Source organism: Acinonyx jubatus, chromosome B1, assembly GCF_027475565.1.
Source record: "Acinonyx jubatus isolate Ajub_Pintada_27869175 chromosome B1, VMU_Ajub_asm_v1.0, whole genome shotgun sequence".
NCBI lineage: Eukaryota > Metazoa > Chordata > Mammalia > Carnivora > Felidae > Acinonyx > Acinonyx jubatus.
In genome coordinates, this window is record NC_069382.1 from 168,310,040 (window position 1) to 168,373,033 (window position 62,994).

At 40.0% G+C, this 62,994-nt stretch overlaps 1 protein-coding gene and 1 long non-coding RNA gene across 6 annotated transcripts; one reads left to right on the forward strand and one right to left on the reverse strand.

The window, feature by feature from the left end:
* Positions 1–5,885: 5,885 nt before the first annotated feature.
* On the reverse strand, positions 5,886–50,379 carry RHOH (ras homolog family member H). 5 transcript variants are annotated; one of them, XM_027055711.2, is made up of 4 exons: positions 50,104–50,379; positions 10,414–10,710; positions 7,600–7,713; positions 5,886–7,288 (listed from the first exon to the last, which is right to left on the reverse strand). In XM_027055711.2, the coding sequence occupies exon 4, from the start codon at positions 7,091–7,093 to the stop codon at positions 6,518–6,520; it is 576 nt and encodes a 191-aa protein (XP_026911512.1). In that variant the 5' UTR covers positions 7,094–7,288; positions 7,600–7,713; positions 10,414–10,710; positions 50,104–50,379; the 3' UTR covers positions 5,886–6,517. The 5 variants fall into 5 exon arrangements, with proteins under 5 accessions (XP_026911512.1, XP_026911521.1, XP_053073418.1 ...); XM_027055720.2 differs by lacking the exon at positions 50,104–50,379 and adding an exon at positions 44,514–45,651; XM_053217443.1 differs by lacking the exons at positions 10,414–10,710; positions 50,104–50,379 and adding exons at positions 41,075–41,160; positions 44,514–45,651.
* On the forward strand, positions 7,339–11,628 carry LOC106985082 (uncharacterized). The gene is made up of 3 exons (XR_003418865.2): positions 7,339–7,745; positions 7,870–8,053; positions 10,966–11,628. It is a non-coding gene; the product is annotated as an uncharacterized LOC106985082 (long non-coding RNA).
* Positions 50,380–62,994: the final 12,615 nt, after the last annotated feature.

Consider the following 62,994-nt stretch of genomic DNA (forward strand, 5'->3'; position numbering starts at 1 on the left):
AGCAGGGGAGGGGCAGAAAAAGAGGGGGAGAGAAGATCGTAAGCAGGTTCTACGCTGTCAGCATGGAGCCCAACACGGGGCTCGAACCCACAAACCGTGAGATCATGACCTGAGCCAAAACCTAGAGTTGGATATTCAACTGACTGAGCCACCCAGGCACCCCTAAAAAACTTTTTAAATTATGAATAATATCAGGCACACAAAACAGTGTGTAAAACACATAAGAATGTTTTTTGAAGATTAAATAAAAGAAAAAATTTAATGATCACTCATGTACCAACTTCTCAAACTTAAGAAATGGAACATTACTAACGCCTGTGACACTCCTGGATGATGCTGCTCAACTGTATTTCCTACCCTGCCCAGAAGAGGTAACCGCTTATTTAAATGCTGTGTTAATCATTCCCACGCTTTAAATTTTTTTTCACTTTAAAGATTATACTGTTAAGTTTTGCTTGCATTTGAATTTCACTAAATGGAATCATATTGTATATATTATTTTGCTGCTTGCTTTTTTTCAACATTCATCAATATTGATGAATTGATGAAATTCTATATTCATCAATATTGATATATACACCTACAGTTCATTCATTTTTATTGTTGCATAGTATTCTGTGTGTGATATACCAAAATCTTATTTAGCCACTTTCTGTTGATGACATTGGGTTATTTCTAGTTTTTGTTATTACCTACAGTGAGGCTAAGAACATTCTCATACATGCTTCCCAGGAAATCTAAGCATGTGTATTTTTAGGGCATGGAATTTCTGGGTCAAGGATACAGGCTATGCATCACTACTGAGTGTTGCCAAATGTTATACCAATTGACACCCCCCCAAACATCATATAAGATTTCCAATAGTTTCATATCCCTGCCAGGCTTAATACTGATACTTTTCAGTTATTTGTCAATGTAGTGGTATGAAAATGATATGTCAATGTGGATTTTGTTTTCATTTCCCTGACTACTCATGAAACTTAACACCTTTTCTATTGTTTATTGGTCATATCATGCATGTTTCCTCTTCTGAGAAATGCCCATTTTTACATTAGGCTGTTTTTCTTATTGATTTGTAGTAGTTTTTTATATATTGTGGATAATAGCAGGGCTTCTTAAATGTAAATATGTCATTAGAAGACACACAATCCTTGAACATTGCTATCTCAAAACTATTCTTTTGCTTATTCAGATTAGTCAACATACTTTTTGTTTCTCTTTCAAGCAAATAGATGTTGAGAGTGATATTTCCTGGGCTTTGAGGCTTACAACAGGGCAGTTAGCCAGCTACCAAATCCATACCCTTCAGTAGAGGTTTCAGTACTCTATGTTAGAACATACAGATGACTTAAAATTTAGTGAGTGTATATTAGAATCCCACAGGAAACCAAATTTATCCCAGGTCATTCAGATGAAGAAACTTGAATGAGGCATAACTTGCAGGTCTGAGTTAAGAGAACATAACGGACGATGTTGCTGCATCCTCAAACTAGCACCAGCAGGAAGCCATTACTTCCTTTAGGGCTGAGAGGCAAAGTGAGGAAATGTTGTCTTGGAGCCCACTGAAAGCTGGAAATGTGGAGGAGAGGCTGCCCAGAGCTGTAGCCATGAAAGGACTCACAGCTATTGACAGATAAGCGTCACCAAAGCTGGAAAGGAGCAGGGGAAAGAAAACATCCAACCACTTTTTCCTCCTATCCTTTGAGTTCCAACCAGAGTCTCCCATTGGCCACATCCAAGTGGAAGCCAGTCAGGAAGAGGTCCTGGGTTTTACAGTCCAAAGGGTTAGCCTTCAGGCTCAGAGGAGGGCAACAAGAATGGAAAATGGAACTGGGGGGAGTAAAGACAGCCAACAGCGACCACCAGGACAGTGGGATATAAACCACCTGAGACTTTGTCACAGGAAAAATGACAAAAGGAAGCTCACACAGAAAGGCAGCAGAGTCCTAATCATCAGTGTGCCCCTACAGTGCGTAACAGGGATCATTCTCACTGTCTTAGCTAAATTAACAAGTGTAATGGACATTAAATACAGTTTATCATAACTGGTTGAGTTTAACACACCAAAATTACATGGTAAAACTGAGACATTTTGAAAAGTAACTGTACAAGGGAAATGTCTCCATATATCTGTCTGAGCCTCAGATTCTTGTCAACAGAAAGAGAATAATACCTAATATGAGCGTTGGATGAGGATTAAATGAGATGATGCATGTAAAGTGCCTAGCTCAGGGCCTGGAACCTAGTAGGCATTCAAATGTAGTTTGTTGCTTTTATCATCGTGTGTCATTTACTCATCTTGCTCTAGTTAACATTGCTACAAATGGCTCCTAATTCTGCATAGCTTTCCCATCATGTGACCCACTATTGACAAGTTCTAGAATATTCTAATCTGATCTAGAATATTCAGCCTATGTATCTGCATAGGAATCCACCAAAAACATAATGACACCACCATGTGAACAATAGTTTACAACATAAAGCACTTCCACAATCACTGTTGTGTTAGTTCTTAAAGTAACCCAGGAATAAATATCTTTTTTAAGACAAGGAAACTGAGACTGAAAGACACATGATTCAGACTTTCTAACTCCAAAATAAGTCTGGCTTCTTACTCCCTCCCAATGGCTCTTTATCTACCATTAAGTATTAAGTTCCACGTTAGGATATATTTTAGAATCAACCAAAAAAGTTAATGTGGACTTTAGGTTGAATCAAGTACTTTTAATGAACTTATATCACAAGTAAATTCTAGCGTTCATTTGATCTTTAATGGTGAAAAGCTACTCAACATCTTGACTATGTTTTACTGTAGTAGCAGGAGAGATACAGCCTGAGCAAAAATAAGGCCCTACCCTTGAGTTGTTCTGATGTGACTCAACCAATAGGGTTGTCTTCTTGGCAGTGAGGATGAATACTCACAGATACCCTGTCGCCTATGTCCTATCATAACCCTACAGATCTCATGCTGGATAGATGCCCTTCCTTGGTACCAAATCCTTAAAAGGAAAGAACCAGGCTTTCCAAATTAACAATGAAATTATCCTTAAAAACCAAGAATTGGAGCAGGGACCTTTTTGTGAATGACGGTGCTCTGTGACTTTGGGGGATCTCGTTCTCATTAGCAGAAAGAAAGATAAAAAGGGAGGAGTAAGATCAGATTGGAATATTTTATTAAAAAGAATTTTTAAAATATAAGCCGCTAGACTGGTGGGGGTGGGGTCTACAAGGCTGCCTGAGATCGGATGTGGCAAAACCATACATACAACTGGGCTGCTCTGAGAGGAAGTGGAGCACAGTGGTTTTGAGCAGAGCTTTGGAGTCATACAGACCTGCTCAAGACTCCTGGTGTTGGCACTCACCTGCGGTCTGACCTAAGATTTGTCACATCAGCAGGCTGAGCCTGGTTCCTCGTGCAAGATGTACTTACTAGTGTGCTTACTAGTGTCGACATCTACACACACCATGTGGTAAGATAATGCACACTCAAGTGCTTAGCGCAGTGCCTGGACATCAGGGCACTCCGTGAACTTTAACCATTAGGATGCTTTGGGCTTTCTCATTGCTCAGCCTCAGTTCATCACACTAGATTCTACTGCCCCATTCAGATAGTCAGTATTAAGTAAGACCAAATGGGATGAATTACTCAAGCACTCAAATCAATTCTTTAATATAAACAAGAGCATACTTAATGTTGCTACTTAGAGTAGCTAAGGATCAACATACAATAGTCTACCAAATGGTACCATGAGTTTTGAAATGCAAGAAACATATGCCTGAATCTAGGCAGGCAAAACAAATATACACACACATAGAACATACACTGCATGGACTCCAACAAAATGACCTATTTTCACTTCTTACCCCCTAGGCTAGCAAGGATCTGCTTCCTTCTCATAACCACCTTTTACCATAGCAACCCAATTCTTGTCTCTCTTTCCAAGTCAGCTCAACACAACCTTGTTTAGCGACGGTTCCTCCCCTGTGCTGGGCCCTGGGGATACTAAGATGCAGAGGAGTTTCCTCTGCCTTCAAGAACTCACAGTCTAGCAGGGAAGACAGACACTAATTGGCCTCAAGTTCTGCCAGGTCTCTGGGGAGGGCTTATACATGGATTCCTGTTCTCAAGTGTGAGCATACCCAGAGGGAGCCTTTGAGCTTGGTTCCTGCCAAGAGGCAGAGGGCTTATTATGTGTGCATGTGCCCGGGTGAAGGCAAAGCCATTTGAGTGCCGTCTCTGACTCTCCCTTCTTCCTCCCCTTCCACCATGGAATCACCTCCTCTTCCTTCACTTAGTATCAGGTACCTGGGCCCTCCCATTTGCAGACAACCCTCCCACCTCCCTTCAACAAGAAAAAAATGAAAAGCCTGGGGACAGCCAATCTTAGGGAGTAGAAATTCATTCCTGCTAACATGTTAAATACCCCTTTACCCTAAAGTCTGTCCCTGAAAAAACACCTGAATGAGTGATTTTAAACTGTTCGTATGTTGGAGGTGCCTGGGTGGCTCAGTTGGTTAAGTATCTGACTCTTGATTTCAGCTTAGGTCATGATCAGCTCAGTCATGATCAGGTTGAGAGACCGAACCAGCATCAGCCTCTGCACTGAGCATGGAGCCTGCTTGGGATTCTCTCTCTCTTTTTCTCTCTCTCTCTACAAAAAAATAAAAAATAAAAAATACTGTTTGTATGTTGGAGGAGAGGGTCAGAATCAACAGGGAAATCAGAGGTGAGCGAGCTGTGCTCGTCTTCCCTGCTCTAGTCAGCTTTCAAGCACTCCAACCCTCTGGACACGCAGTGCAGAGAGCTGGATATAGGTGCTCTCAAGCCAGGCACACGGGAGACACAGAGGTGAGGACAAGCCACAGGACTGGAGGACTGGGGATGTCTGGGTGAAGGCAGACCGGGGAACTCCGGTCTCCAGAGACTAAGCTCCAGGTCCTGGGCCTTTCCTGGATGTGAATGAGAGAAGAGAAGGAGAAAAGAATCTGGGGACGAGCACAAACCTGATTTTGGTACTGAGCATAGCCGCAGAGGACTGAGCACATAAGGAAACCAGAAGGTTAGGTTGGGTATGCCAATATAAGTTAATCATAGTCATTTATGTCAACTCTCTTACCGTTTGCGTGCAGTGGCCATGTTGTACTAAAACAATGGTGTACTTTAACAAACGTGGTTAGGTGAGCAAATGATATACCTGGGTGTCTGCAGTCACAAGTTCTCAAGTTACATAGACCTCTATTCCCAACTTCAACAGCTGAATGAGATCATTGCTTTTAAGCCATTAGATAGAATGGGGAGTGGGGGTGGGGTGGGAAAGTATCCTCCTGTATTCAGTACTTCCCCTGATAACTTTTTATTATCGTAACAATTGCTGTGCAGTTTGTCTGTTCCCTATGTTTGGATTCTGCAAATTTTTTTTTTTCACACGGGTGCTTCATATTCATGAAATGGTAAAAATTATAAGTTCCTCCATTTTTCCCCTTACCCACATGCACATATAGGTCAACACCTTCCCAATTGCTTGGATTGGGTCCTAAAATTAATACATGATGTTGCCATGCCACCTCAGGTTAGCACTCGAATAACAAATTTGCAAAATTACCATCACACGGAAATTTGGGCCTGCTCTTCTTCCCAAGACCTACAGCCAGCTAGGAACCGTGGTGTTGGAAGAAGCAGGCACCAGTTCCTGAAACGAAAGTGTGATTTCCTCACTTCTGCTCCATGTGAGCCGTCTGATTCCCTACCTGGAAGGTTTTCCTCCCACCTATTTTGGCAAATGAGGGAGGAATGCTTAGTGCATAACTGGAGTTCTTTGGGTGAAAAGTAGTATCATAAATAAGAAATGCTTTTTTATATAATTACAGAGAAATCGAGTGACAGCTACTTCATATGTTAATTTTTAATTAGACAGCATTGAAGAATCTTGTTATTGAACTGTATTTTATACACAACGCTGAGTAACAGGTGGATGGAAAATTAATCGCAAGGATAAGGCTATGGTCACTTCAAAATTTGATTACCTGGTAACATCCAGCAGGCAAGTGGTGTTAACAAAATTACTACTTCAGGTGAAAACACTACAGACCTTTGGCAGAGCCCCATAGGGTTACAATTGTGTGTGGGAGCACGTAGAGAAAGACTTTCCAAATGTAAAAACTAATTATATACAAGAGATATACATTTTACTATTATTTAAATAGAATGTGTCTTTAAATATGGAATTCTTTGAAAAACTCACTTCATTGTCCAAAATTATGGAGGCTATTTTGGCTTTTTAATCGAAGATAGAGTCTTCATTATAGGACCTTCTATTTGGACTGGGCAAGCGGTCCATTTCTAGAGTGTATTTCATAAAAACAGCCAGTGGCCAAGTCTCATCAACAACTGTATCCGGAAGGAAGTGCTGTGCAGTATGTATCTAGAAAGAGCATCAGTCCTGGCCGGCTTGTCTGCTCTCCCTGTCCCTTTAGTCTTTGGGGTGAGTAAATGAGTGTGGGCGAAGTCTCCGGGAAGTTAGAAAATCTTGCACTCATTAATGGAGAAGAACCTCCTTCTGTTGCGTCTCCTGGCTTGGTTGACAGCAGTTCGGACGGCACACTCAAATACCTGCTGAACCCCTCGGTTGCTAAGGGCTGAGCACTCTAGATAGCCCTTTGCTCTCACTTCCTGGGCCAGTTTCTTTCCTTCTATGGCATTGACGCAGGAGGCCCTGTGGGGCCCCATCTCGCGCTGGTCAGTCTGAGTAGCCACCACCAGCACAGGTGTGCAGGGCAAGTTGCTCCTGATTTCACCAATCCACTTGTTCTTCAGGTTCAGGAAAGAGGTATGGTTGGCTACAGAATAGCACATCAGCACCACGTCTGCCTGCTGGTAGGACAGGGGACGGATGCTTCTGAAGGCATCGTTGCCCGCTGTGTCCCAAAGGCCCAGGCTTATCTGGATGCCATCCATGAAGACGTCCACACCTGTGTTCTCATACACCGTGGGCTTGTAGGCCTCCGGGAAGGTCTCTGAAGTGAAGCGCACCAGCAGAGAAGTTTTCCCCACAGCAGAATCTCCCACCAACACACACTTGATGGAACTCAGCATCTTCCCAGCCTGGATTCTGGGTTACAAGTTCAGAATCCCAAGTAAAAGGGCCCTCAGTGGGCGGCTGAAGCAAATGCCATTCAACACAAGGAATGAAAACCAGATGGGGTTTCTCAGGACCCCTGACAGCAATTCTCCTCGTCCATCCGAGGGAGACACAATCTACGTTGAAAACCTTCAACGGCTAGTCTTCAACTGCAACAGAGAAAACAAGGGGCGGTGGGGGTGAGGGGTGGAGGGAATTGAGTCTTTCTTTTTCCCTTCTCAATGACGGGGAACTTCCTCATTGGCAAACTGATTAAACACGCCCACCTCCGTGTAGCCAGTCCAACCCACTGTCCACTCACTCTTCCCTTTGGCAAGAAAAGCTGGGCGCATGCCCCAGCACAGACACCCACAGCCCCACCCAGTAAGAAGCAGAAGCTGATTTTATCTCTAAATCAGGCTAATGATAAAAATACCAGCAACTGCTCCGATATCAACACGAAAAAGACCTCAATAGCAACCTGATGTGTGAATGTGGCGTCTTCAAACAGCTCTCTCTTGGCTTCTGCTCCAAGAAGTGGAGAAGGCAGCAGACAGCAGCTTCAGTTTCTAACGGACCCCAGCCACTTCGGGAACTGCAAGAAAGAGGAATGTAATGAGTGACAATGTAGGCACTTCTCTTCACTTATTGATTAATCAGCCAGTCCTTGGTTTACGTGGGAATTCATGCTGAGGTCAGAGAAAAGAAATCCACCAGAACTCTAAAATTTTGCTGTGGTTTTTCTTTTCAGGTTTTGTCAAAAACTGGCTACAGATGTAATAGAGAGAGCACTGTCCTTGGTGTTTTCGGCATCTGAAATCAAGCTCCGTAACCAATACGATGACATAGCTTTGAGCATGTGACTTCATCTCCAAGCCTCTGTGCACACATCTGCAAGAATGCGATAAACTGAGGAACCACTTCTCAGAGATGTGGTGAGGATTAAATTAGTTCTTTCTTTCCAACGTTTCGAAACAGCTACGTATGCACCAGGAACACCACTGGGCCCTAGTCATATAAAATAACTGGCTTAAAAGCAAACATATTCAGTGCCTGTCTCTTAAACAGGACTGTACAAATATGACAGCATCTGAATTTCGAGAAAGGGTCAAATAAATTCTCATTCACTGCAGGTGTAAGAGCTCCAGACAATGAGATCAGCTTTGGAGACGGTGTCCCTTCCGCTCAGGGACATCATCACAGGACAGACTAGCTTCAGACGAAGGAAAAATCTTTCAGACGAAGGAAAAATCTTTCAGACGAAGGAAAAATCTTTCAGACCAAAATTCAGAGTAAAGGTTATTAATGCAATATGGGCTTATAACCTCCCCCACAGGCTGTCTTCCTGACTTGTTATATGTAAAGCAATGTAAAACAGACCCATAGGTCTGCTTCAAAACGTAACTTTTTTTCTTAAATTTTTTTTTACATTTATTTATTTTTGAGAAACAGAGTGAGACAAAGCTTGAGCGGGGGAGAGGCAGAGAGTGAAGGAGACACAGAATCTGAAGCAGGCTCCAGGCTCTGAGCAAGCGGTCAGCACAGAGCCTGATGCAGGGCTCGAACCCACGAAGTGTGAGATCATGACCTGAGCCAAAGTCGGACGCTCAACCGACTGAGCCACCCAGGCACCCCAAAACATAATTTTTTAAAAAATCACTCCTCTAAATCCTGACATTCCCTTCCAGGAAATTTTTGTTCTTATCAACCCGTAGTTTCTGTTTGTTTAATTAGACATAACAGCATTTGCAAATAAGTTAATCAAATACATAATTCACATGATTTTCGCATTTTCACTTTTTTAACGATATGTGAGCTGGGTGACCTTGGCCAAATTACTTAAACTCTCAGAGTCCTGGTTTCTTCATAAAAATGAGAATAAGAAAATTACCTCTTCATGAAATTATTGTGAGTATGCAGCTTGTGGAGAGGCTGTCTTAGCATAGAACCTGGCATGTGGGACCTATAGGGAACGGTCATGTTATGTATTTCCACTACAATTTATTTAAAATGCCAAATATTGAATGTCTGTGGCATGGGGGCTGGGATGTCAAATGTTCAGCTGGACTCTGTCTGAAGACTCACACTGGGTCACTCATGCACTATGGTCCTTGACCTCTTTGTCACCAGACCTTTGAGCAAAGTCTCCCCTGGGGGGCTCTGTCAGGTCTCAGACCTTAGCTCTTTAGAACTATAGATGACTTAAATATACGCGTTTGTGATCCTCTCATTACTTGGTCCAGAGCCAAGACCTTTTAAGACATTTTTGAGTTTCATTTTGATGCCAATGAAGCAGAACTGGAGCTAGGAAAAAATGTGCATGTGTCAGGCTTTTGGTTATTAAATAAAATCTTTCTGATAGATTGATTGAGTAAAAGCCAAATTTCCGAAGTAAGTATCTGCAAAAAGAAGTAGATGAGGTGAAATTGTTGAGAACACCACTTTAAAGTTGGGTGGATCTGGAGTTGAATCCGAGCTCCCAACTGACCACCCATGCAACAACCTTAGCAGCGTTTCTCAATGTCCCTCAGCCTCCATTTCCTCCTCTGAAAATTGTTGTAATAATATCTACATCATGGGGTTGCTGAAAGAATTAAATGTGCTTAGATGTATACACTCCTTAGCACAGAGCAAGACTCCTGGGTGGAGGTTGAGTGTCTGACTCCGGATTTTGACTCAGGTCATGATATCACAGTTTATGAGATTGAGCCTCACCTTGGGCTTTGTGCTAATTGCAAGGAACCTGTTGGGATTCTCTCTTTCCCTCTCTCTCTGCTCCTCCCCTACTTGAGCTTTCTCTCTCTCTCTCTCTCAAAATAAATAAATAAGCATTTGAAAGAATCCTTAGCAAATGTAAACATATTATATGTACATAGTCAACACATAGCAAACATACAATAAGTAGTCCTTACTACTAATAGCATTGTTAAGTAATAATTACTAAATGTAATGCTAAACAAATATTAATTATAAGTGAGGAATTTGAAGTGGCACTATAGAGTTTTCTCTGCCAAAGAGTGCCCTGTGTATCTTATACCAAGCCATCGTGACCAAAAAGAGGGGGATTTCTTCTTGTAGCATGAAAACAAAAATATCATGTGAACAAAGAAATTCCTGTCTGAGCTGTTCCACCTAGCAAGAGTCAGTGACCTTCATTCTTAGCCAGTTCTAACACCCCGAGGCACATCAAATCAGTTCTCAGGGCCTCAGTTTCCCAAATTATAAAGTCATTTGACAAAATTAGTTTTCTCTGTGGTTCTATTAGAACGGAGGCCACAAGGGAAAATGTTATTACCTGCCTCGGTGAAAACAAGAACGTAAACCTCTGTATTACTCCATAGCAGTAAAGGCAGATGATAAACTTTGATGACACACGTAGCCTTCAGCAGATGGCTAAATATGGAGCTGGGAGAGGGGAGGGGAGGGGCTCCAGTCCATGTTAGAGCAATACCCTATATAGACATGAGAGATCATCTCCAGTCAGCGTGTCACATGTACCCACAAAAGAGCCGTTGTGGGTCCCATAGTCAGTGTGGAAGGCTGATGGGCTTGATTTCAGTGGAATTTCTCCCTTTAGGAGAAACTAATGGACCTGTAGGTGAAAAATAGATGTGGGTTTCAGTGGTACTGCACAAGTGGCCAACCGGCAGGGATGACCCACTTATGTGTCCCTCCACACAGAAGAGTAACTGAGAGCGAATTCAGATGGCATCCTGAGTAACACCACCAAGTGACCCTTTGAGGACTTAAGTCACACTGGAATCCACAACCTTTTAATCTCAGAAGCTCTCAGTTCTCAGTAACTTGATTTTTGCCCCCTTTCTCTTTTTTTTCACCATTTTCACAGAAAGTACACCTTCCACAGGCCTGGATGTTCACACATACAGAGGAAAGAGGGGAGTGAGGCTTCCCCTCGCAAGGGCAAGTGGAAGGATCTTCTGTCTACTGCAGCAAAAGAACAAAAGCAGACAAAAAGGAGGGCATAGGGACGAGGTGTCCTAATTCGCCTCATCTCCTGGAAAGCTGAGGGACATCCAGTAGGAAATCCTGGTTTCACTTGGGCCTCAATTCCCATCCCAACTGACGGGTGCCTGCTCTTCCGTACTGATGTTTCTTCAGACAAACTCAGTGCGTCTCTATTTGCCTGCGAAGACCTGCCCCTCACTCACCCCCCAGCTCCCACCTCTTCTTGAAAACGGTTTCTGATGATCTGACCTACTGCTGGATCAGGCGTTCCCCTCTGTCTTCTCATAATCTGTCCCCATGAACCTCTCACGTAACCTTCGTCACACCCCGATAAAGAAGTTGGTCCTCTTACGCTTATCCCTCCTCTATAAAACCAGAATAAGATCTGCCTGACCTTCCCTGCAGGAAGCTGATATGCATCAGGTGGAAATTATAACAACACAGCAACAATTCGTGTTTTTACTTCTACACAACTGTGCATTTAAAAGTCTTCTCTCCTTTATTCTGTGAGACAGCCCCTTAGAACAACAGAGCACTAGATAAAACTAAGGTGAAATCAGGACCATTATTAACTAATGCCAACTTCTAGGTTATCTGGGCTTGGATTGAGGCAGCTTACTTCAAAATGCTGATGGAATCATCAACTATCTTTTTTGCCAAATGTGAACCAGCGCTGCCATCAGCCAAGAATGGCCTGTCGATTACAGAGAATACGTCTGTCATTCTCCTCAAAAGAGCTTTGGGCAAAGGACCTGCTCTAGCGGCAGCCAATTCATTCATTAAGGAAATTGATTCTACCACGAATCTAACACACTTAGGTGATTAAGAAAGCATCGTGTTCTTCAGCAACACATCTCCTGCCAGGGCCTTCCATCAGCGGCCCATCCCTGCCTAGCAGGGACACCACAGCAAGAACAGGCCTTGCCCTGTATGGGTGAACCCACGGAGAGCTCCTCATCTGGCAACGGGGCTGCGTGCTTCCTTTCTTTTCCTTGGCAGGGGTGGGGGATGGGGGGCTCAATTCAAAAAATCTTAAGCAACTTAATAGAAAAAAAAGTGTAATTATCTCTAAGTTTTATCACTCCAAATTCTTACTCATTGTCTAATAAATATACACTCGTATCTATGTCTTCTAAACATTTTCTCAGATTTTTTTAAAATGCTGATTTTCAATATAGTCTCCACACTTGCCAGGTTTTAGCTAAATTACTTCCCATTGTTTCAACAATTCATAATTGCACTGCCATTTCTCTGTTGTTAGCAGAGCCTTTGAGTTAGTTCCCCAGTATTTCACTATAACTCACATCTGTGCTTTTTTTTTTTTTTAATGTTTATTTATTTGAGAGAGAGAGAGAGACAGAGTGCAAGCAGGGCAGGGGCAGAGAGAGAGGGAGACACAGAATCTGAAACAGGCTCCAGGCTCCGAGCTGGCAGTACAGAGCCCCATGTGGGGCTCGAACCCACTAGCTGTGGGTCATGACCCGAGCCGAAGTCGGACATTTAACCTACTGAGCCACCCAGGTGCCCCACATCTGTCCTATTTTACATAGAAAAAGTATATATGCACATATACATATATATAAGTTACTTTTACATGGGATGATTTCTTAGGAGATATATTCACAAACATGGTATTACTGGGTCATTGGGTCATTTCGTGGCTTTTATTTACATTATTGAACATCTTTCAGGGACCGTACCAAGCAATTTGTATTATTGATTAGTTGTTTTATTCATTTAAAAAAATTTTTGTTTGGGGTTTCCTGTGTGGCAGACACCATAGTACGTCCCAAGAGCACCCCGGTAAACAAGATGGTTGCTGTCTGCACAGAGATTCATGTTTCACAACCGTAGAGACTTGCTCACAGCCACACAGCAAGCACATGGCAGAGGCAAAGTGAGCCCTAGCTAGAGTCTGACTCCAAGCCACAGCAGCTCCACGTGTCACCCTTCACCCATAATTCCGACCAGCCTGAGCCAAAGGATCTCAGATAAAACTATGCTTTCTACAAAACCCAGTTTCAAGACACTTTTCTTTAGCCACCTCTTCCAATCAGATCCCTATTCTTATCCTACAAATGAACCAGTTTGGTATTTTACAAGTGTGCTGTGTTTTGATTTGGAAGCTAGTTGCCCAAGTGTGTTCACTTTGTGAAAATTCATCAAGCTGTAGATCTACAATGTGTTCATTTCTCTGTATGTAGATTAAACTTCAAGAAAAAGTATATTTTAAAATAAGGTTACTGCCTTTGCAATGAACATCTTTTCAAGTAGTATTTTATCTTAAGTCTTATCTTGCGAGAGTTCGTTTCACTCATTCTCAGCCCTGCATTAGTAATTCCCCTTGGCATGTTTCTAATTGCTACAAATAATGATTAAATTCCCCTTAAAAATCACAGAAGAAAATCAGTTTTTTTTTTTTTTAAGATTTTATTTTTAAGTAATCTCTACGCCCAATGTAGGCTCAAACTTACAACCTCGAGATCAAGAATTGCATGCTCTACCGACTGAGCCAGCCAGGCACCCCTCGGTTTATTTTGATACAAAAACTATCTGTCTCAAATGGATTTTTTTCTGAAACTTTGCTTGCAAGATGCTGGTTTGCAAGGTTTTTTTTTTAAAGCTTATTTATTTATTTTGAGAGAAAGAAAGAGAAAGCAAGGGAGGGGCAGAGAGAAGGAGAGAGAGAATCTCAAGCAGACTCTGCACTGTCAACATGGAGCCCAATGTGGGGCTCTATCCCATGAACCACGAGATCATAACCTGAGCCAAAATCAGGGGTCAGACGCTTAACTGACTGAGCCGCCACCCAGGCACCTGGTTTGCAACTTTTAACACTTGTTCTCCGAAGTCAAGTTTCTAAGCAGTATTTACGTGTCTAAGCCTAAACCCTATTCCATCTCACCATAACTGAGTTAAAACGGAGCACCACCAAGCACTGAGACTTCCCATTATCTCAGTGCCCTGAGCCTCAAAGCCTCTGAGCCAAGAGCCCTGCTCCTCTGACCCTCAGGCCAAGCAGGGAGCATGGCACCCTTCCTCTCCTCTGTTCCAGCCACCCTGCCCAGACTGGTCTCTTCCATCCCCAGGAGCACAATAATCAGATTGCCACCACTGGTCTAGAGTTCTCAGCTTGATCCAAGTAAAGCACAAGGCCAGCCAGCCAGCCAGCTGCCCGGAGCACCATTAGGGAACACCAGAACCTCATCTCAAAACTACAGTGGTGGGAAAATGTAGTTAATGGCTTTTCTCAAAGTAATAGAAGGCATATTCTGAAAAACTGCTTGGAACTCAGTGTGCAATCCACATGGGGCACACTCAAAGAAGGTCACATGCTCTCCTAATGTCTAAGGAACGTGAATTTCGTTTACCAAAGGACTCATATTTTCTCAATTGGGCATGCATGTTTGGGGCCCAGTTTGAATTGTTTGAGGAAAGAGTGAGCAAAGAGGCAGATACACGCATATGTAACCACCCTATGATGTAATGTTGCCTTCAAACAAGACTGTCAAACTATGGCTCCCCTACAGGTCAAACCCACCATCTGTTTTTGTATGACCCATGAATTAAGAATGGTTTTTACATTTTTTAATGATTAAAAAAAATCAAAAGATTATTTCATGACATGTGAAAATTATATGAAAATCAAACTTAAGTGTCCATAAATAACATTTTATTGGAACACAGTCATGCTCTTTCATTTATGCATGGTCTATGACTGCTCTCTTGCTACAACATAAAGTTGCAACAGAGACCTTTTGGCTCACAAGGCCTAAATTATTTACTATTCGGTCCTTTACAGAAAAAGTTTGACAACCTTTGCTATAAAGAGAGACAGTTCAGAGTAAGAAGAGAGCAAGACAAGTAAGAAGAAGAAGAAGACTCTGGGGTCAGGCAAGCTTGAGTTTGGCTCCAACATCTGACACTTACTGCGTGGCTTAGGGGAAATTACTTAACATCTCTGAGCTTTAGTTCCTTTCTCAATAGAGGCAGTATAGCATAATGACTAAGAGTATGGATTTGGGAAACATATTGCCTCCGGGCTCCACTATCTTCTGGCTGTGTGATCTCATGAAAGTTACTTAATCCCTCTAAGCCTTAGTTTCTTCAATTGTAAATAGGCAACAATGAGAGTATCTACCTAACGAAGGTTGTTGTATGGGATTAAATGGGTTAGTGAAGGCAAAGCACACAACATGGTACCTGGCACAGAGTGAGTATTATAGAAGTATCTACTGTTATAGTTATTGACCTAGGAGGGTTGTTGTAAGATTATTATAACTAGTATACATCATGAGCCTAAAACAGTGCCTGGAACAAAATAAGCACTCACAAATAGTAACTGCTGTGATGATGTTGATATGAACCAGTTCAATAAAACCCAGAAGAAGGAGCAATTAATTCTCTGGAGGTGGGAGAAAAGAGTGGTGAGAATGTTTCAAAGGTGACGTCTGATGTGTAGGATGAATAAGATTTTGACAAAGAAGAAGAAAGGGCATGGGAAGGAGGGAGGGAAGCACGTACAAAGGCCCAGAAGCATGAAAGTACATGTCTGGTTTGGGGAAGTGGCAAGTAGTTCCAGGAGGCTGCCCTGTGGGTTGCTAGGTGGGGAGAGAGGAGAGGACAGCAGAGGGAATTATGGGAAATGCTCCTGTATTTGTTTTCATATAATCCAAAATTGTTTCAGGCCTGTCAGCACCAACAGCATGTACTATGAGCTCTATAGCCAACTAAAATCCCTGGGGCTTTTTGCACATATACTCTTACTAATCCATTCTCTTTTGATTTTAAATAGTACCTATTCACTAGACTTCGAGTACCCATTATGTGTCGGGCATTGTGCCATACAATGAGGCAGATTCTAAATTGAATAACACACATTCCTTGCCCTCACAAAACTTGGAATCTAAAGGCAGTACAAGCCATAAACCTCAACAGTGCCTAAAGAAGGGCCAGATGCCAACAAAGGAAAAAGTGCTGCTTACAATGGGCAGGAATCCAGAAAGGCTTTGTAGAGGCCAGGATATTAGAACATGACCCTTAAAACAATTGAGTTGAGATGCACAAAGATGAAAGAGAAAGAGAAACATGACCAGTGAAAGAAAGAAACTTCCGGCATGTAGAGCTAGGAGGCCAGAAAGGAGGAGAGACACCCCAGCACATCCCTGAGGCAGAACTGACACACCCAGGCCCACAGTGAGAAGACTCTGAAGCCCCAGGCCTGGGGGCCTGGGAGGAAGCCATTGGCAAACAGGTCTCTGAGACCAGGAAGAGTTCGGTATTTCAGATGATGGTGCCTGCTGATAAGCCAGAGAGATTTCCAGAGAGCCCAGGGGGCTGTGTGGCCACATGACAAGGGATGAGAACGACTGGGAAGGGAACAAGTGATGGCAGAAGAATAGTTCTTACACTTCCATGAACTTTGGGGTGAAATATTCAGTTACACACATGTTCTTGTCTACGTAGTTTATAATGGAGGAGAATTACGTAGGAACAGGCGGTTCTTGGATGAATAAGCTAATTCATCAATATCCTTTAAAATAGCAGTGCGCAAGTATGTTGACTGGCCAAGGAAAAGTCTTCCTAAGTTGAATGGGGCGGGGGGCGGGGGGGAAGCAGATTTAAAAACGGTATATACAGCATGATTCCACAGGTATGAAAATTCCAGAACACTATATAACAACATGGTAAGGTGGACTGTCTGCAGTCCTAGGATTGTAGGACTCTCATTTTCTGGTCCTTGTTTATGTGCACCGTAAAACATTTTCACAATATGCTGGTGTTACTTGAGCAATTTTGAAGTGTTTTGTATGTATGACTTTGGTGTTTGTTTGTTTGTTTGTTAAGTTTATTTATTTATTCTGAGATAGAGGTAGAGAGAGAGAGAGAGGGAGAAAATTAATCTCAAACAGGCTCCACACTATAAGCACAGAACCTGACGCAGGGCTCTATCTCACAGACTGTGAGATCATGACCTAAACCTAAATCAAGAGTCAGGTGCTTAACTGACTGAGCCACCTAGGCGCCCCTATATGGTTTTGATTTTTACATTTGGCTTGGAAGGGAAAGAAAAGGCTGATCTGAGTTCCCTTGAGGCTATAGAGAATTTCTCTGAGTCCCCATCAGTGTCCAAAGACAAAACTTTTCTCTATCTAGACAGTTTAAATTGTTTAACATTACTTCTAGGAATGGCTTCTGGTTCCTTTTTAAAGGTCTATCTTGGAGAGAAGACAAGCAAAACTGAGTAATTCAACCTTCTCTCACTGTCTCAAGCCTATCTCTCTTCTTGCTCACGAGAGTTTTTAAGTCCTTTTTTCTGTTTTTTATATGTTCAAAGAAGTTTGAACATGGCCTGGGTATTAGAGGACATTAAGGAACTACTGCTAATTTTGTTAGGCGATAATCATATTGTGGTCATACATATTTTTAAAGTCCTTATCTGACAGGTGAATTGAATATGTTGTCTGGGATTTTAGACTATTCCATAAAAGACAACAACAACAAGAAGTAAGGATGATGGATGAAATAAGAGTGGGAAAATGTTGACAGCTGTTGAATGATGGTTACATGGCAGGTGTGTTAGTCTATTTTCTCTACGTTAATGTATTTTCAAAAATTTTATGATGAAAGTTTTAAACGGTGGGATCTTTTATTTTCTATAGCATTTTGTCCAAGCTGTAGTTTTATTCTCATCTTTAGTTACAGAGAAAATGCAAAAAAAGTATCACCCAAAATTAAAAAGTACAGTTTATGCTACAATGGCTTTTTCAAGTATTTTAAAGAATGTTGGTGCATCGAATAACAAGTGACCTAAAGGTAGACAGAGCAAAGTCTTGGAGCCCACCTCCCTTTGGGATGGATCTAGAGGAGGAAAATCCATGGTCCTGGATTAGGATTCCCAGGCAAGTCTTTAAAAGAAAAATGTTAGCTTCAAGTACAAGCTCTACCTGCATCTCAATATATCATCTCTGTCCCTGAGAAGTAAGGGCAACTTCTGGAAAATACTCTACCCAAAGGATACTCTTGAAGTTACTTTGAGATTACCTGAAGTCTTAACTTTCTAAACAGCTTAATTACAGTCTCTGACTTGCTTTGGTCTTCCTTACCCCAATTCTGCAGAATTAGCTCTTTGCAAAAAAGCAAAACTGTCATAATGAAAATTTGAAAGAAACTCAAGAGTGTAAATGTATTACCCACACAAAACCAGATCCCAAACCAAAGTGACTCTGAGAGTCAGGGAGACCGTCTGCCCTGGGAGTCTTTTTTGTCTGCAAAGGTGAGGGGGCAGGCAATGGGAAGTTTATGCTTTAAGATGTTATGTTCTCCCCTTGGACCTAAAGTAGCTCTCATTCGGATGTTTACTTACTGTGAAAATATGAATTCTGCATGACATCTGGATAGACCTCCACCAAGCCCAAGACCTCCCAGCTCTAAAGCAGCATCTATGATGAAGAAAACCATCACACCCCAGGGTTTCCCCAGCACCCCAGTGCCGGCACCTCCACTACTGTAACTGAACACACAGCCACGCCATGGGTGGTGACCAGCAGCTGTCTTTCTCTTTGCTGATCCAATCAGACTGGAGATGGCCTCACTCTAACTTCTCTCCTCATTTTCTCTGGATCGTTTCTGTAGGCCGTTTTTTTGTTTTGTTTTGTTTTCTGAGTAGTACATACACGTTCTAGAACATTTCAAAATACTGAATAACCTAAAAGACCCAAAGGAGAAAAGGAAAAAAACCAACTGCCAACTAGAACCAAAAGCTACACGATATTAGCGTACCTTTTCCTGTTTCTTTTTTTCAGTGCATCTTTTTTTTTCTTCTGAAACTAATGCCATACTTTATATGGAGCTTAGTATCTTGCTTTTTAAATTTAATATCTACATCATAAATATTTCCTGTATCATTAAGATTCTCCAAACATATTTTAATGACTACATAATGTTTCATTATATGAATGTAGCATTGCTTATTTAATTAATTGCCTGTTGTTAGACGTTTAAACTGCTTCTGATTTTTACTGTAATAACACTGGGTGAACATTCTAAAAATAAATTTGTATAAATACACAATTATTTCTTTAGTATAAATAGATATGAGTGCAACTACTGAAACGAAAGAGAAAAAATCAGCCAATGAAACTCCATAAGCAGTGTATGAGAGTATTCATTTCATCACACTACCAACTGCCACTGGGCATAGCATTGGCCGATTTGATTTGTTCTCATTTGCATTTCATATATGACCAGTGAAAATAAAAATTCGCTCATGTGTTTGTCGACCACTTCTACTTTTTCTTCTAGAAGTCGTCTGTTTTACCAACTTCTCTAGCAAGGTAGCCATTATTTCTTAACAATGTCTTAAAATCTCTTTAGATATTAATCCTTTTGATTAAGTAAGCTTGCAAACTTTTTAAAATATATTTTGTGCCCATGTATTCTGGGAATTCCCCTAAATTCCTGGCACTCGCCCATCATTGGGCAACCACTAAACAAAATGTAAAGTAACATATCCCCTGATGGATAAAGAAACTTAGCATGATTAGATGCTCAAAAGGTCATCTAGTTCAACCCACTCATTTCCCCCATGAGGAAGCCAAGGCCGAGAACAGTGGTTTAGCCCCTGGTGGCTGACTCGAGGCCCGGAAACTTGGATCAGCTGACTCAGCACTGTTTCAGTTCACACATATATATGATGTCTGCATTTTACAGCCCATACTTAATTTCCTTAATATTATTTTTGAGAGACAGAGACACAGAGCACAAGGGGCAGAGAGAGAGACACACACACAGAATCTGAAACAGGCTCCAGGCTCTGAGCTGTTAGCACAGAGCCCAATGTGGGACTTGAACCCAGGAACTGTGAAATCATGACCTGCGCGGAAGTCGGACGCTTAACGGACAGAGACACTCATGCACCCCAGTATTTTAAATGCAAAGTGCATATAGATGGCTTATAGATAGATATTCCGAATCAGTGGCTTTTTACTCAACATATAGCTCCCGGTTTTAATATAAACATCCTTTTTAAACAGATGTTCCCCTTCTCATTAACTTCGAGATAGATCATCTCTCTTTAGGGGCAACCACTAATTCTAATTCTCTAGAATTAGGATAAACCCTTAACTTACAAATTGCTAAAACTATAAAAGAAGTCAAGGTATTTTGTTCTGAGTATTTAGCCAAGAGCATGGAATGAAGTGAAGATGATTTAGTTTCAGGTTCAACAGAAGAAATTGCTGATTTTTAATTGTTTGCAAAGAGGTGAGATTGCAGTCAGGGTCTCAGATTCTCATCCCCATTGCTGATTAGCAGTATCCTTAGGCAAATCGCATAACCAGAACAACAAAATATGGATGTTGATGCATAGTTCCTAGGATTTTTAAGGTGATTAAAAAGAATCTATCTCCCGTGCTTAGTGGGGTGTCTGACTCTTTGTAGAAAAGGATACCAATAAATACTCATGTGGTACTTAACAACAGCCAGACACTATTTGACATGCTTTATGAAAATTAGCCCATCAATCATGAAACAACACTATATGGTTAATACCTTTGTTCTCACGTTTTACAGCTGGGGAAACCAAGGCACAGAGAAATAAAGTAATTTGCCCAAGATGACAAGCTAGTAAGGAGGGCTGCAGGCACTGGAACCTGGTGGTCTGGCCTCTGAGCCCACTCATAGTGCTGTGTACTTCCCCTCCCACTGCCTCTAATTTGGGGTAAGCCTACCTACCACTGCAATTTTGATGAAACAAAGCAATCTTCTATGGTCTGAATGTTTGTGCCTCCCTATAATTCATATACTGAAACCTAAACCCCAAGGTGATGGTATTAGGAAGTAGAGACTTTGGAGGTGATAGGTCATGAGGTTGGGGCCCTCATGAATGGATTAATGCCCTTATAAAAGAGACCCCAGAGAGTTCCCTCACCCCTTCCACCATGTGAGGACACAGTGAGACGGTGCTCTCTATGAGCCAGGAAGCAGGACCTCACCAGACACCAAACCTGCTACCCCCAGGATCTTGGACTTCCAGGCCTCCAAAACTGCAAGAAATAAAATACTGCGGTATTTTGTCACAGCAGCCTAAACAGACTAAGACATAATCCTAAAATAAAGGTAAAAGAGGAGGAGAAATAGCTGGCAAAACACTTTTCAGCTGGTAAATGACTTCTTTCTTACTACAATCCTCATTTCTAACAACATTTGAAAGATTTCTCCCTTAAGCGGGCATTCTCACCATTGGGAGATGTGCCAAAGAGCGAAACCTTTGTGGAGGAAGACCTGACAGGATCCATGCCTGCTCAAGCGATTGGTCATGTGAGGCTGATCCCTTTTTAACCTCTCTAGTCTATATGACAAAATTGGTGTCAGTAATAATGTGTAAGAGTTAGGAACAATCATTATTTTCTTGATCCATTCTTCAGCTTTAACACAAGTAACAATTCAAAGAAAAACCTATTTCAATTTTTAAATTATTCAAATGCAGTGAAGTGTTTCATGTAGGAAGTAAAACTTGCATTTATTTTTTTAATGTTTATTTACTTTTGAGAGAGAGAGAGAGTGAGCAGGAGAGGGGCAGAGAGAGAGAGAGAGAGAGAGAGAGAGAGACTCCCAAGCAGGCTCCATGCTGTCAGCACAGAGCCTGGTGCAGGGCTCAGTCCTACAAACCATGAGATCAGGACCGGAGCCGAAATCAAGAGTTGGACGTTCAACTTACTGAGCCACCCAGGTGCCCCTAAAACTTGCACTTCTTGATCAAAAATATTATACTTTGCAGTTTGTGCTCTGCCTCACTGCTTTAAATTTAAACACAAAACTCCAAGAGGTCACATAGAATGACACAATTGAAGTAAGCCGAGTACTATTTCAGAGTCTCTGTAATCATTGTGCAATCATTCTTTATTCCTCATCTACTATGTAAACTCAGGATTACATAGTGCCATAAAAGTGAGAATCGCAATCTGCCTAATGGACTCCATACACACCCCTAAGGACTTACTCTGACTCTATCACTGCCAGCGCATCATGATAATTAAGTTCAGACCTACACTGGTTTTATTGCTGTTTTTAAATTCTCTACAGGTGATGATCTCCCTTATTACCTGCCCCTGGGGTAGAGCCCTTCCACCACCCTGCCTTTGGTATGCCCTGCCACTAGCTACCAAAATTTTAAACACATATACCTTTGAACCTGGCAATTCCAATTCTTTAAATACATTATCCTGTTGTACCTATACAAGTAGTCAAGACGTATGTGCAAGAACTTGCATTGATGCATTATTCATAACAGCAAGAAAAGAACTGGGAATAACTGAACAGTCAATCAAAAGGCAGTGGTTAAGTTAATTCTGCCATATCCATGCAGCACAATCCAATACAGCATTAAAAAGAATTAGGTCATCCTGTATGTATTGAGAAGGAGGCCTATGATACGTTCGTAACTGAGAAAAGCAAACTGTTGAAAAATTTGGTAAAGGGTCCCATTTATGCAGAAAAGTAAATGTACAAGCTTGTTCTGGTGCCCCTAAATTCCCAGAATGCTCAGAGGGCATTGATCCAGGCAGCGACAAGGTATCTGTGCAACAAGGAGCAAACCCCGGCTCGCCATGAATTCTCAGCTCCTGTTATACATGACCCTCTATAGACAAAGAGCAGCTATTCCTTAATTATCTAAGGGAGAAAAGGAACAAAGAGGAATAACCTAAGAACACAAGTTTGTATAGCTTTTCCAAAGTGTTTTAAATCCCCCTTTGTAATACAGATGCATGCACTTTTATATGAATTATATTGCAGACATAATATATAATAGCAGGATTAAATATCTCCCTAGATGTTCAAGTTCTGATCAAGGACTTACAGACAATGGGAGAAACAAGCTTATAATGACCCTGAAACTGTCAGGATACTCCAGAGCAAAATTCTTTTTCACCTGTTCAATTCATCACTTATGCATATATAATGTTCTATTAACATTAAGTTCCAAATTCACAGAAGTCTGAAAAAAATGACAGGATATCTGCCTTTAATTGCCTTTAAACTGGCTACTTTTAAAGAGCCTACTGGGGCCAAAGATAATAAAGAAAATGTTAATATCGTTTAGGCCTAGAGGTTTTTTAAAAAAACTTTTTTCTTACTTAGTTAATAACGTCTCTGACCCTCCCTTTTTTTTCCCTATAGAAGAAATGACTTCATGGAAAAAGGTAATGTGTTAGCCATGCAAAGGCAGAATGCTATGGCTGTGCTTCATCATAATAAGGTCCCATAAAACTGAGACCTTAGAGAATAAAATCCTACATTAGAGAGAAAAGAAGCAACATCCTGCATACAAACGACCTCATGCTCAGCTTCATCCCACAGAAAAATTAAAACTTAAGTGGACAAGTGCTATAATAAAGGTAAATTCAAAATGCCAGGAGAGACTGAGGACAGAGCACTTACATCCTCGAGGGTGGTGGGGATGGAGGGAATGGAAAGGAGTGACATTTGAAATGGTCTTGGAGGAGGCAAAGAAAATAGGATGGGAAGACCTGAACCACACAGAGGAAGTAGCTGGTGCCCAGTTATGCATGGGGGAAAGGTCTGTGTGTTTGGAGTGTAGACAGTTGACTTTTGTGGCTGAAACACAGGTGGGAGGTGAGGTGAGGAGGGACCCTGGGGCCAATTTACTCCACATTTAAGTATAAAATAACCTCCATCCAGCCGTCTCTCTCTCATTACCTTTTTCCTTGTCACTATCACCATGTCCCCTAGCCATTTCTGTAATCTCTCCAGACTATGTAGCATCCCCCAAACTCTTCCTGCCTTGCCTGCCTCAATAACCTTAAGCATCTTGTTCTCATCTCCTAAAATATGATCTCTCCTGTTCTGACTTTTCCTGGTCAAGTTCTACCTGACCCAGAGCCCAGCTCAAATGCCACCTCTCCATAAAGGCTTCCAGAAACTCCCACTAAGCATTAGCTTTTCCCTTATTTGAGCTCACATATCATCTTTAAATGTGTTTACATTGTACTTTTTTGAACAGTTAATACATGCCTGTAGTAAAATTCAAAAAGTACAAAAGTGAAAAATATGTCTCCCTCCTATGCCTGCCCTCCATGGCCCTGGGCCATTTTCCCAGAGGCAACCAGTGTATTACGTTTCTCATGCATTTTTCCAAAACTATTAAATTACGACAGGTATTCACCTGCACACATGCATGAATGCATATGTGTAATTATTCTATAGACACATTCTTTTTTTAATATGCAAACTACAGTCTACTATACTATACTCCCTGCTGCTCTTCTCACCCAATAATATATCATGAAACTTTGTCCTTATCAGCAGGTTTTGAGTTGCCTGATTCTAAATACCTTTAGTAGAGGACTAAGCAGTTCTTCCTCAGCTATGGATCAATCTGAAGACACAAGTGTATACTAAATATAAATGGAGAATCAGTGTGGGGATTTAGACTTTTTCTCACTGTGTTGTATGTAGAGGCTGCTTGCAGCAGACAGAGCCCTGGACTATGAGTCAGGCTCAAATCCTGGCTGTACCACTAACTATGCGACCTTGCTCACACCAGCTAGTGTCTCCAGACTTCAGCTTCTTTCATCTGTAAAATTAGGCATTGGACTTAAAATGGACCTCACCAGTACTCATATTTCACGTTTCTATGAAAGCACTGATAACATATGGTGCTTGGAGAGCAGATGTTACCAGAGAAGAAGACAAAGGGGTAGATAGCTCAAAGTTCTTGCCATGATGATCTTTCCCTGTTCCCAGGATTTTCCTTTTATGTTGCTTTGCTCGTCCTTCCTCCTCTACCCTCCAACCTTGACCCAGAGGCATGCATGCTCATAAGGCCTCTCAGCATGGGCACATTGGCCAAGCTAAGCACAAAGGGCCCCAATTATCTGATTTCAGGACCGTGTTCAGCAGCAACTATCTTGGATTTACACAAAATACAAACAGAATTTGAACCTCTTTTCCTGGAAATATGTCTCAGGAAAATTTAGAGTTCACTGGCCTAGTTTGTGACAGAGAGAACTTGCAAACACTGAGTGCCTTAGAGAGTTTTCAGAGACTGGAGAGAGCACCCAGACCATTTACAGACCTCAGCAGCAGAACAACTAGGTGTCCAGGGTGGCCAAAGGCCCAAAGGTGAGGGTCATTTGAGTCCCCAAAACTCCCTCAGTTCTCTAAGTTATCCTCAGGGCTTTCCTGAACAAAACAAAAACAAAATGTCCCTCCCAAATGTCCATACCAAGGACAAAAATTCTCAAGCCTTATAAAAGCATTCCCTAGAACCTTAAAACAATCAAACACTGAGGACCAGATGTCCATGGAGGAGCAACTAGTACAAGTCCTAGCAGGGACAGAGATGTTGGAAAATCATCTGCTCTTGGAAAGGGACTTGCAGCTCTTTCTAGATCATCCATGGTTCCTACCTGGAGTTCGATGTTCACCCTTTGTGACAACTCTCGTGTCTGTACACATCTATCATCGACGTCTTTGAAACCAAAAGGCACGATCCTAAATCTGTTTCTAGCAGCAGGGACTTTCAGAAAACACACTGATTTCTTATTTCTACTCATTTTTGCCCTCATTTGTCTCTACTTGTTAAATATATGACAACTTGTCACATAGAATAACTTATCAAAGGGGGAGGGGAAAGGCATACATTCTTATGATCGAGTTCCTTACTATTTTAGAAAAATACTTAATATGGAAAAAGGCATATGACAACATTGTTACGTTTTTTAAAAAGTAAGTTCAAAACACTATGTGCAGCATGACCTTGATTTTTCAATAAAAATAGAATGAAAAGTAATTAACTATATCAAGATGTTAACAATATTCTTATTGGTGCAATTATAGATTTTTTTCCCTTTTTTTGTGCTTATCTGTAGTTTCCAAATTTCTTTCACAAACATATATTGCTTCTGTCACAACAACAAGGAGGTGTAAAATTAGCTCATGATCCTTTGTAAAAGAAAATATAAATGTGTCCTGCAGTTCCTTCCTGGGTAGAAGTAGCATTTGCTAGTATCACTGGATAATCACTTTTAAGAAAATGTGACACAGGATCAGGATCAACCTTGGATTAATGAAATGATCAAAATACAGAAAGTCAATTAGCCAAGATTTTCTCTCTCGACAGTGCACATATGGGCACTGCCTAAGTACAATTCTCAAACATGCTTGTTTTTTGTTTCCATGGATGACCAACCATTTTCTTTCTGATTACTATCTCTTCATATAAATCCAGCTTCTTAGGAGATGATCCTCTAGTCACCTTCATGTACTAGGTTACCCTAGTCTTGTCTTAGTAGTACAAACCCACCTGAAATTAGTTTCAGGAGACAATAGTAAGACACCGAAAGAAACCACTCTGGAAATCATCATTCGCCATCCTTTTAAAATCCGTAATCCCAAAGTCAACTGAAATGCACCAGAAGGTAATCCCCTAACCTCATTTCCATCCTCCTCTAACCATCTCTTCTCTTGCACATTATGTGATATCTTGTAACACAAATAGTATGCAGACATCCATCAGAAAGCTTCCTTCTACTTTATCACCCTACAAGTGCTTACCTGGTAAGCATTTGAAAACCTCCCAGTGAACTCTTCAGTGTTCCATATCCCATGAAGCTTTACTAGACTGTCCCAAGGGGTGTGTGTGTGTGTGTGTGTGTGTATGTGTGTGTGTGTGTAATCAGGAATCAAGAAGGAGACTCATACTCGCTATTTTTCTAAAATATGATCCCAAGAAACTTCACTACCATAGAGTCAACCATCAGTGGATAAACCATGTACCCCTCCTTTTTGTATCACTGGGCATATAATGAGATGAGGGCTCCCCTTATCTATCACATGAAAAGTCTGTATCTCATCTTATCTCTTTAATGATATTCTCCTGCCTGAATTCCAGTGTCACTGTTACTCATGCACAGAACTGAGTATTCTGGATGCTTCATTTTGAAGGATTGTAGTTCAGAAGCATCTGATAAGATCCCCAGAGCACAACTTTCAATCTGGGAGACTGAAGACACAGCTCAGGGGAACCTTTCCCACAGGAAGATGGCAAAGGAAGTAGCTCCCCAATCTATAGCAGCAGCTGTCATCCCTGCTGATAAGAATCCCCTGCAAAAACATCAACCCTCAGGATTTCCAGCAAGCTGGCACAGGAGGCATCCAGCATGTTCTCTTCAAGGAACAGTCTTACCAGAAGGTACTTACCTACTTGGGGTGACATGACATCAGGGTGATGAGAAGTCCCCTCCCTACTGAAACATCTCTCCCACCATTGGAACAGCCCTTTCTTTAGAAGCTTGGTGCTTTGGTAAAATGTGAATATCCTTGGAAGGTAAAGCCCTTTTTACCATTTCCACATTTATATGAATGTGTTTCCAGTCTCATTGTCTCCTCAAAGCCAGTTTTGATTGGAAGATGAGGAAGTTTTACAAGACACAAAAACTGCATACAAAGAAAGGGAAGACATTGGAAGATACATATTATTGGGCATAAATCCCATTTTCTGGGTCTTACCCATCTAAGTCTGGACACCTCCTAAATCAGAATAACACTGGTGGCTTACTAGTTTTCTATATTGTCAGTGGATGGGTAATCTGAAGGGTCATTGATCTGAATTCTCAATAATATCATTCATGTGTTCATTCCTCTAATATGTACTGCCCTCCAACTGTGTGCTGGGCACCATACTAGATGGTACACAGGGAACAACATGTGCTGAGGAATTCTAATCCATCCCAAAGTCAAGTGTCCAATGTAGGGAAGAGGATCACCTGAAATAATAATACTGATCATGAGTAAGGTGTTAAGGAAGCATTTGGTGTTTATTTGCTGTGTTTGTTATCCACCCACAACACTGTAACATACCATTAGCCCTGGGACGTATCACTATTCACAATTTGTAGAGAAAGCAATCAAGGTGCAGGGAGGTAATGTCAGTGATCCCCATATTTGATCATCATCACAATTACCCTGAGAGGTTGTTTTAAATGTTTCTCTCGGACCTTCATGAGGATATTCTCATTCAGTAGGTCTGGGAAGAACCGGAGAAACTATTTTTAAAACCCTAGATGACTCAGAAGCACAGTCAGATTGGAGAAATGCTGTACCACAGCTAAACACAGCTTCCTCAGATTGCTAGCTTTTCATCTGACCTTCACAATCTAGGAAGTAAGGCTTATTATGTTATTATCTCCAGTTACATATGAATCAGCTTCAACACACAAAACACAATCAACCCAAAAGACAAAATCCCTCTCCAATTTCTTTCTTTTTCATCTATTATAAACAAAGCAATAGAACTATCATAATTGGCCATCTTATAAACAATCATTTATGACATCCCTATTTACAAAACCTCTTTTGGTTTTTCCATCTACATAAGAGCAATATAACAACTTACTGTCAGCCTAATAGAATTACCCCAATACATCAACCAATGTGTTTCTTCATCAGTTCATTTGTGTGACTAAAAATAATGTATATTAAAGATACTTCAGGGGCGCCTGGGCGACTCGGTCGGTTAAGCGTCCGACTTCAGCTCAGGTCATGATCTCACGGTCCGGGAGTTCGAGCCCCGTGTCGGGCTCTGTGCTGACAGCTCAGAGCCTGGAGCCTGTTTCAGATTCTGTGTCTCCCTCTCTCTCTGCCCCTCCCCTGTTCATGCTCTGTCTCTCTCTGTCTCAAAAATAAATAAATGTTAAAAAAAATTTAAAAAAAAAAGATACTTCAGAGATATAATACCTGTATAATGGATGAACTCTGTCTGCATACTGAATTATATAAACCAATTGTTAAAAGGTATTTTTAAGACAATCAGGGAAATATGATTATAAATTGGGTTTTAGAAAATTCCAAAGGATTACTACTAATTTTGTTAGGTGGGATAATGACAGCATTGTAGTGTAAGAAAATACTCTTGATTTTAGAGATGCATACCATAGGTGGGGAAAGTGACATGATGTCTGAGATTTACTTTAAACTACATCAGCAAAGAGGGGAAAGAGGATGAAACAAATATAGCAGTATCTTAACAATTGTTGAATTTGGGTGATTGGCATAGGGACTCTTAGATGTATTTAAATTTTTATAATAAAATAGTATAACTTAAAAAAAAAAACATTTTCATTCCCCTAATGTGCTATTCTTCCCTCCAAAAGGTAAAGTCTCAATGCCTATTAAAACATCTTCTCAGGGGCGCCTGGGTGGTTCAGTCAGTTGGATGCTTAACTCCAACTGACTGAGATCATGACCTCATAACTTAAGGGTTCAAGCCCCAAGTCAGGCTCTGTGCTGATAGTGTGGAACCTGCTTGGGATTCTTTCTCTCCCCCACCCCACCGCTGCCCCTCCCCTGCTTGCACATGCCTGCATACACATATGGGCTCTCTCTCAAAAATAAATAAACTTTAAAAAATAACATTTAAAAAAATCTTTTTTAAAAATTTATTTATTTTGAGAGAGAGAAAGTGTGAGCAGGGGAGAAGCAGAGACAGAGGAAGAGAGGGAAAGAATCCCAAGAGAGGGGGAGTCCCAAGAATCCCTCTGCCAGCACAGAGCCCGCTGGGCAGCTTGAACTCACAAACCGTGAGATCACGACCTGAACAGAAATCAAGAGTCGGTGGCCCAACCGACAGTTACCCAAGTGCCCCCCAAAATAACATTATTAAGAAAAAAAATCTTGCCAATAAGCATAATTATGTATCAGATATCCCCTGCACATCTATTTTTTTCTCATTTGTTCTCTAAACAGATATGGTTTTTATTTGGTTTAAGAGATGGGGTCATGGAGCTTCTAGCTCCTAAGTAAGGCCTTTAGATTCTTCCCTTATGAATGGATCCCAATGATGCTGGGTATACTTATGTTAAAACACAAATACAGTGGGTTTTAGAACAGGAGGAAACAGAATTGCCAACTGCTTATTGGCTCTCATTTTATTTATTGATATTTATCGATTATATCTATTATTCAACCAAGTTTTATTTATTGTTTCCTGGATGCACAGCACTACACCAGACACTGTAGGAGTTTCCTTGATGTCTTGGAATTTAGCCTATCGTGGAGACAGGATTCAGGTGCTTGAGTCAGGCAACAAGTAAAGACATCACGTGCACCAAATTATTTAATTAGGCACACCCCAGAAAGACACAGACCAGAAACACAATAGGATTTAAATGCATGTGGTCTGGGGGCACTGTCAAGAACCAGGGTGGGGGGTGCCGAACTTAAATGAGGCTGTGAAGGGAAGGGTTTAAAAAAGTTGGAGAGGGAGGGAAAGGCCTTCCACGCAAGTCGAACCCCCTCAGGACTCCCAGAGGAAGGGACTTCGAATAGAGTCTTGAGGGAAAAGGAGTTTGATGGGTAACAAGAGAGGGAACCACATGTGCAAAAACACAAATGAGTGAGGGGCCCTGGGTGGCTCAGTCAGTTAAGCATCCAACTTCGGTTCAGGTCATGATCTCGTGGTTTGTGGGCTGCAGCCCCGTGTCGGGCTCTGTGCTGACAGCTAAGAGCCTAGAGCCTGCTTTGGATTCTGTGTCTCCCTCTCTCTCTGCCCCTCCCCCCCTTGCACTCTGTGTGTTTCTCTCTCAAGAATGGATATACATTTAAAAAAAAATTTTTTTTTTTAAAACACAGATGAGTGAGACCAAAGATGTGTTTAGGGACCAAACAGATCAATGTGCAGGGAAGTTGAGATAATAGTTGAGAAAGTGGCAGGAAATGAGAATGAGAAGGCAGACCCCATTCCTGTAAGGAATTAGAAGCTGCGAAGGCTGCTGGGTAAGGAGATATGTTCAAATTAATGTTTGGGGGTAACTGGTCCATCTGTAAAACATATGTTAGGTTTCATTCAATCTACAAAATACATGTATTGAGGGCCCGGTGTATTAATATACAAAGGTAATAAGACAGTTCCTACTCTTAAGAAATTCACAGTTCAGGGGCGTCTGGGTGGCTCAGTTGGTTAAGTGCCCAACTCTTGATTTCAGCTCAGGTCATGGTCTCACAGTTCATCTGTTCGAGCCCCATGTTGGACCCTGTGCTGACAGTGCAGAGCCTGCTTGGGGTTTTCTCTCTTCTTCTCTGCCCCACACTCTCAAAATAAATATTTTTTTAAAAAAGGAATTCGCAGTTTAATTACAAGATGGTGTAAGTTGTTCATTAATTTAATTTATGACATTGTCTGTGGCAGGCATTGTTAGTTTTCTATTCAGTATCTATTCCTTTCTTTTTCATTAGTAATAGAATCCAATTTTGTTTGTAAGACTATGTGCAAAGCCTCAGGAATGGATCATTTTTGGTCTAGGCCAGTATTTCTCAACCTTTTTTTCATGATCATTCCCCAGAGCATTTTTAGACACTTTTTTCCTAATCGCCTCACCCATGAAATTTTAATACCATGTATATGTCTGTTTATGTATTATATGTATATTGGTGTATATCTGTATATCTTTATACATAAAAAGAGTAAGAATTTTCTCTTCCTCTTCTTTCCACCAAAAAGTCTTATCTTCCACTTTAGGGATGATATCATTAGCACCACCCTATCCCACCCTTACCCTTTCCCCCACCCCCCAACCTGTCCCTCCTTCCCCATTATGAATGCATGGTCTAAGGCAATGATAACAATTCTATTTCCTGTTTCTCCACCTGCCTTGAAGTTGGGCTGGCCATGTAACCCAGCAATAACACAGAAGGATACCTATTTGAGAGGTCTCTGAACTACTTTTTACTCTCTTAGAACAAGAGATAGCCACTGCCAAGTTAGCTTCCTTTCATCTCCACCCAGCGCTACACCTCTGGATGGATGACGAATACACAGGGCTCAAAGCGGCAGCAAGGATCTGCATCCATGATGGAAGAGAAAAGAACTGCAGAGACAGTGACACTGAGCCACTGAGCCATTGAGCCTGTGACAGAGAGAGAGACATCTAGACTTCTTGTTATATGGGAGAAATTAATCAGGATTGTTTTTAAGTCACTGTTAGTCAGGTACTGTATAACTTGCAGCTGAAATCATTACTAAGGACAATAGCTGTCCTCACAAGACCATGACGTATTGTTAAACCAAAGCCACAGACAATCACAGACAAAAACAAATGAAAAATGTAATTAAGAATATTACACAAATCAAACACAAAACCTGGCTCATGTTTAAAAGGAAAATTCTCTTTCTTTGCTAAATTAATCAACTTTGAAATAATGTAAAAATATTTCAAGTAATATTTGGCATAAACTTTTATTAGATATATTATTGTGTAGAAAATGGCCATGGAAGGCAACAAGGTGATTTTCTTATACCAGAATGAATACATCTATGATTTGCCTAGTAAGGTATGCCTTTCAAGATATTTAAAAGTCAATTATTTCTAAATATTTAGATGCATTAGGAAAATGTGCTTCTTAAAGGATACCTTTGGGAATCTTCTCACATAAAAATTTTTAAATAGTCATCTGTATTCATCAATTAAATGTTTTATACTTTGCTTAAATTATTCTAGCTAAAGTTCATTCTCTTATTTTAAAACATAAACCACTCACAAACCCATTTAATAACTCCAACATCTCTTTTTAAAAGTGATTTTCTACAGCTTATCAAGTTTCAAGATATAAGAGACTTGAGATCCCTCTAAGTCTAAAGATCCTCTAAATCTTAAAAGATAAAATGTAATTATAGGCTTAGGGCTCTCAAAGCATTGAGTTGCCTTCAAAATGTCAAAATAATTTTCATATCAAAATCATTTTACTAGTTTCATTATTAATATAACACCACAAATTGACTTTATTTTAATAAGGAATTTGGGCCTTTTATTATAAAAATAATACGTACTAATTATAGAAACTACAAGAAAAATGAAAAACATTTTAAAATTATATGTAATCTTACCATACACTGGATGACGATTTTTAACATATTGCCTTATTTTCACATTCTGAATTCATGTATAAAAACTATATATAGGCCCTTTTAAACAAAAATATATGCTATATTCTCTAATTTTTTACTTGTCATTATTCTTCAAAAAATATTTTAGGGGTGCCTGGGTACTCAGTCAATTAAGTGTCCAACTCTTGATTTTGGCTCAGGTAATGATCTCACAGTTTGTGGGATCAAGCCCTTCATCAGGCTTTGCAGTGACAGCAGAGATCCTGCTTGGGATTATCTTTCTCCTTCTCTTTCTATCCCTCCCCCACCCACATCCATACTCTCTTTCTCAAAATAAATAAACTTTAAAAAAATTTTAATAAATATTTAATAGGCTTAGATATAATTTATTTCTGTTGGACATTTAGATTGATTTTTAGGTTCCTTTATTGTAAAAAAAAAAACTTTGCGTTGAAAAGCTTTTATTTTATAATAAAATACTTATTGTTTTCTTAGGGATAATTCTTAGAAGGGGTAAAAGGCTATAGACATTTTGAAGCTATTCATTCTTACTTCCCAGTTACTTGCCATTTTTCTGAAAAAAGACCTTTCTATAGCCGTCTAAAATAACTCAAAATAATAATTTAGAACAGAGCCTACCAAATGGTGAGAAAAAAGGATCATTCTACTCTTTTCCCTGACCAGCTGGTGATATTGTTTATAAATTGTATTTTGGCCAATATTTTATAGGAAAAGAGAAAACTTGATAATAATTTAGAAGTTCCTGATCGAACTCAAAAAGAGTTTGTAAAGGCAACTAAATTTGTTTTTGTTATTTATCCTGCATTTTACCTTAGTAATTTATTTGTTAAACATCAAGTATTTAAGAATTGTTAAACATTCTCAAAACCGGCAAAAGAAAGAAAAGTAATCACAGTTAGCAGATAAAATAATGAGTTACATACCTGTTGAGAAATAAAACCAATCGTGACCAAATATATAAAGGAAAGAGCACTAACATTTAAATTCCAAGTAGCATGAATAAGTGTAGGAAAAAATTTAAAATATGATCGTTTCAGCACTCCAAAGAAAGTACTAGCTAACCAGGGAAGCTTTAAAATAATATAACTTCAAATAACTTCGTAAGTTTGGCTGGTCACAGTTCAAAAACAAAATTTAGCATAAACTAAAGCTGAAAGTGCTGATGATTTTTTTCTTATGAATACAATTGCACAATCTAGTTTCTAAACTGAAAACCACAGGAGCCTAGCCCCTGTTGGAAGAGAAACTTTTATTTTTCCTTCCATATATGTGTGTGTTGGGTCTTTCCTGGATGACATACATGTCAAATGGGTAGCCCTTGGGGAAATCCAAAACTACTGGTTTGGGTTTTGAACTTTTGATCCAAGTTTTACATAGAACTCCCCTGCTGTCTTGCAAAAACTATCCATGTGTTCTTATGGCTCTAAAATTTAATAGAAACATTGCCACAATTCACATTTAGAAATTGCCTTTCCTGAGACAGAGAGGATGGAAACAAAGAAAAGACAGCTATAGGACTCAGCAAAGATACCCTAGTTACTTGCCCTTCATTAATTCAAATGATCCATTTAAGCATCAGCTGTATTCTTATTACACTAGGTATACAATGTTTATACTAGGTAAATGCTTCCTATACACTAGGAAGCGATGTTCACTTTTGAGCTTCTTTCTACATATTGTGCACATTTTGGAGGGAAAGCACTAGCATGATGGCATTTTTAAAATGTAAAAACTGGGGCGCCTGGGTGGCGCAGTTGGTTAAGCGTCCAACTTCAGCCAGGTCATGATCTCACGGTCGGTGAGTTCGAGCCCCGTGTCGGGCTCTGGGCCGATGGCTCAGAGCCTGGAGCCTGTTTCCGATTCTGTGCTCCCTCTCTCTCTGCCCCTCCCCCGTTCATGCTCTGTCTCTCTCTGTCCCAAAAATAAAATAAAAACGTTAAAAATAAAATAAAATAAAGTGTAAAAACTAAACTAAATGCTTACAAGTAAAGTACATACACATATATTTAAAGTAAAAGTTATATGCCACATTTGCTATAATGAACATTATTACCATTATATTTTTTAAAGCCCACATTACTACAGATACTTCTCTGATATTACCAGACATTCTGTGTGTAGGGATAGAGTGACAATATTATTCTAGAAGATGTAGGAAATTGTGGTACTGTCAACATGTAAGATTTTTCTGCCTTTTCCCCTCCTATTTCCTGTATGTACATCCAACACCCTCTTCTACTCCCTTATCACAAGCAGAGGAAGAGGGAGAGACTACTGATATAAATTTCGGCAAGTTGCTGACCAAAGATATTGGAGCTTAAAGAAAAATCAGGTTTTATCCGAAATAAGTATGCCAAAGGGGATTTCTAAATCCTTTAAAGGTTTTTGTAGTTGATGGCAATGGTTTTACATCATTTAAATTTGAATTCAAATATATGGCTTTCCGTTTCCTTGTTACAAGGAACAATCACAGACATTCTTATACTTCTCAATCATGGTTGAGATCATTTTCAGTTGGAACAAAGACAGAAAAAAATTTCTGTGGCAGCTGAGAAGAAGGTTCACATTCGGATTTATGTGTTCAGGAGGGCTTAAGGAGACGACAGCTGGAATACCAATGGGGAAAGCAAGGGAAGAGTAGGGGTCCTGCTGCAAAGAATGGATCCTCTGAAAGAAAGCAAAAGCATCAAGGAAGACATGTGTGCCAGTCAGTTCCTTGCATCAGCAACTAGGTTGCTAGGCATGCGGACATAGCAGTGAGAGCAGTCTCCAGGAGACAGGAGAGGTAGAGCGTTTGCTATAAGCCTTTGGCGTACATGACTATTTCTGTTTTGAGGGCTGTAACTGAGTATTCCATGATGCAGTATTATTATTAAAATGCATTAAATGTACTAAATTACAGTAAATTGACTACATTGACTACATTGAATTGAAATTGGCAGGAGACCCAGTCATGGGTGTACAATACTTAAACTGGTTGTAGACACTGAATTGCACTAATTACTTGAATATATTTGTCATAGATTTTCTTTTTCTACCTGGAAAAAGATGAATAATCCTTACACTATGCTAGACCAAGAGAAGTATGACTCTATTTCACAATTAATCTAGCCAATTGCACATACTTTTCCTCTGGACGGTTGAAGATGGTGTGCGTTTTCGCTCCCCGTCCTGTATCTGCCCACTCTACGAACATGACACAATAACATGGTCTTATCGCTTTCAGCAGAATTGGCTAATTTAAACAGTTGGGTTTCGGGTAAATCTCCAGATCCTGCCTGAGCCTCTATCACAGTCCAAGCGGACAAGAGATTAACAAAGGCACGACCTTTCCTCCGAAAACACCCAGTTCCCCAAATTGCAAGTGAGGTACCCACTAACAAAAGACAGCCAACTGGGCTTCTGTGGTTTAAGGCTGTACAGGAAAAGGACTTATCTCCAAAGTCATCAGGGCCCAGATGTTCAGCTTCAGATAGGAAAACCTACATTTTACACTCGGAACCAAGCATATTACACACTCGCTACTGTCTTTCACCCCAAAAAACAGCCTGACTGGGCGTCCAGTATTCACTGAGGGGCATCAGTTGGCCCCATACCAGTAACCATACTCTGGAGTTGGCCATATCAGTATTTACAACCGGCCTGCATTTCTTGTACCGTGAAAGGAAACATATGACTATAAACAAGTATTAAAGTAGAATTTTGAGAGACTGCTTTCCCAAATGGGAACTAACTCTGGCTTCACTTAAGAGAATGCAGCATTAAGGACTTAGAACAGGAGTCATATATACTCTCCAGCCGCACACGTTTACTCAAGCTGAGGATTCAGTACTATAAAACTACACGCATCTCTGCCATCTTGCCCTCATTTTATCGATCAACTGGAGAGTCAGCATTTCTCTTTGGCAGCTAAATCCAGCATCAGCAATAATCAGAACTTTCTCAACCTCTGCAGGGCCTCCTCTACTGTACTGACAACCTCAGAGGCAAGAGTTCTTAATATGAGGACTCTGGACTACTAGGAGGCCATGGGTGGGTTTTAGAGGGCCCCCAAATCCTCTAAAATTATATGGCAAATGTACACGTTCCTGTATTCCTGTGCTTTTTCTCAAGAAGGCTTTTGGTTCTCAACAGATTCTCAAAGGAATTTGTGAGCAAAAAAATGATTAGGAAACACTGCTCTGAAGTGTAAGCCAATCAGTCCATGAAAAAACCCTGTTAAGTGGGGAATAGGATAGTTGGCAGGTGCACCCTTACACATCCAATAGACCCTGTGTTGTGCCTCCAGTGCTAAGAAGAGTTGTGATTTATTCTTGGTTTATCCTGCTATGTCCCAAGAGACTAGTGCGACCCTGGTGATAGGGAATGTGAAACATTTTTAAAGTAAAACAATCACCTTCAGTATAAAGAGGGGGCACCTGGCTCACTCAATAGGTTAAGCGTCTGACATTGGCTCAGGTCATGACCTTGCTGTTCTGGAGTTCGAGTCCCGGGTCAGGCTCTGTGCTGACAGCTTAGAGCCTGTAGCCTATTTCAGATTCTGTGTCTCGCTCTCTCTGCCCCTCTCCAACTCACGCTCTCTGTCTCTCTCTCTCTTTCAAAAATGAATAATCATTTAAAAAAATTTTAAGTTGGAAGAACTCAAGATATTAAAGGCTATTTGAGAGCTTCCTACAATCACTAAAGTCCTTCTAAAGCCAGGTGAAACAGATAATCTCAGTACCATAGCTCCTGTCCCTGTAATATCATTTACTTTTAATATGTTTATTTTGTGATATGTTGTTGTTAATGGCACATGTCTAAGTGTTATTACTATTTTGAGTGATAAAGTCCTATATATAGAGTACTACATTGCATCAAAAATCAGACTTTCTTTCTTTCTGTAATGTAATGTTATCATACACTGGGGGCCGAAATATTTTCTGGACACAGCCCCACTTATTCTACTCACATTTATTCTTAGTTACCACCTTCCAGTGGTCTGAAATCGAATATTTGTGGGTCCTAGACTCTCCCTATGACCATTCCTCTCTGTACCACCTGCTTGTAGTTCTCTTGTTCACAGCTGCTTCCAGTTGGTCCAAATGCCTGACAAAAGTCGTTTCACAGTGGAAGGGAATTCGGTGGTACAAACTGTATTTCTGTAAGGAGTAGCATAAGTACACCTCCTGTTTTTAGTTTGTTTCTACAGATTCAGTAAATAACTTGTCTCTTCTGGGCTTTCTCTGTTGTCATACCCCTTTATGTCATAAGCCCTTAGATCCTAAGCCTCAAGGTAATAGCCTCACCGCCACCCCCCCCCCCAACACACACACACACACACACACACACACACACACACACACACACACATTGGTATACATTCCCTCGGCCAATCCAAACTATTACCTTTAATCTGGCAGTGTTGTTCAAAGTATGATCTGCAGACCATTTGTGTCAGAAGCTTTATGGCGTGGTAAGACTTGTTAAAAATGCATATTCCTGCCAACCCCAGACCAACTGAATCAGAATCCATGTAGGTGGAACCTAGGAAGTTGCATTTGTTAACATGACCCCCACATCGATCCAAGTGACCCTTACATGAACTACAATTTGAGAACCCACGATTTAGAAGAATCATTTCCTCTCTGACTGGAGCGCTCTTGTTTTCAGATCTAAACAGAACTGTTTTCACATCCATCATGTTCATCTCTGAAATCAGCATCTCCCTGTCTTTTCCTAAGAAATGCCCTCTCCTCTCTCTCTGGCCTTTGCCAGTTGGGTTTTTTTCCTCTGGGTTATTTCTCAGCTTCTGCAGTCTATGTTAGCAAGTCTTTAGTACCCATCCAGTCATTCCTTCCTCCTTCATGAGCTGCCCCAAAGAAACACCCTTAGGGGCGCCGGGGTGGCTCAGTCTGTTAAGCATCTGACTTCAGCTCAGGTCCTGATCTCATGGTTCGTGGGTTCAAGTCCTGTGCTGGGCTCTGTGCTGACAGCTCAGAGGCTGGAATCTGCTTTGGATTCTGTGTCTCCCTCTCTCTCTGCCCCTTCCCTACTTGCATGCTCTCTCCCTCTCTCTCCCTCTCTCTCTCTCTCTCTCCCTCTCAAAAATAAATAAACATTAAAAAATTTTTAAATAAAAAAAAGAAAGCCCTTTAGCATCTACCACTCCAGACTGCCTCATCCAAACTCCCTTTACAATACCCTGCCCAGAGAATCATAGTACACATCTGCATGTCAAAGCCAAACCTCATCTGGTCCACACAACTGCTCAATCTTCTGGTTAAATGTTAAAACTACTTAAGATCACTTATTTACAGGCTTTCTCCACATTTTTAAAATGCACACACTACTCCAATAAACAAAATAAAAACAAAATTCTATCATTTCACCATACTAACACACCAAATGCTTGCACTGTTTTACTCACATTTAATCTTCATTCGTAACAAAATCAGAATGTAAGTGAGATTTTTCATCCTGTTTTTTTTAGCCCTGTTTTTCTAATTTAACACTATACCAAATATATTTTCATATAACTACCATAGGTATTACCTTTAATGACTACAAAGTATTCCATGGGGTTAACGCTACCAGAACCATTATTGCTTAGTTAGGTTATTTTCCGATTCTGCTGTTATAAATGGTAATACAGTGAATGTGTTCCTGCATGTTATTTTTTCCTTCTTTGAATTATTTATTTAGAATAAATTCCCAGGGATAGAATTAAGAGATCAAAGTGTATGCGCGTTTTAATGGCTCTTGACACATTGCCAAGTTGCCATATTTGTATTTTACACAGTTCCTTGATGGCATGCTGATAAAATGTTTAACAGCCTCTCCTCAAAAATAAAAAAGTATGGGGAGCCTGATTTATGGTGTTCGCCAATTTTCATGGTGTAAATATTCCTACCATGGCCAGTTTCAAGCTACGAATTTGAATGCAGACTTGGAAAGAGATCCTCAGTGGCACACTATTATTGAAATAAGTTCAAGGACATAAATAATAGTAAAATGTAGTAAATAAAAAGGAAGTAATGAGTTTTGAGTATTTATTGCCTTTATTTTTAACATAACTTGTTTAACTGTGAGTTATAGAATTTAATTTTTCCTGGTGTCTGTGTTCAACAACTGGCTTGCAAAATTTCTGGAAATATTACAGGCAGCTCTTGCAAACAAATGCAGGCAGACCCCGCACACAGCTACAAATATATCACTTGATATTTTGTAAGAGCACGGCTTTTTCTTTTCATTGAAGCCATTGAAAATTCACCCTATTCCCATCTGTTGTCACAAACAATAACCATGCTTTTAGGTTAGCAAGTTATGCAAATATATGATAAATAAAGCATAATGCAAAAAAAAAAAAAATAGACCAGGAGGTCTATCTGAGTCAATTAATTCCACCCACCCTCCCCCAATTGGGACAATACTCTCTTTGTGGACTCATCTACTAGTGTTTTTTCACGGGGTCACCTATAGCAACTACTCAATTATTTATTAACTCGAACAATGACTGAGTAGATGACTATACTCAGATCTCATGGCAAATGTGATGAGAACCATACTGCATGTTACTTAACCACTCTCTTCCTTGGTTTTCTTTTCTACGAAATGGGGAAGAGGTCATTGCTGACTACAGTTTTACAAGAAACTAAATGTAGAGATAAGAAGACTCCAATTTATGCTCTAAGAAGCAATTGAGCGTTCTGTAATACTTTGAAATTTTCTTCCAAACGTAATTCATTAGTGTTGTCTTACTGGAAAAGAGAAATGGAAGAATGATTTGGCACTTTCTCCCTTGAAAGCAAATTCCTTTCTTTGGGCTTTCCCTGAGTAATAATGAACAGCCTCCATGTGTATTTAACACTATAGAATTTTGAAAGTGGCACCCTACCACTTGAGCGTTAAAAATGTAAATATGGTTGATGAAAACTCTAAACGTGCTCACACCTTTAACTCCGTCAACCCATCCCCAGGAATTCTCCTAAGAAATAAATTCAAAACAACAGAAATTACTTGTGTCGAGATTAATCACAACAGTGGGAGGATCATTTTGCACCATTTCAGCACTTACGTAACTTACCATCTTGGTGCCTGGTGCCCTAGTAGAAGAGTTCTGGATTAATGACTCTCAGATGCTCACCTATAGAGCAACTGCCTCCAGGCCACCTGGGGGAAAGGGTTTGTATTGATTATCACACAGATTCCTGGACTAAATCTCAGGGCTTCTATGTGATACCTGGGAAGTGCTAGTTTTTTAAAAACTCCCCAAGTGGTTTTGATGTCCAGCCAGCTTTAGGAACTATAATTCCAGGCCAGAACCAAACAAATCACATTATCTCTGAACAACTGTCCACATCCAGGGAACAGTACATCTTCTTAAGCAAAATACCAAGAGGTTGCTCGGGACTTCAAGCAGCTGTTTGAGTCAAATGATTTAAAAGCCACGTAGGAGGAGCCTTTGTTTCTGGCACGAACCTGCCTCTATTCACCCTTTCCATCTCAGATGCCCTCCTTTGCACTCCCCATCCCAGCACCCACCACTGTCATGCTCCCCTTTCGCACCCTATCTTGACTTGGGCCCACCCCTTTGCATACACAAAACCCCAAATCTTCCTCCCTTTTGTTATTAGTGGGGCTCTAGAAGGGAAACAATATTACTATTTGACCAAGGTAATCTGCACATATAATTGAGAAATCCCTTGCATAATGAACATATTGGCCGTATTTGCATTTTTTAAAAGGGGGCTTACTAACCTCCCCCCCCCAAAAAAAACCTCTCTAGTTTGGAAAGTGGAACGAGCAAGCAAGACGTTTTTCAATCTTAGCTTTCCCCCAGACCCAAGCATCTAGAATCCAGATAAGTACTTTGGGTACTCCTTGTCAAAATGGTCACAACTTTTGAATAGAAATGGTTTTTGGCTATGTCTTGCTAGCACTAAAATTAGAATACAATAAAATTAAAAATAATTTAATTTAAGCTGGCCAAGGAAGGAGAGTCACTCTCTGCCTCTAATGCCAAACACCTCTAAAATTCCACCCAAAGCATTCAGGAAGCAACATCAGCCACAGATGCCCACAAATAACACAGCAGTCACTCAGATAGTTGTCCTATAAGTCTGACAATCAGATATGGAACGGCTTAAAAGATCAGTTTCTGGGGCGCCTGGGTGGCTCAGTCAGTTGAGCATCCGACGTAGGCTCAGGTTCATGATCTCACGGTCTGCGGGTTCAAGCCCCGCATCAGGCTCTGTGCTGACAGCTCAGAGCCTGGAGCCTGCTTCGGATTCTGTGTCTCCCTCTCTCTCTGCCCCTCCCCAGTGCTCACACTCTGTCTCTCTCTGTCTCTCAAAAATAAATGAAATCAAAAATTTTTTTTAAAAAATCAGTTTCAAATCTTGTTTTCCTTTTTTCATATATATTATTGCTATAAAACAGACTACCCCAAGCCTATTCCATACTTGGTGCTCAAAAGATTTTAATTTCCAGCCTTCACCCATCAGCCCCATTTTCCTTTGAAAGGAGCACCGGCATTAAAAGAGTTACTTTACAGTTATCTCGTTCCCAGCCAGACACCATATCATCTTCACTCTCGTGTCCCCAGCCAGGTCTTAGTAACAATCATAATAGCTACATTTCTTCAGAGTTTATTTTATGCCAGGCACTAAGCTAAATGCTGCACACATTTATATTTCATTTTTATCCTTACAACAACTCTGACATAGGTATTTTCAGTTATTGGAGCTACTTTACAGATTTTTGTTTTTAATCTGAGGATTGAAGAAGTGAAGTAATGTGTCCTAGGTTCCCACAGCTCAGAAGCAATAGCACCAGGTTCAGCACAAGATAATCTGGCTCCAAAAGTCTGGATTCTTATTCACCATACTGTAGTTTTGTTATTATATGGATGCAAATATTTCACACTTCAGAAGGAAAAAAAAAAAGTGCTCCAAATCATTAGGAAAAAAACACCAGCAGATCCATAGCATCTCAGTCAGACATGTGAAGGAAGTAACACATATTTCATGGAGTTTTTGGGTTGGCTTTTGAAGACAACAGGCTTGCCTGGTCAACCAAATCATTCTCCTAAGAGGAAGGCCACTTTAATACTTGATGATTGACCTGTACTAACCAGAAATGGAGGTCTTACAGGATCCCTGAGCCACACAAACCTTTCCTAGCATAAATGGTATGGTAAAGGAAGACAGTAAAGGGAAGGCAAGTAGAAGATAAAAAGTAGTCCCGAAATGAAAAGACTCAGGGATCTCTGGGCTCCCACTCACCTGGAATTCTGTGAGTGCTATGAAAGCTCAGAAAAGGAGCCTAATGGCATAAGAAGACTAGAAAACTATTGAATGGAGTCAGTTCTGTTCAGCAGCCTCTCAAGGTCCTCTATAACTTGTCTACACCTGAATTTTCCAAGCTTATTTCCTGCCAATATGTAAAACAAATTTTCCTCTTTTGAGGGCCAGTCTCCTCAACTGGACTGCTCATCTCGTCAGTCTTACCTCTGTGCCTTTGCCCACACAATCCTCCCATGTGAATTAACCTCCACATTCTCCCTCTACTCAAATCTCATGTTTTTCCAAAGCCATGTCTTCCAGACCATTCTTGCTTACGCTCAAACCCCCTTTCTTGGAACTCTTATAACTTACCACCCATGTAACCCCAGTCATCACTCAATTCCCCTCTGAATTTTACCTCTTCCTGAATTTTACCTCTTGCCATGACTACTAGATTATATGTTCCTTTGGATAGAGACTTCCTTATATTTTTCTTATATCCTCCACAGCACCAGCTCGGAACCAATAAATGATTATTGACTAGTTGTTGCTTGCTTGAATATTTCAATGGCAACTTTCATTTAGTGAAGTACCTTAAACTAGTGATTTCTCTACCTTCATTTAGCTATAACCCAGGCTATTGATGGTACCTCATAGCATGTCCCCAAATCAAACCACCTCAAAAACTAAATTTAATTTAATTCAATTTAATTTAAAAATAAATACTTATGCTTCATATACCACTTGTAGGAAGAGGACTCAAGCATTGGCAATAGGTGAAACAGACAAGCTAGAAATTCCAGCTCCAAATCCACATCATCTGGATTTGGGTTGGTTTCTTTTTTGATTCAGAACATTTTAAAGCTCTTATTTATACAACTGAGAGGATCTTTAAGTTTACTTATCAAACATAGGGTGATATTTCAACTACCCAAATATTTGAACTCAGTCATAGTCAATAACAAACATATGAATTCTCTAAGAGAATATCTGAATAACCAAAAACCAACTATTATAACTTGTAAAGTTTCAAAAATGATATGCATCTTTTTAGGATGGTGCGTGGCGGGGCGGGGGGATTGGATACCAGGGCAAGTCCCCGTTCCCCCATAATATGGTACCATACTTTACAACTATAGAAAAAGATAATTACTGTGTTTAGCCTAGAGTAAAGCTAAATACATTGGAGAGATTTCTTTTGACACTGAGGAACTATTTTTAAAGAAGCAAAAGTCTTACCTGTTGTAGAATGCCAAAGAAATTTCTTGACACCAAAATGACTGACTCCGGAAGTTAATTTGTTCAGTGCAGGTAAGTAAAAGCAAAAGCTGCCCAAGCGCTGTTATAAATTCCTCTGGGATCAACTTTTCCTTCCTCCCCAAGGATATAGCTGATTCACACTGGAAGAACCAAAACTATAAGAGTTGAGCTGGTAGAGAATCCAACCCAAGATGGTTGGGTTTAGTGTGCGTGGTGACTGAGGTGGCAGGAACAATCCGAATGTGACAGTAGAGATTAGCAAGTTCCTGTGCATAAGTCAATTTCCTGTAGCTGGCTCCTCTGAAGAGGGGATTTCATTTGTGTGGGTTTATGAGCGTGTGTGTGTGTACGCGTGCGCGCACATGCATTTTTCTCCATGACAATATGAAAACTTTCCCAGAATAAGAGGCTTTTCCATTTCCCACCAACACAACACCTACGTAAAACTGAGGAAAGGAAGAGTGAAAAACCAAGATGATTCCTTAAGGAAATGAAATAAAGCAGAAGAAAGGAGAAAAAAAATGTCCACTCCTCTAACCGGTCTTAGTTAATTTAAGCTTAGGAAAAAAGTACCTTAGAACATAAACGTCAACTTGGTGAACATACTAACTGTGGAGGGAAAACAGTAGGTGGATGGTTTGCTTTGATTTATTAATAACTATCAAATAATAATTTAGAAAGAACTGACTCAGCCATATCGAAAGCTCAAGCAGCCCCACAATGAATTTATCCTTTTTTGGACCAGCACCTGTGTTATGAGGTAGGTGACTGAGTTGTTTTCAGACTCCTCACAGTTTCATTATCTGCCTCCAAACACAAATTTACTTGTTTTGTCCTCCTGTGCAATCCAGGTGTAGAGACCATCTGCATTTAGATTATGGTGAAGTTGCCTAGACCAACAAATTTAACTTTCATGATGTGCTCACGATCCCCCATGCCTCAAATCTCTGGATAGTCATAAATGCTACTGCCCAGGGTGAAATCTTGGTCAGAATATCTACATGCCATAAAGATAAAGTCAACTCCATTCAAGTCAACAAATAGCTATGGAGCCCCGCTATGTGTAAGATTCAGTGCCGGGTGCTGGAGTAGGGTGGGAACACAAAGATGAACAAGTTGGAATCTCTCACAATGGTCAAAATCTCTCTCACAATGGTCAAAGTCAATTAAAGGAGGACACAGACATAAAAGAGATGCTCCAAATGAGGATTTATTTGTAGATCTCACTTGAAAAAATCCTGGCACACAGGGGTCAGGGAAGAGGAAAGTGTGTGGAACCATTTTGGCAGTAAAATAGCCACTGAGCATCGATATGGATTCTCTCATAATATTCCAGGGAGCCTCACTGGCTTCCAGGAGGCCCCACAGAACAGTAGTATTATTTGAGGGTCATCCTCATCATTGTAGACTCAGAATCCTGTTATGCACCTGACACTGTACAAAGACCAAGAAGAAAAGCACAAAGACCAAGACAGATATATTTTCTGTCCTCACAGCACCTATGTCTTAATTGAGGGGTGGAGGATGAGGGACAAAAACATTCAAATATATGCAACCGTTACAAATTGTAGTGATTATTACAAAGGAATCAGGGAAGAAGGTGAGCTGGAGAGCGTGACAATGTCTGTGTCCTAGAGGTGGCCAAGGAAGGCCTCTGTACGAAGCTAACATTTAAGCTGAGACCTACAGCCGTGATTCTCCGTCCTGGCTAAAAATTAGAATCATCTGAGAAGCTTTTAAAAAATACCAGTACCTAGGCTCCACCCCTGGAGATTTCAGTTTAATTCGTCTCATTTGGAGCCTGGGTATTAATAAGACACACACACACACACACACACACACACACACACCCTCAATCATTCTAATGTGCCGCTACTGCTCTAATGATGAGAAAGAGGGGTGTGGAAAGAAAAGGAGGAAGGACATTCTGAGCAGAGATAATTTATATGTGCAAAGTCCCTGATGAAGGAAAGAGTTTGCTGTGTTCAAGGGAGTGGAAGAGGATTAATATGTCTAGTGTTCAGCAGTGGCAGGAATAAACAGTGCAAGACGGGCATTCTCAGAGAGGGACACACCATCACTAAGCCCATAAGAGACCCTTACATGAACGTAAGTGTCCATTTATTAATGTGCACTAAGAACTCAATCTGCCGGGTGAGATCCTTGAGCTCTCTGATGACTATATTATCTCCTTCTAGAAAATTCTCCGTGGAAAGCCAGATCACCGCCATGATATTATTAGATAAGTAGAACATATAACTTGTGGATACCTTAGTTATTTACCTCTGGTTTTGTTCATCGAAAGATTAGGGCAGCTTGTAAGGATACATATACCTTAGCAAGATAAAACCAATTGAAAATAAGAAATGAAAAGATGAGGCCAAGAGAAATGAAGACAAAGATTCTAAAACCAGAGGTGAGGTTGATACAGAAAAGATATGCCATGTGGTGCTAAGCTTTTAAGCAACCATATGAAATAACAAATTCTTCCACATAAAAAATTGAGTGCCCCTCAATAAAAATGACTATTTCTGAGACTAAAGAGAAACGCAGCCCCTGAATTCTCATAGAGAGGACATAATGGCTGAAATGAAACACCGTCTTTACGCTAAACACAGCCAGTGACAAGTTTTGCAAGGTGGTTCCTTACATTGCTTCTCAGTGCAGGCTGATTTCATCTCCTGAAACACTTGACTAAAAGCAATCCCAGGGTGCAAGTAGGGGAGGGTGTGCCGGAAAGGGGTGGTTAATACAGGGTGCGCTATCCCCGGGCACTGCTATGAGGTGCCAAATTAGTGCAGAGATGAAGATCAATTTCAGATTTCCTTCAGAAAATTGGGGATAGAAGAGTTTTCTCATCCAAGCTTCTAAAAGAATCAGGGCAGCAGTGACTTCAAAATTGGTCATACTTGCAGCAAGAGACCTAGGGGTTTTCTGTGTCCCCATTTCCTTTGAGAAAGTGGAGGAGTCGGGCAGGGACAGTGGCCTGCATGGACAACCCCCCTCCACCTGCAGGAGAAGGTGAGGCAAGACTCTGCCCTTTGAGACACAAAGCAAGAGGTGCCATAAGCATGAGGCCTCAGGCCTTGTGCATTTTTCCACAAAGGGGCACGCATACTCCCAGGGTCAGGCCACGTGGGGTGTGTCTGAGGGTCCAAGCACTCCTGTCGCATCCTGGATGGTGCTGGGAAGGGCATTGCTGGGTCTGGCTGCAAGACTGCCCTTTCCCGCTTGGCTCCCTGGCTGACCCCTCTTCTTCTGATGGACTGGCTCACTCTGTGTAATTTGTCGTTTCCGGTGTTCTCATATAGGCATTGTGCTTCCTCCTGTTCTTGACGTGAGAAACAGTTTCTCCTAATGTCTCTCCCACACCTCTAATCTTCACATAGAGTTTAATCCCAGATGGTATTTTCATGGTAAGGGTGGGAGGGGTTTGGGGAAAGCTATCTAACTTTCTTCCTTTCCTGGAAATCTCTCTTTTTGGTTCTGTCCCAATCTCTCTTTTTCTCTCTTTCTCCCCTCATTCTGTTAATAGACAGGGATACTGTTGGGGGTGGAAGCAAATGACTTAAACTACACATATATACCACACATCCACAGACACACACACATCCAAACTTCTCAGGGCATCAGTTCTGATGCCTTGGGCCCAAGGTGGAGGAAATCCTGGGGAATTCAGCTATGGGTATGGGCCTCCTAGCAGGGAACAGACCCTATTATAAGCCATATTCCAGGAACCCACCTCCCATGAGCTCCCATACCCCCCATGTTGACATTGCCAGAGCCCTCACCAACAGTCTTGTAAAGTCTAGTACAGAGGCCCTTGAGCCCTATGGCCTGGCCTTGCGCACTGGTGTATCTTAGACACTGAAAAGTCATGCGAGAACCATTTGCTGAACGATAGACTGATTCTCTCATCTAATCCTCACGATGACTCTATGTGGTAAACATTTTAAAATATGTTTTACAGACAAGGAGACCTCAGCTGGCTAAATGAAACTCTATGGCCTATGAAAAGGTGATGAAAGTTTTACCCCATCCAGCTGTCCTGGCTCTTTACGCCACCGTGTCCCAATAGAGAGAGCTGGGCCGTTGAGGGGAGGGAGATTCAGCCAGAGCCCCCAGGCCACAGGTCCATTTTTCCTCTCTTGGGTACCCCTCCTCTGAGATTCCCAGGCAAACACAATCCGCTTAAGGTCAAGACTTGCTTTCTCAAAACACCTTCATTTGAAATGCCCTCTGATATGGCAGAAGAACAGTTTATTTTCTCTTTAACAGTCTCCTAAGAACAAGGGCCTCTTTTATTGAGGATTTTTAAATAATAAGACAAATGTCTGTATACCCTGAACTCAGGCATAAGTGGTATTCTTGCCCATTGCAAACACGTTTTGCCATTTATTCCCAAGAGGACTCTTAATGACAATGGTAATCGTAATGTATAGTAAAATCTTGGAGACCTTGCGATATCAATCATTTACTAAATTATTTCTGCCCTTGGTTAGTAAGATGCCTCTCCTTCTTCTTACTATTAGCTTATTAACTGAAATGATTTAGATTTAGTGGGTAGCTTTTAATGTTTACACAGACCCTCATCTGTGATATGCCACCTAATAAGATAAAATATTTCAGTGGGTTCTGAAGATGGATATAGGTACTAAAACCTTGTCTGAATGCTTTGAAACCCAGGGCATTGGTCATACTGTAATTATTTTTACCCAGCTCCCCACTGCGTGATAACTGTATTAAACCAAAACACGTATCCTTCTGATTGAGAGATTTCATGATGAGGATTGCAAAATGTTAGCCCTTCATAAAATAAAGAGGTTAATTCTGATGTATAATAACATCAGTGTAAAATACATTCATAGAAAATACCCTTTAAAATTCTACATATTAAAATATCTTAGGAACGCCACAGGCTAGAAATCACATGAACAATTTCTTCCTTGCACATTTTAACTCGTTATAAACAACAGCCACCTTAACCAGATAAGAATATCGTTTCAAACATCTTCTAGCTTCTCTCTTATTGCCATAACCATAAAGACTATCATTTCCCCCGCCATTCTTCCCATCATCTATCTTCTCTTTAACTGTTTTAATGCAACATGCTGCTTTTTGTGTTAGTGAATATTAGGTTCTCCGGATTCTCAACTGCCATTTTTATCCTGGTCTGTTTGCCCTGTGTAACTGTGTTTATCTAGCAAACATTTACATCCTGGTTCTTTTTATTGCAAAGCCATAATTCATAACAATGCAGGGTCTTGTTGAAGAAGATGATAGCACCCAAAGTAATCATTCAAGCTGTGGCTCTAAAGTTATTGTACTTTTTTTTTTTTTTTAACTGTTGGAACAGAGCTAATGTAGTCAAATGACCATTATCCTGCAAAGCAGTCACTTGGTAGTTGATGCACTTTTCCGACATTGCAGGCATTAGTCAAAGCGCTTTTAGAAACGTTTACAATATCCTCCTGACACAGTTTAACAAACTACAAAAGAAAACCAAAATCACTACCCTCTGTTCACAACGTGTTTTTAACTCCAAATATAATCTGGCTTGGTCACCCACCTTATCCACTGGCTGAAGCTCCAAAGGGCTGTCTCCCAAAATCAAATCCACCTGAAAAGGACAAAGATTTGCTATCATTGAAGAAACTTAAAAGAATGTGCCTCGGGTTCAGAGAAAATCCATAAGAGGAGCTTGAGACATGATGTAAGAGCAGTGTCTTTGGGTCAAGTGCGTAAACTCCCATGGGACCCCTGCAAAGGGTGCAACATTCACTCTGATGCAGAAATTCTGGTTTGTTTAAAAAAGAGGAAGAAGGCCATCACTGCTTCTTCTCACATTCATATTTTACTCGTTGCCTTGATAGGGATCTTCAGTTTGGGCACAAACATCACAGGGTAACTGCAACTCAGCACACCTGCTCGGAGCGGGGGTTGCAAACGTTTCAGTTATAAAGCAGAGACCAGTGAGTGCTAACTTGCCATCTCTTCAAAATAACAGATCTCCTGCACAGTTCTGGAGGAACAGGTTGAAGTCTGTACCCAAAGGTAATCTGACATTTTGGAGAAAGTATAAATTTGAATTAAGACAAAGCAAGATTCAAATTCCATCTCCATTTAATTGCAAGGATACGGCCCTAGTTGTCCCATCTGGAAAATAGGTATAATAAGAACTATCTTGGAAGGATTTTTGTAAAAAAGCTGTAAAGTCCTTGAAGTGTAGGAGACACAAGTTAACATGGTGGCTATTATTTTTTAACGTTTATTTATTTTTGAGACAGAGAGAGACAGAGCATGAACGGGGGAGGGTCAGAGAGAGGGAGACACAGAATCGGAAGCAGGCTCCAGGCTCTGAGCCATCAGCCCAGAGCCCGTCACGGGGCTTGAACTCACAGAGTGCGAGATCATGACCTGAGCTGAAGTGGGACGCTTAACTGACTGAGCCACCCAGGCGCCTCAACATGGTGGCTATTATTAGCCACTCTTGTTTTGGACTTTTGCCTTCTGGAATTTTTTCCTCCATCTCTATCCCCTCTTTGAATAACAAGTGTTAATTTTCATAATTTGAGAAGCTTTGCCAGTGCCCAAATTCTGGTTGAATAAAGTCATACAAGCTTACACATCATGGATAGGATTCCAATATCATGTGTTTATTGTCTCAACAGTTTAAAAGGATCTAGAATTTTTTTAAAGTAATCTCTGCTCCCAACGTGGGGCTCCCAAGATCGAGTCACATGCTCTACCAGCTGAGCCAATCAGGTGCCCCAAGGATGTAGAAATTTTAAAATGAAGTTGTTAATGGTACTTTATTTTTTATGTGTAATCAAAACAATCACAGAATCTTCAGACATGCCTTCTGAGGTCATCTGTTCATCCACTACACTGTTCACTCACCTAAGATAAGTGAAATTTTTCCTTTCTTGCCTCATTCAACAAATATTTATTGAACACTAGCTATAATATTCATTAAGCACTGTGCTAGGCCCTCAGAAGACAGCAGGGAACAATAACAACCACAAAAATAGCCTGGTCTCATGAGTTTGCATCTACTGGAGAGACATGCAATGAACATAAGTTAGTGTGCTAATTACTAAGAAGAAAAAGCAGAAAAGAGGGATAGAAAGCTTGGGCGAGATGCATATTCAAATAGGAAGGTTAAGAAAGACCTCAGCCAGAAGAAGAGGGAGGTAAAGTCTGTTTTTTAAAACATCCAATAGTGATTTTAATGTTTAATGGTCCTTGACATCAGCATACGTCCTCAGGTTTGATGAGACTTTGCCTTATGCTCACCGTTGGAAGACTTGCTTCCTCGTGTGCCCACTTTGGCAAGGGGGATCTGACTGCCCAGCTCTGGGAGACAGCCCTCCCAGACTGGAAGGGGGGACTCGTGGGTACTCTCCTCTCAGCTCCAACCCTCCACTTTGCTTACTTCTCCTCCTTTCTGCGCTGAGTCTCTCCTCTGAATCCTTGTAAGTCAATTTGTGATGGACTGCTGACATCTAGAGAGAAATATGACCAAAGCCAAACACCTAGTAGAAAAATCCAAGGTGGTAGGAGCTTTTTAAGACAGTGTCACAAAGCTGCCTTGTCCTTCAGCTTGCTATTCTCTGCTCCCATGATCTTTTTAACCAACTCATAATAATAATAATGATGGTCACACTGACCTACCATTTATTGAGCATTTAACATGTGCCAGTTAAGCACTTTATACACATTTTTTTTTTTACTTAATCATCCCAACAAGTATGAGGTAGGTACCATCGTTATCCCCATTTGCAGAGGAGGAAACCAAGGCACAGAAAGCTTAAGTATCTGGTTCAAGATTGCTCAGGCAATAAATGGCATGGCCTGATTCTATAAACCATTTTTGCAATGGTAGCCAGTTGAATTTTGCCAATATCTTTAGTACCCTTATCTACAGTATACAGCTATATCATTTAAATGTTGGTTATTAGGAAGGTCTCCCATTCCAGGCGGATATCCCAATCTCCCAGCCTATTTGCCTGAATTTCACATGGCTTACTGAAGAAGACGGATTTTCTTTTTTTTTTTTAATTTTTTTTTAATGTTTATTTATTTTTGACAGAGAGAGAGAGACAGAGCGTGAGCGGGGGAGGGGCAGAGAGACAGGGAGACACAGCATCCGAAGCAGGTTCCAGGCTCTGAGCCCGACGCGGGGCTAGAACTTACAGACCACGAGATCATGACCTGAGCTGAAGTTGGACACAACCGACTGAGCCACCCAGGCGCCCCAAGAAGACTGATTTTCAAAAGTCATCATTATTCTCATCCCCCCCCAATAAATATCTGAAATATTTTCCTTCACCCTCTCCCTGTGTCTTGTGCTCTTAAAGAATGGTTGTTTCCTTTGTCTTTTTTTTTTCTAAGATGCCTCTCATTTCCTCTTAGTGTATAGGCATGAATGCTAGACATAGTCATTTTTAGATGCTATTTTTATTAGCTATTACCACTATACAAGTAGGCCAGAGGAATTTCAGCCACTATTGAATAATGGTACTGACAATGTGAAGGACAAGTGTAAAAATGGCTCCATATGCACTACTGAATACAGTTCTGGAAGCTGTTAACAGATATATACTGATTTATAGAAGAGACACATTACTGTCTTCTGAAAATTACACAAAACTAGAATTGGTAGGGCTTATCAGTTCATAATTTGATCAGGTGGCTCTCTTAAATGAATAAAATGCATCGTACAGGAACAAATAACAAACACAAGGAATTCAGGGCATGTTATGGGTTGAAAATAAAATGACCAGTGGTATTTTAATTACATAGAGCAGTTTAAAATTTTGTTTGCACAAATGCCCAGTTTGTGTGTAGATTTGGCTTTAGATGAATGTAATTTCATGTTTTCCGTTTTCCTTTTTAAGATTCTATGCACACATTAGGGCGTGTAGGTGGTTCAGTCGGTGAGCCTCCAACTCTTGACTTCGGCTTGGGTCATGATCCCAAGACCATGGGATCAAGCCCCACTTCCAGCTCTGCACTGAGCACGGAGTCTGCTTAGGATTCTCTCTCTCCCCCTCTCCCCTGCTTATGCTCTCTCTCTAAAATAAAAATTAAAAAAAAAAAAAGATTCCATTCACACATTAAAAATGGTTGAAAAAAATCAGCTGGGGACCTCCTTAACCTCACCAGAAAGTAGCATATTCCTTAAACTGGTGTTTATTTCAACAAAAAAATGTTACATTTGATCTGTTAGCAAATCTGGAATGATTTGGCCAGAGCTTTGGGAAGCCAGATTCAGACTAACATATTCCATCTTCCTTACCAATTAACTTCTTGTCTTAGAAATATCCACTGCTCAAATGATAAATGTTGAGTCAACTAAGCAAAATTGTGAATTCCATTCACTTTACTACTGATGCAACATTCATGGACAGAACAAGCTCGAAACATCTGTGTGAATGTTTGTACTTATTTATAGAGTGCAATTTGGTCCGTAGATTAAAAAAAAAAAAAAAAAAAGAACATCATGTCATCCAGCTGAGACTTGACACCAGTTGGCCTTGCTTATCAGGAAAAATAGTTATGGGCACAATGAAAGAGACAGGTGTGGGCACTAGAAGCATCAAGTTTCTTCTGGAAGGTCCTGAGGTCATTTCTTTGCTACTAGCGTCTCCATCTGAAGAAGCAGGCCATTTCAGGTCACTGTAAATCAAAAAATATTTAATGATACGGGAAAGTGCTCACAATATACTGTTAAGTGAAGAAAGTACAATACAAAACTTGAATTTGAATTCAACTATTATAGACGCACCTACCAGTGTTAATAGAGGTAAACTCCAGATGACAGGACACAAGTGATTTTTACGTTTTCCTCTTTCCTTTTCTGTATATCCCAAATTTTCTATATTTATGAATAGTATTTATATAAACCACATAGAAAACTACTGCTGTTGTTTTTATCTGCATTGAGCAAGTCTACCTAAGTTTTCTTCATAAAACCTTGTCACTGCTTCAGCTGCAATGTGTTTTGCATAATAACCAGTGATTTTATAGCAGTTGATTCTCAGAGGACAATTACGGAACCACAGTTGAACCTTGCAAAGTCATCTTCCTCATCACTCAGACTCTATAGTCTTAGACGATTCCAACCAGATGCAAATTCCACTTCCTTGTAGTCTCCAAAAACAAGGGATTCCAGAGGTTTTTGCACTTGCGCTCTTAGATTTTGTCTTAAATTTCCTTTAAAATGGAAACCGTGGCTGGGAAAGATATCCTAAGCTATCAAGTAGCTTTATCTTCTCACGGGAAAGATAAAGGCATACTCAGAAATAAAAGAGCGAGGTTTCCGGGAAACTTATGCAGTGTCTGAGCTCAAAAAGAAAGAGGTAGTGGGAAATGCTTGATGCTTTATTAGAGGAAAACATGTTTGTGACAAGTGCAGTCAACGATTGCAAAAGTTGGTTTCAAGTTAAACCTGCTGCTTTCTTCTTATTATTAGTATTATTACCTAAATTATTATTGCTGTGCAGTGTTTTAATCATTTAGGAGAAAAGGGAGTAATTTTGTAAATTCTCCTTAATGAGCACTTTGTTTAAATGATACTGAAAATTATACATAAAATTTCAAGATTAATCATAAACACCTATTCTTTTTACTTTTTTAACCACAAAAACCTTTTAAAAAGCAAAATTTCTATTAAAACATTTTCATAGTAAAAATTTTGAGTTTTCATGTGTTTATCAAAAACAAAATGGTTTACACTAAAATGTTAACATAATTTCTTTCCTCTGGATGATTGGATTATAAAGGATTTTCTTTTCTCCTTTTTTACTTTCCTGTCTACATATTTTTTAAATTTTATCATAGGAGTACTTATTGATTTTATTGTAAGAAGAATCAAATATTATTATAAAAGTAAAAAAATGGTTTTTATAATTTTGAGCAAACCTATCTCGATGGTATTTATTTTTTTCCCATGGTGTTTATTATTCAAAATATAAAATAAGATTGTTTTTGTTCTCTGTAATTCCTTTCTTTTAAATTAATCTTCTAAATATAAAATAATGAGGCTGTTTTTAATGCTTTGGAAGGAAAACATTAAGTTACAAACTTTTCTTTTAACTTTGAATTTTTATCTTTCAGATTAATTTACAATTTACAAAATACTTGTGTGTATATTATTATTTTTGATCCTCAAAAGATCACTGTAAAATAGCAAAAACCAGTATTATTATTATTCTCACAACCTCATTTTATATGTAACTGAAGCTCAGAAAGGTTAAGCAACTTATATAAAGCCACACAGCCAGTGAGTGAGAGAACTTTCTAGACCAATTAACTTCTACAGCATTTTCCCCTTCAGATAACAAATTACATTTCAAACTGATTCATTAACACAGTAAAAGGTATACATAGAAGAGAGACATGTAAAAAATCAAGAAAATCTGTTATTTTAAAGGGATCATAGATTTATTAATATAAAAAGATACAAAACTAAAGTATCTGTATAATTAAATCCTAATTTTATATGAAAAAATATATTCATGTCTAAAAGGATCGAAAATAATTACATCAAATAATAGTGATTGTCTCTGGTCAAATTGAAGATAATTTTTTCACTTATTTAATAATTCTTTCATTTTGGGTACTCTGCAAATTTTTAACAATCAGAGTTAATTCTATAATCAGAAAGATAAACATTACAAGCTGTTGTTAATAAAGTAATATAAACATATACTTTATTCTCATTAGTGATTGTCTAATGGAATTGGTTTCACTTCCATTTTTGCTTTGCAGCAAATTTTTTATTAAAAAGAAAAGGCAGATGTGGTTTCAATGTAAAAAAAAAAAAAGTGATGGGAAATCACAGCACTGTATTCTGAGGGCTTGGCTCTCTATTCTAACCCATTTAGCAATACAGGGCAAGTTTCGAGAACGTTACCTGAAAAACTATTTCTGTGGTTTTCCTTGTCTCCACAAGTCCCAGTGTTAACTGTTAGCTTGGATGCCTACCTGCCCAACAGCTATTTCCTCTTCCTTGCTAAAAGAACCTCTATTTGGGGATGGGCAAAGTGTCCCAAATCAAGGGATGAACCATGACGTCCAGTCAAAGACAGTGAAAGAAAATCTTTTAGTTCCTGGCTTCCCAGCTTCCCTTGCAGCTCTGGGCAGCCATGTGACCCAGTTCTACCCAATAAAATATTTGGGAAAGTCTTCTTGAGTGCTCCTGGGAAAGATGTTCCTTTCCAGTTAGATCATAGAGACGTGGTCAGAAAGCACATGCCTTCCTTTCATGTTTGGGTGTTGTCCTAGGAGAATACTCTCTTCTGAGAGCTACAGCAGCCATCTTAGGACAAGTAGGAAAGCAGAGAAAACTACAGACACACAGAACCAGAACATTGTTGACCCACTCACCACCTCTTAACTTTTATTATGTGAGAAAATTATCTGCCTGCATTACTTGCAACTGAATGTCCTCTAATGATGTAGTAACACATAACAAAAATTTGAAGTTGAAGCTATCAACATCTTACAAAATGTAAAAGAAATTAGCAAATGCCCAGCCTAAATGGCCAACAGTGTAAAGTGTCATACAGAAATTGCTAGGTAGAAACAATATTATATGTCAAATAGGTCTCAATAAAGCTGGAAAATAAAAAGAAATGATTAGATTATTTTACTGGGATATTATACAGTTACTTTAAAATAATATTTAGAAAGACAGTGTGGCCACATAAGATTCTCATAGTCTAGGATTATGCGAAAATAAAAGAAAAAAGAAAAACAACTTGGGATTATAAATGCACAATGATTACAACAACGTTTTCAAAGACTGTGAGGAAATAAACCCAAACCATTAACAGGAGTTGTCTTGGGGAGATAGGATGCCAATAAATTGTTTTTATCCATTCCTCTATTTTCTAAATATTGGACCTCATAGGTTACAATTTTTACATTAAAAAATATTAAATAACTCATATAGGCATGCAATATAAATCCTTGGAAGAATTAATATCAAATATAAGAATATGCTTGGCTCCCTACTGCCAGACTCAAACTTCCCAGCTTGACTTTCAAAGCCCTTCCAAACATGGCTCCTGCTTACCCTGCTAGCCCTGTCCGCCACCACATGTCCAGTTCCAGCCACACTGAACACTCTCGTGTGCCTCTGTGCATGTTCTTGCCTCAGCCTGAAAAGCCTTTCCTTGTGTGCAGGATAAACATTGGTAGTTGTGCCAAGACTGCTGATTATTCCCCCAAATCCCTTTCCTGAGTAATAGAAAATAATTTTCAACTGAACACACTGCAGTCCAGGATAAAGGCTATATGCCCCAGCCTTCCTTTCAACTGAATATAGTCCTATGGCTTTGTTCTGGCTACTGAGGTGTGGGCAGCCTTTAGGCAACCTCCAGGAATGTCCTTAGTAGGAAAAGGTACTCTCTTCTTCATTCTTTCCTTCTTAGATACTGAAGTTTGAATAGCCATCTTGGACCATGAGATGAAAGCCATGAGTTGAACTTGGAGGAACAAGATAGAAGGAAGCTGGGTCTCTGATGGTCAGTCACTGCCACACCAGCCGTGGGGCACCTACCTCTGGATCTCATCCGCATAAGAAAAGAGATGGACTCCTATCTTGCACACCCACTATTGTTTTAAGGTTTTCTGTCCTACATAATTTAAAACTAATGCTAATTGACATATTAATTTATGAGATAAGCTACTGGCAAAAATGTTTTTAGAAGAGGGATGACAATAATATCACTGAATTGCTATCCAGAAGAAATGAGCAGAAAGTTGGGAGTTTGGGGCTGGCATGCAAAGGAAAACAGAAAGGTTGAAGAGAGAAGGTGCTAGCAATATGGTGAGAAGCCACGGCCACCAATGATTATTTGGGGAGGAGACGGGGGCTAAGATTTGACCAAACAAGTTTTAAGAATAAAGATAATTAATATTAAATATTAATTCACCTATTGTACTCTGCTGCAATGTAATTCCCTGATGTTACTAAATTCCCAGTAAAAATCTAATATACACAACAGCCTGGCATGAGCAGGTTTTTTAAAAAATCAAGGGGAAAGGGTCAAGGCAGAGTAAAAAAACAGCCTAAATGAAACTCCAAAAGGCTGTACATTCAGTGAAAGCTGAAAACAGAGCTTATAATAAGCAAAAGCTTCCTCAAATCCCCAGAAAAGTAGGCAGAAATGCTGTATTTCTCAATATGGAACAACTTTTAGAAGCAATATGGTACATATATTAGCATGTTTTATGTTATATATATATATATTTATATATATATATATATATATTGCATATCATTTTTCTTTATACCAGAAATAGAGTCATGCTAGACATATTGTTTTGCAACTTACTTGTGTTTTAACCAATCAATGTGTCTGGGACACCTTTACAAGTAAATTAACTTTGTCCTTTAAGAAACAGCATAGTATTCTATCATATGGAAGTACCAGAATTATTTTAGTCCATATTGATGCAAATTCACTTTTTTGATATTGCAAATACCAATTTGGTACTGCAAAGTGGTATTTATACTTGTGTAAACCAATGTAACACCTGAATGCAATTGTGCATTAGCAATTAAATATTCCTGGAATGACAGGAAGAGAGACTTTGCAAAGTTTCAGAGTAGATATATTTTTTATTGTGGTAGCTCTTACCACATTGCATTCCGGAGAAGTCTCCAAGTGATGTATGAGTGCCTATTTGCCTGTACACACTAGGTGTTATAAGTCTTTTTCCTTTTCGCCAGCTGAAAAGTGCTATCATGTTATTTAGTGAGATTTAACATCTTTTCACATATTTACTGGTCATCTGTATTGTTTCCCTGAAATGCAGATTTATATCTTGTGCCTGTTTTTTCTAGTAAATTATTTATTTATTTTTTTCATACTTATTTAGAAAAATGTTTATATGTTAAAGTTATCAATAACTGGTCTTATATATTTAACAAAAGTATCTCTTGGTCTGTCATTTGTCTTTTAATTTCATCTACGTTGTCTTTTGCCATGCACAAGATTTTAATTTTGGAAATTACTTAGATTTTGCCACTCCAAAGTGTAAACAATATTTTCCAAGCTATCATTCTATCAAAATTATATGGCAATGATGTAATAATTTAGAGTACAATCTCTAGCACCAAACTGCCTGCGTTTACATCTTAATTATGCTGTATAGCTTCGGGAAAGCTATTTAACTTCTAAGTGCCTTGGTTTCCTCAAATATTAAATGGGGATAAGAATAATATCTATTCCCCAGAAGGCAGTTGGGAGGATTAAATGAGTTAGTACATACTAGGTGTTCAGAATACTCCTTGCAACACAGAAAGTTTCAATAACCATTAGCTACAGTTATTTTGCTGTGTCTTAATGACAGTAGGTTTCCAAAGTGTTTTAATATCTGAAATAGCCCACAAATAAACACTCAAGAAATGCATCCAATCCCAATAATGGCCTTAACCTTTCTGTCACCTGCCAGAAAAATGAAACTCAGCACCTGAAGACAGAAAACTGAAGGCTGCAAATAAGAAGGACAGGGTGCCACAGAGCAAATTAAATAGAAGTACCAGCTGCAAAACTCAACAAGCTATAAGGAAATGGGAGAACATAAGGTAGGAATTATGTTTCATCTGTGAGTCTTCCCCTGACAGGGCTCTCAAACAGCAGCTGCACAAACATGTCTCATCCTTTCTGACACAAATGTGCCGTTCACATTCAAAGGAAACTATACATTGAACCTACTATACATTTAGCAAGTCTCAGGGACTGCCTTGTGTTCAGACCTTTCAAAAGCTTTGTTTAGTCTTGGGCAACTTTATGTTGTTATTTAGAGAGCCTGATCATTGTCCTGTCAGCATTGTGGCTGGAAGACGAAGATTGTTCGTTGTTTTCACGACGATAAAGTGTGCCCACATTTTGTTAATAATCACTGGAATCTCCAGAAAGGCACATGTTGCCCAAGTACCGCTAGTTATTATTATACTTCTTGAATCTCTTCCATATCTGTGAGTACCTTTTTTGTGCCTAAAGCTGAATGGTGTTTTCTTAATGAGTCTACAAGAGTCTTCTCCATGATATTTACATATAGCTGAAGGAACAGCTTTTGGTTTTACTGACCAACTCTTGTTATATTTGTATTTATTTCTGATTTTTGTCTATTTCATTTGTAATGATACAGGCAACAGAAAGGTAAAGACTACTTTTGAATTTCAGTACTCATTTCTGAGCAAGCAATTCATCCCCCTGTTACTTTCTTTGATTTAGTCTGTTGTTTGTTTTCTGGTTGCTCAAGTGAAATGCTCAGTCTTTTTCTTTTCAGTTGCTCTCATTTCGTAATAAAAGCACTTGGTGATAGCAACTTTATTTGAATTTCAAAGGACAGAGTGATCCAGGAGACATCTAGGCTACAAATGATTTATAAAAATAGAGTTGCTCTCTCAAAAAAGGCCTGTGTGCCAGATGAGTGCCGAGAAAATGGTAGAACATTAGAACCGGGAGCAGCTTCAACAAGAGCCTAAGTCCTAAGCCCTACAAACGGGGACTCTACAAACAGGCAATGAGATAATTTGTCTGATATTAAAAAGTCACATATCCTCACACTGACCTGTGCTCTTGTTGAGCAAGAAGTCTTAAAAAGCCAAGCCAAGTCACCTCTTTCCTTCCCTTCCTTCCCTCTGCATGATACCAGATCACCTTCTATCGCACGAAGAACCCAGTTGACTCTTTCATCATCAACCCACATTCAAAATACTGTGCAAATTCTGTTTTCAAAGTTGAGCTTCAGCCAGATACTGCCCCGGGCTTCTCTCTCCCCTCCAGATTAGAAACTGGAGGAAACTTGTGGAAGGCAGAAGAATTAAGTTGGCTGCTTTGTGAATTCTACATGCAAACACTGGGAGCTTAGATGATTAAAAGTTAACTCAGTGAAAAAAAGATATGTCACAATTATTTGGGCCTCTGTCATGGTTCTACCCTTCTCACATTTTCTCCCACTTGCCACAGAGTGACCTCATTGCCTTAATCCTGCAGATCTTCACCTCCTCCTCCTCCTCCTCCTCCTCCTCCTCCTCCTCCTTCTTCTTCTTCTTCTTCTTCTTCTTCTTCTTCTTCTTCTTCTTCTTCATCTTCTTTTTTAATGTTTATTTATTTTTGAGAGGTGGAGGGGAGGCAGAGAGAGAGGGAGATACAGAATCTGAAGCAGGCTTCAGGCTCTGAGCTGTCAGCACTGAGCCTGATGCAGGGCTCTAACCCACAAATGGTGAGATCATGACCTGAGCTGAGGTCGAATGCTTAACCGACTGAGCCACCCAGTCACCCCAATCCTGCAGTTCTTAACCAAAGTTGGGGGAGACAGGGGTATGCCTGACAGAATCACCTCGGGAGTTATTTTGTTGAAATTATATACTCTCTGCTCCTTGAATCATAAACAAGGATCTAATCAAAGAAGAGAGGAGATAACAAAAGATGAAAAGGAATCTAGGAATCTAGTTTGGAAATAATTAGAAATGAGGACAGATGTTCATCACAGTATCAGTGATGAAAACTGATCAACGTGAATGTAAGACGACAGGAAAATAAATTACATTATAGTAATCCACATTATGGAGTATGTTTATAACTATTGCAACTAATATTTTCAATAACATGAGAAAAGACACATGGTTTAACTTTCATTGCAAAGTGCAGGATACAAAAATATATATAAAATATGATTCCAACTATTTATATGTTTAATGAATATATGTAGCAAAAAGTTTGGACAGGAAGACACCAAAATGCTAGGAGATTTTTGTTTTGAATGGGATTAATGGAGAATTTTAAAATTCTTTTCTCTTTATAAACATCTTTGTGTTTTCACTATTTTTCTCACAAACATTATTGCATTTATAATCAGAAACAAATCAAGAAAGGTTTATAGGTAAGAACTTCAAATATGTACCTTCTATATCTTATAATCAGTTCCGCAGAAAGAAAAGAAATAAGGAAGATGGGGAGGGGAGGAGAAAGTTCTAACTCAGAGAAAAGGAAGTATTGGTTTACCAGTACTGGTGATATTCAAAATATTTATTGAGAGTCTGGCCGAGGCTCCACGCAATGAGAACACAGGATGCCTGTAGCTAACTGGTTCACTCACACAGTGTATTCTCACTGAACGTCAGCTTTTCAGGCTCACTTTACAAGGGAAGGTGTTAGGAATATCCTGACCACTACTCTGAGGATTTGAATCTGTGCATGGTCTCCTTGCACAGAACAGGTCTCCCTCCATCTGCCTCTGTCAAAACTCTGTTTAGGAGTTTGCTCTTTCCTGGCTGTCCCAGCGAAAATAAGCTTCCTCTGCTTCCTGGTAGCCTTTTCCCCCATATCTCTAATGTAGTACTCATCATAAATGCTGCCTCATACTATAGCAATCGCGTGTCCTATCGTCTTTCCTGCTATTCTGCAAGTCCTCGAGGGCAGGGGGTATATCC

Excerpts from the sequence above, each read along its gene's own strand:
- RHOH (XM_027055690.2), bottom strand. The coding sequence starts at position 7,093 with ATGCTGAGTTCCATCAAGTGTGTGTTGGTGGGAGATTCTGCTGTGGGG.